This window comes from Parambassis ranga, chromosome 16 (genome assembly GCF_900634625.1).
Source record: "Parambassis ranga chromosome 16, fParRan2.1, whole genome shotgun sequence".
In the NCBI taxonomy this organism is placed as follows: domain Eukaryota; kingdom Metazoa; phylum Chordata; class Actinopteri; family Ambassidae; genus Parambassis; species Parambassis ranga.
The window spans coordinates 6,236,644-6,308,732 of NC_041036.1; the positions used below are offsets into that span (position 1 = coordinate 6,236,644).

A 72,089-nucleotide genomic window follows, 5' to 3' on the forward strand; every position below is an offset into this window, starting at 1 on the left:
TGCTCAGAGGTACTGTATGTGCTCATGGGCTGCTTAGGCAACAAAGCACCCCTCCTCTCCTCCCCTCCTCCTCCCCCGCCACCCCCGCACCAGCATTCCCTGAGGTATCTCCTTGAGGGTTCTCCTTGCACTCCTTTGCCAGCTGACAATTAGCATGTGGTCGCTAATGCACTACAAGCTAATTGAGCACAAGGGGGCTGAAGGTGTCAGTCACTGGAGAAGGCTTGTGATAGTGGTGTATGGTGCTGAACACTACGGCCATTTTAAGATGAGAAGGGATATACTTAAAAGGGAAAAGTGGGTCGTAGCAAAGTAAAAAACAAAAAAAATGGGCACATCTTAAGCAGATGTGTATTGTCATGTGGCACATGTATGTGTTTTCCTCCCTAATACAATGCAAGTGTGGTTAAAGTAACAAAAATACATAGACACACATAACACATAGAGTAATGTAGTGCTGGCTGGAACACGGCACATCATTGTGTTGATACCAGAGGTAGCTATTATAAGAGCTGCCCTGAGGTGTGCGAATGTGTCTGCCACGCATGCACAAGCAGTTATGCATGAAGTGGAGTGCAAATGCACACATGCATTGTTTATCTGCATGCACTGCTAGCACAAAAGCTAGCAGAAGATTTCTAAGCCCCTCTATTTAAAGGTGAAGGTTCACTGAGGTGCGTTTTAAATTGCTGAGTGGGTGCAGCGAGAAGGGCGTTCAACAAACGACAGAGAAGCTTTCCTGCCGCCTGGTTCAGAGGGGATAAGAGAGAGCAAGAAAGAGAGAGACAGAAAAAGAGAGAGTGAGAGAGAGGGAGAGGACACCTTGGTGTGTGTGTTTGGCCTGACATTCCCTCTGACTTGGAAAGCAGGAGTGGAGAGAAAGGGAGGCTGCTTTAAAGACGGCTCTCTTATAACAGGAAGTATCTGAATAGTGACTCACACACTATAGGGAGAGAGAGAGAGAGTGTAGGGAGGCTCTGTTCGCTGTGTATCACTGATGTGTGTGCCTGTTATGTACATTTTTGTATAATTAATGATATTGACAAACTTCACAGGTGACTGCGTGTGTAACAATATGATAAATTTCCATAGCAGGAATATTTTCATAGCCACGATGCGTATTAAACATGTGTCTTAATGTGTGTAAGGAATTCTGCATGTGTGTTAGTGTGCATGTGTGTATTATGCATTCAAGTAAATCCCATTTCAAGAATGCTGCCCCTCATTTTAGTAGACCCGTGTGTGTTTGCTGGAGGTGGTAGATGTGTATTTCTATGTGTACATCATATTTCTTCAGTAGTCGTAAAATGTCTTAATAGTGTTGATGTGTATGTATCTCTATGTGCATGCATAATGGGTTTGTTTGGATATTAGCAGAGCTCATTTCTGAGGAAGCAGCAATGCAGTTCTGTGTTTATGATACACATCGGTCAATGTGTATGGCTTTGTGTAGCTCAATCTATGTGAATTACACTACACACACACACACACAAGCTCAGTGAGCCCCTGTGACGCTCTGCAGAGTTGCATATTAAAAACAAACTGTGCCTTGCCATTACAATTTAAGGGCTTGTCACTGATAGGATGCCTGTGTGTCTTAAGTCACCGGTACATCAGCAGTCAGCAACATGGCTCCCTCTCACTGCTACTCACTGCATGCTGTGCAAACAAGGCTGACCTCTGTGCAACACCCACAATACAGTGAAGTGACAGTTATTGCACATGACTTTGGTGTACAATACGTTGGAGTACGTTTTTTTCTGCAGCATAAGGAGACCTGTTTAGCATTGTGGTGTGCAATGAGATGAGTATCATCATAAAACACTGACCAACAATTATAGGAATAGCTATGCTTGTCCACACCTTTGACTTATTCACATTTTTCATGCTTTTCTTGACTATCCAGTCTGGCAAGGGAGGAACTGTTAACCTTTTTTTGTATGACCTCTTCTTGGGTGTGTCAAAAAATAATTAATGAAATCATTTAGGTGTTTTTTTTAATATATATGTAAGGCAAAGTTAAAGTCACTCTAGAGCTTTAACTAGCAGCAATAAGAGTGTGACTTGTGCAAGTGATGGTAACTCGGCTGTGTAATTATTTTTCTGTGTGCAGATTGATCTGTGATTGTGTGTTTGTTGTTTTTATGTGTATGTCTGGAACAGGATTGAAAACCTGCTTGACTGAAAATAGAGAGTATAGTCAGGCATACCTAGAACATTTTAATGGCAGAACATACTGTAGTGTTACTATTCTCATGATTTGAAGTCTTAACATTTTGATAAACTGTATATACCTTTAATCACTGTAGCTTCTGCACACTTCCTGCGTTGTTAATACTGTTAATTGTGTATATACCCCTTATATTATGTTTCTATAGCCCACATGCATATTAATCTTAAGGCTTGCATTTTTAGTAATCTGCCTCAGTGCTGTTATTAAAATCTAAATAAATACATTCTCCTGCCATAATAATAATTCTTTTTCACAGACTGTGACAATATGTTGTCACAATAGTAACACCTTTGTATGAAAAAGAGGAAGCAGGTCTTCCCAGACTACAGGAGAATCAAGTTACTCAGACTTCAATCTAGTCATAGTTTACAGAATTCATCTGTTCTTTGGCTTTACTCGACTTTTCTTGTATCTCTGCTGTGCCCTGCCATTATTTAAGGTCTTAACCTTTTTTTCTTAAACAGGTCACTATGGTGAACGATATGGCATTCTTGAAACACTTTTTTTTGGAGTCCATAGCGCTATCAACAACTTTTCGCTGATGAGACAATAGCAGATAGTTCCATTTAATACGGAAGAAACCATTCAGCTGTGGAAAAGGGGTGTCTGGAGATTGTCAAAACGCTCAGAAAGATACAAGGCAAAGGCGATTTATATCAAGAGCCATTGTAAATTGAACTTGAATCGTTTGTTTACATACTTTATATGAAATCGAATCATATGTCTGATATTGAAATACTCGCGGGGAGGAATCCCTCCTGTAACCCCCGTGGGACAGAATGGACGCGACCTACTCAATCATGCACTTCAGCATACACTGCAAAGAGCATGCTTTCACCTTTAGGATTGTCTATGCTTCTTGAAGTCACCCTGGATTATTCTTTTGGATAACGCAGGTATGCTGATCTCCTGTTTCGTTCTCTTTTACAGAGGATAGTGTGCCACCCTCCGTGTGTTTTGAATGTACTGTAGGTGGAAGGCGATTGTCTGATCTTGATTTATAAATAGGTTACATGCAGTCAGGGATGTGGTGGTTATTAATATTTTTTTTTAAATATATGTGATATATCACCTCCCATCGGCGATCATCTCGTGGCAACAGATCCACAATATTGTACAGACATATTCACAATTTACACTTTAGATAGACTCTCTATGACTTGCAGCTTGGTATTGCATGTAACGTTTAAGTCATCATAGATTACTTATTGTCAGCCGAGACAAGGTGACTAAACTTTAGGCTTTTAGTCTTAAAAGTGTAGGAATAAAAGGAGCTAGTAACCTCCACCGATATCCTTGGGGTTAAGCAAACTTTCCACCAGCTCACCACTGCCTCATCTCTTCCTTGAGAGATTTTTTTGGATAACGCACAGTATCAACGCCGCATCAGACAGACGGATGGCAGTTATAGAGTTATAAATTGTGTTTAACAATCAGCACTGTGCGGAAAACATCCAAGTGGCGGAACGGCAGTTTCTCTTTTTTTTTGTCTTTTTAAACATTGTTTTATTCACACGGAGACAGCCATACGGGGTGGAGGTGGTGGTTGGGGAGGGGTAGAGGGAGGAGAAGGGGGGCATACATCCATATTAGGAAGTCGTGTCCTACATAATAGACATGATACAACTGCCACTGAGCAAGGCACAGGTGCCAGTGCAGTCTACACCGTGGCTGTTTAATACTTATAAATATGAGGATCTGAAACCGCTGGAAGGTCTCTGGTGTGTCGCATTTCTTCTTCTTTCAATCTCTGCGACTGCAAAAAGCTCAGACAATCTGCATGCGTGCGTGTGAGTGTGTATGTGTGTGTGTGTGTGGGGGGGGTAATCGGACGTTGTGTGTGTGCGTGCGCGCGCGCGCACGGGGTCTTTGCTTGTAACTTTTTTTTCCCCTTGGATGATGATGATGCACCTACAGGATGTGCGCCTGATGTTATGATAAAGGGACACAATAGACTCAGCGGGTGGGTGGGTGGGGGGGGGTGCACGACAATACGAATTAATGACGCTTTAACGCACGTACAGACAGGTGACTGCACTGTGCCTGTGCGCAAAAGTAAGTATATGTAGTGTCTTTTACGCACGAACCAAATTGCGCATGTTGCTTCTGTGGATGGGGGCTCCTGGTGAGCTGGAGGACAATTGTTCAGTGTTTTAGTGTCGCCTCTTTTCTGGACACTTTGTAATCAAATACACACACGTATGCTAAACGTGCACACGCAAGCCGATCCACCTTCTTGTGGTGATGCAGACTGCAACAAAGAGGTGAGCGTCCTTTGCCTGGGGACCGCATGTTTACTGACACGGACTATACAACGCGGGGACAAACTTTTTTCTGCTTCTCCTTTTTTTTCGCCTTCGCTCTCGTTCTCGCCGTTTCACACACATACGCAGGGCTTCTTTCCATTCATGGTGCGTTCAGGTTCTTACATAAGCTCCGCCATTCTCATGCTGGAAAATGAAAGCAGAAATATAAGGTAACTTGCTAAAGGGTGAGGATTGTTTCACTTGGAGATCAGTGTGCATCTAGTGCACTTCCCTCAGGTAATAGTTTGTACGTGTAGATTATGGGAAATTAAAAAGGCTTTTTTGACTTTTTGTTACTTTTTTGTTCCTAATTTTTATAAATCAGTTGGTGTCTTATTGTACATAAACTGTAGTTTCCAAGCCACAAAAAGTCAAAGTAACTGCAAATGTGTAAAATAAATAAATAATAACAGCAGGCTACTACAGATTTGCATACATGGAAAAAGTAGATATCTTAAAATCTCCTTACCTATGGAAAAATGCATTTGACATATTTAAAAATACTGACTTTACTACGGAGTTCCTTGCGTCAGTTTATCTCGAATCACGACATTTCCGACATTACCTCAAGGCAGCACCAGTGAAACGACAAGAGAAGCGAGAGAGAGAGAGAAACAACGAGGGGAGAGAGAGAGAGAGAGAAAGAGAGAGGAACCTGTACTGTTGTTCAACACAAGGAGATAGGAATTCGCCAGCGATATTAATAATTGCAGAGGATTTTAGTAAAGTTGACCTCCGGGTTGTTGTTGTCAGTCGCTGTACTGGAAGACAACAGTGGATCTGTGCTCTGTATCTCTGCTGGATCTGGACTCTTCACATTTGGAGAGCTGCACCGGTCCAAATTTTTTTTTTATTACGAGCTCAGCGGTGTTTTAACTGGTAAGGAACTGAGTGTATATAATTATTATTGTTTGTTGTTTTGAGGGTGTGTTCGTCGAGGCTGCTGCTGCTTGCTATACTGCAATCTTTGGCTATTACAGACTCTTTAGTTTTAACCCAGTCATTTCCTTTACGAGTACAGAGAGAGAGAGAGAGAGGACTGATTAAGAAACGGCAGCAAAAAGTATACATGTGCTGCTGTGGTGATAAGGGTCATTGTGAGGAATGTTTGGTGAGAGAAGGACCATGGCAAAAAAAAAAACTGTGCAGTGCTGCCAAAATGATAGGCAAAATGAAGTTCTTTCCATTGATATTACAGGGGATGTAACAATGTTATAAAGTAACATAATAGATCTATAAACTTACTGTATGTGAAAATTATAGCGACACCAAAGAGAAAAATCCATAAAGGTACTGTCACTATAAAAGCTATTAAGCATAATAGATTTCTGTTATAGGTATATTATATTTAATAGGACTGTCACAATAAGCGTCCTTCAGGGGAAGGCTGGAGTACTTATCAGAAGAGATAGTTATGTAAAAGCATAGTTTGCAGTAGAGAGAGAGAGAGAGGAGATATGCACGTATGCCGCAACATGCTCACCTTCATTTTGTTTATGGTTTGGGGACAGTATGGAAGAAAAATAACAAAACAATGTAGGCGGTGCATTATCTGGTGTTGGAATTTGTGACTTCCAATAGTAGTGGCAAACATAGGGCTGGCTTTGTATTGGTGGAGTTTGCAGCCACACACACACACACACACACACACACATACATGCTCAAAGCACAACAATATTCACTTGTGTGTTTTATGTTGTTTGATTTCTGTACAGAACATGGTTATATGTATCTGTATCCCTTCAGTATTCCAGTAATCATGTGCTACAAATTGACACTGACATGCACTGGATCCTAAACTGCCACTTTTCTCTATGTGATGGCATTTTTTTTCCGCACTCCATTGAGATTGACTTCTTGCGGTGCGCTGTTTTCCTCTTGTTGAAAAATACAGTATTTTCTTCAGTGTAAGGTCACACTTACAGAAAGAGAAAGAAATAGAGAGCAGAGGGAGAGGGGAGAGGGGAGAGGGGAGGGAGGAAGAGAGTCAGAGCGTTGTTTTGCAGGCAGGATTACATTGTCTCCCCCATGTCAGATTTCAGACATTATGTTAAACATTTCTTTTTCAGCCTGCAGCTCTCTCTCTCTCTCTCTCTCACTCCGTGAATACAACACCCTATGGAGCTAGCTACACAACAATAAATGATCCAACTTCCCCAAATTAGCTGTTAGATAATAAATAGCTCTTAAATGCACCACCTGTTCTCCAACTTAGTACCAGAAATAGATTTGAAGGTAAACACATTCAGTAAATAATGTTTAAGAAATACAGTAAATGACTGTTTTTCCTGATTGATATATGTCTGAACTTTACCTGGAAACCCACAAGTATGATTAACAGTACTTGTAAATTTTGGGGTATTTTTCTCCTTTGTCATGTCATGCAAATAAACAGTGAGATCACTTGTTGATCACTGCCACGAGAGGCGAATGAGGAACATGACCTATGTTTAAATGTGACTTTATGTGTCAGTTGACTAATATGAATGTGATTCATTTTAAGCTTCTCCAGGAAGAAATGAGATTTTTTTTTAAGATGCCTGTCACAGATGCCTCACATATATAAACAGACCCTTTGCTCAGAGATGACTTGAGTGAAGCTTTTTGTGTTGGATGGCTGTTGCTACCATTGTGTGGCTTTTCATACACTGAATAACTGTGGCATACATGTTGGCTTTTGTCAATAGGACTGTTTGTCTTTTGTACGCAGCTTGTATGCTTACTTTCCTCCGTGCTTATCATGATCAAACTTTCAACTCTACTCTGACTCTTTATCTTTTACAAAGACTTGACTTTTTTGGTTCACCCCCCCTCCCTCACACCCCCCTCCTCCCCCTTTCCTGTATCTGTAGGAGTAAAATTAGCAATTTCATTTTTTTGTCTTGTCCCTTCAGAATGTGGAAGTGTTTTATTGGTGTGGCGAGAAACAATGAGGACAAGGCAGGGCTTTGTGGTGGCAGAAATGCATTTTTAACCCATGTGAATGAATGGCGCCTCACATTCCACAGCAGCAGGCCCTTTACTGAATGGCAGCACTAACTCGGCTGTTTTCATTACTCATTACTGCCTTGTGCCTTTTCAGCACGGACATAGTCATTTACCTTCACCAACAGGGGAAGGGGGGGGTATGGGGTTCAACACTATAAAGACTTTGTCATTGACGATTATAAGTTAATATTAGTGGGGCGAACTGGATCGTTCACAACTTGTGACTGCCATTTTTGTCTTAAAAAGTAAGAACAGAGGATTGAATGTCAATGGGTAATATAAATTCAGAGATTGGTGTTACGTTTTGGCCCATTGCTTTGGATTCTGGTACACGCTATCAGATATAACATATAGTGTAGTGTGTCCCACTTTACTCCGCTGTAGCTACCTCCTGCTTAAGGCTTAAGGTCCTTTCAGACACAACATGATTTGTGCTACACTTGGGTTTACACACTTTTGAATTCTGGAGGATGGAACAAAATTGTAGAATTTCTGCCAAGACTCAATCCTGTGCTTATCACAGCAACAAACTGTTGAAGGACCACATGTCATTGAATGCGGTAGTGCCATTTGTTGTGCTGTTTTTCTTCAAAATAGGTAATGGTGCCAAACAGCAGGTATTTCTTCATAAGTTGGTGGAGAAATACAGTAAATGTTGAACTTACAGGTGCAAGGTTTAGAGAGTCTTTTGGACATGTAATTATGCAATTGTTAGCCATAGAAGAGCTTATAATGCTGGTGGTCTATTTGAGCTTTCTATAAATTTTGTGTAAGACAAGCACTTCCTCTTCTTCTTTGATCGTTTGGCAGTGGCATAAGTGTCTAGATCTCTTATTCTAGAAACTCATTTATTTTCATGTAGTACTGACAAGCATTTATATGAACTAAGGACTCTGTGGGTGGTATCCAACACCTTGTCGAATTCACAGAGAGGTTTTAGAGCTGGGTAATTGGGGTCTTACATATGCATGCATAGGTTGTAAATTAAATCCATTCAGTCTTTTTTGACTGTAATTACTACCCTGCTTTGACTGCACTTCCCCATCCCTGTCTAAACTGTTCATGTTAATGTAGTACAGCTTTGAACTATAATGGATAAGGAAAAAATAAAGCCATCAAATCACACAGACACATATGTCTTCCTACCAAGTAATTCGTACCCTGTTCCTGGCATATTGAGGTTAGATTATGGCAAGACCCAGCAAACAGCCTATTTTAACAGCACCCCTTTCACTCCTATGATTACAAAAATATATATAAGAAGTGCCTTTGCTGGTGGTCCAGACATCATTTTAATACAAGGTCTTGTGTCTATTCTGTTGCGATGGCATTGATTCTCAGCTGCATGGCGGGGGTTTCCACTCTGAAAGGGCAATCTCTCTGTGTTAGCCTAGAGACACCAAGCTCCTGGATTAAATTATAAATGAGCCCTCCATGGGAAACGTATTGCTTACTGCCTTGGATAATCAGAAACAATTTACATTTGCGGCCATCCCACACTTTTTCAATGGATGTATATAGTCCTACTACTTTTTCTTTGATGCCCATTGTCTTGAAACTTTGTTAACAGGTGGGATATTTAATCTCTTTATTTGGGTCACACCTTAACACCCACATGGATCAATATGTCTCTGCCAAGCCAAGCAGGACTGTCCAGGTACTAAACCATGAAGCCTGATCTGTTGTCTAAATTGGACCCAAAGAAATTGATGTTGTAATCAGAGGATTAAGATAGGAGAGGGGTTAGGGGTTAGGGTTGGTGGGGGGTAGGGGATTTAGGCACAGGGCCATTTTAGCCCTCACCCATTGTGGGGACAGATGAACAGGGTAGTGGTCTTGCATAGTACTTTGACATCTCTCAGGAAATTGCCATTATGATAAGTTTGTTTTTTTTCTTCTCCTCTGATTTTGCTGTGGTGGAAAACCCCTGCATGCCATTGTGCAAGAACTTCCCACACTGCACAGATTTATTTCAAGCAACACACTAGTTTAACAAAAGAAAATAGTTGCAGATAGTGTGCACATTTACCTGGTTGCTTTATTCATGCTCCCTTCCTGTTTCAGCGTGAGCTGGCTTTATCTGGGTTACTGATAAAGCAATGACAGAGAGCAGGTATCTCCATTACCAGAAGCAACATTGTGGGTGTAAGCGCTAATTATCTGCAGCTAAATCAACATTTTTAAAAATTTCAATGCTATGTTACAAAAGTCACATTAGACATATTGTAATTTATTTACAGCTTAATACAAAAAATAGTCAACACATTAATGAAAATCATAAAAAATGAGTAAATAATGAAGTGAACATTCTCAGTTATTCTAAAAACACAGAATCACTGGAATAGCACATTTTCTATTTTGTTAGTAGGAGTATATGTCCACTGCAAATGATTAAATAATAGCACAGAATATTGTTTTATATTCTTTCTGCTCCCTTGTTCATCTTTATCTGACAGATGTTGGTGTTTGTTACTTCAACATGTGTCCACATCACATAATAATACCACTGGAGTTGTACTAATAAATAATAATCTCACCAGCTGCAGGGATGCAACTCTTAAATCAGAGGTGGGCCACACTGAGTGGCTGATAATCTGATAATCAGGGTTAGATATCGACCCCATTTATCAGTGCCACCCTGTATTAGCTGAGGACACTCATAGCAGCCTGGACCTGGAGTGATGCAAGAAGCATTAGAGCGTCTTGTCAGTGCATAGATTTCATCAGCTGGATTGAATAGGATGTGTTGGGAGTTTTTGCAGAAAATCTCACTTTAGTTCTAATGCAAAGCCCGTTTACTACATTACAGGCTGTGTTATCCATCACCGCCACTCATGTTGATTTCCCTGTCTTACACTTTATTGATGATCCAATGAAATAACAGCCATGAGCACTGAGCCTGTATGCTCTGGATTCATTAGCAGTGCTTATCAGGCCTGAGCTGAAGTAGTGATCATAGTTAATAGATTTCTGCCTGTGTCTATGAACCAACGCTTTGGCATTGTTGCTGTGATTGCTGCGGGATTAAAGAAGAGAAATAAGCTTAGCTGGGAGAAATAGCCCAGAGAACCACGTGGCTGTGATCAGGGATTGAGAGAGAGAGAGAGAGAGAGAGAGAAGGGGAGAGCTGCCGCGGGAAGGAACAGCACTCTTTGTCCAGCCCAGATGTCACTGTAGTAGACTACCATTATTGATCCACTGCTTTACAGACACACATCCTGCTCACACACACACACACACACATGCACACATGCTTTGATTAGATAGCATTAAAATGGGAATTTAACAAAGGGTACCAACAAACAAATGTGATTACATCAACGCCTTTTTACTATTGATTTATAAATAATTTTATTTTAGCCAATATAAGGAACATGGTCAGTATTCCAGTGTGTGTGATGCATCCAGTAGATCATTTTAAACATGATATGATACTGTTGTAGATACCGAAAAAAACAGTTTGTCTTGTTTCTGCATTCTTTTCCCTTCATCTGTCTAGTCTAATCTAGATGTTTTAATAGCTGAGTTCATATTTGATAAACCAAGATGACACTAACTTAGCATGTAAGTGTCTATGTGTGTGTGTGTGTGTGTGTTTCACAGGGGCTCATAGGGAGGAGACGTGGCACCCAAACTTAATCCAAACTCACAGCAGCCCAGAGGGCATTAAGGGTGGGTGGGGGTTGGGTGAACTGCTTCCTAAGCAGAGAGGCTCTTTTTTTAGTATTACCGTTCTGGATCTGTTAATAAACACACACTAAAGTGGGACTAAGAATATCCACAAATATATTTAAAAAAAAGCCCTTAAAGCATCATTTTAGATTGATAAAAATCCAGCACAGTGCTGGGAATAACGCAGCTATATTTTAGAACGTGTCCTGCAGACACAGGAACTCCATTAACAGATTTAATTAGTGATTCCTGGGGAGTGAGGAGCAGAGGTATGGCAGCAGCTAACATTAAGAAGATGGAAACTGAAACATACAAAAAAATCAGGAAGTTATGATTACTCCAATAAAAGTTGCAAATACCTGCCATCTTGCATTCTGTTTCATTTTGATGCAAATATGTAACTGCCATAAAGTTCACCCCCGCCTTAAGGAACTACCTTTGTTTGTGTATTTGGTTATGAAAATAACCTTTACTTTTGCCTGTCCTCTATTTCTCCAGTTAACTTCATCCAACTCAATCAGCTCCATGTTCACTACATGGCTAGCCTCATCTATTAATACCTAAAAGCCTGTTTTTCCTCTATGGCATCAGAGCAAATGGGACAGAGTGGATGTAGTTAGTCCAGATTGAAGGCCTGTGATGTTGCATGTCTGACTAACTTAGGGAAACAAGCTGGAAATGTCTCCAGGCTACTGCAGCTAATCATTCAGCCCACAGAGGAACTGATCGTTAGCCACTGATGTCAGCCTAACCTTGCCGAGATGTGTTTCAGTGAATCGTGTGTGTATTTGTTTGGGAAAATGGGGGTAGATATGGATAAACAAAGTTTGCTGATCATTAGAGAGTAAAGATGCATGATTCATTTTCTCAAATATGGGAATGTAACATAAAGAAATACACAACTAGTGTAACAAATGATGTCAAAATATGACTGTATTGCTTTTTACAGCGCTCTTATTGACTTGACCTTTTTTGCTGCAGGAAAAGCAAAGAAATGGCAGGGCAGATCCACTCATATGGAAATATAGAGGGCAGACTGACTTCTCCTTTTCCCCTCAGAAACTGTTAGTAGTTTCAAAATGAGTCAGAAAAAAAATGAATAATAGGAACAAGTGACCATATTTGTGTATTGTAAAAGGCTTCTCCACATGGAGCTAAAAGTCCTAATTTGGGCATATCCAAGATCTCTGTGAATCAAACTAATTAAATAATAGAGTAAAACTAAACCCTATTAGCACTGCTTGAGTTCGAATATTCTTCTATATACTTCCAGTGAAGAAAGTAAACAGCGAACAGATGTTGTGGGAGTAGTAACAAGAGTTACTTGGGCAGTGTCAAGCAGGCTTTAGGGTCACTGAGGACAAAGGTGAGGAGGAGGAGGAGGAGGGTCTCCCAGGGGCTAATGGGCTCACTCAAAATCCACATATAGATCAGAGATAACGATAAATGCAATGTGAATTCAAGAGCAGGCTGCATCCATCATCTGTTCTTTGGGATCATTTCTATCCAAGTAAAGATGAGAAAAATACATTTCTTTTTTCACTTTTTTCTTCTCTCTGTTTCATATGACTGGCTTGTCGGAGTCTATTTCTAGCACAAATACTTAAAGAGTTGCTATGACTGTGAGTGGCACACGTTGCATTATGCTCTCTCTAGCGAGACCCTTGCTGTAGCCCCAGATTCTAGAGATTATTTTAGCTCTTCACTTAAATGTCTTCCTGTTTCGCAGGGTGGTTTCTCTCTTTTTTTCATAAAAAAAGTTGTTTTTGTTTCCACTGAAATCCTATTTTAAAATGTTTATTTTAAAAATCTGTATTTAATGTATTTCCCTAAACCTGAAGGGATAGTCAGTGTATTTACCCTCTTAAGAACAGAACCCCCCCCCCCCCTTTTTTTTTTTATTTGTGATCCCACATTGTGTTTCCTGGGCTCACCTCAGTTCCCAGCTGTCTTTCTGTCAGTCTGTTGCTGCAGGGCCTTGCAGTCAACTACACAGGGAAGAAGAGACCAAAGCTAGGGAGCTGTTTAGCAACCCCTCCCCACCTTTCCACTACAACAAACACACAACCGTATACCGCCCCAGCATCCACCCATCCACCACCAGCAGACACACAGCACTCTTGATGTTTTGTAAAGAATCCCCCAGCACAGTAACACCCTCCCTTCAGCTATCCCCTGGCCTCAGTGCCCTGCTTCAACATTGTATCCAGATGTGAGAGGATAGTTGAGGAGAAAGAAGGTGCCCCCCCCCACACACACACACACACACACACACTCATTCCACCTCAAGCCCCAAATAGCCCATACAAGCTAAAAGCATCCTATTGCTTTTCCAGCTCCCTACTAAAAACAAACTTGCACACTTTCATTTTAATAATCTGTAATGCTTTATATTGCACAATCAGCAACAAGCATCTATCATCAAAGTGACTGTTTCTCCATTTTTCCCTCAAACTGAAACCATACAGATGAAAATCTATTGCTCCTGAGTGCGACTGGCTGTGATCATCTAATCCCTGGCTGCAGAACTCTATTTAAAGAGTATAGCCGCTAATCCCATCAGATTATACCTGACCAACTCCACAAAATCACCCAATTAATAGTCTTAAGTATGCTCCCAAAAGCCTGTCTTCCCTAAAAAACACCCAAAAAAACCACCAAAAAAAACAAACCCGCAATAAATCAGAAAAAAAATCTGACCCATTATTTGCATTTTAATCTCATGCTTAGTCTTTATCCAGTCAAGAGGTAGCCATGGCAGTAAATAACGTATCTGCATATCTATGCGTATAAGCGTGTACCTTTGCACTAAACATCTTAGTCTGATCTGTGAATTAGTTCCTGAACTGCTGATGCAGCCGTCTGTAAGGTTGTAGCTGGCTGCTGTACATATTCTGATATGGCTGCATATTGATTTTCACTCTAGCCCCAGAAGCAGTTGGTGTGCTTAAATTTAAGTACCTGGGCAGCAGGCTCCGCAGGCATCATTGTCCCAGATAGATCTGAGGTGGAGGTTTGTGTGATATACTCATATGTATCAGGATTTTTTTGAGGGCTGGTACTGCCAGCTCTTTTAATTTAAGCAGCAAATTATTTTTTGCCAAATTGCAGTATTTTTAAAACTGCCATTTTTTTTTACTTTTTAAGCTTTTGTGGAATCCTAAATAAGCAGGAAGAAAAAGTACTGTAGCAGCATTTTATTAAATCAAGTGCACCCAGTAAACATATGGAACCAATCCTGAATACCTCATAATATTTAGCATGATGTATTGATTAATTCTGCAACAAACACTGGATTAGTTAAGCTGCATTATATCAACAGTATCAGATACAAAACAGCTGTTTGATCTGTAGTAAATTAACATTACCATGACACATGTGCAGCTCATAATTGTTGCTCTTTTACAGTAGTTACAGTGGATCTCTGCATTTCTCAAACCTAATATGTTGTCAGCAATATACCTTGCCTTACCTTGGATTCATACATGCATGTGTCATTTCGCTCTGTCTTTATGTGTGCAGGTGTCTCATTAGAAGGGTCTTTTCCATTTTTAGAACCCATCCTGGAGTCTTTGCATGGTAAAGTGTGTTGTGTAAAGCTGTGCACTGGTGCGATGTGGAGAGAATGACTGTACATAATCCTCAATCCTCTGTCGCTCATTTCTTGTGTAACAGGCCTGTTGGTTTTTTAGCAGTGGCTGACTGCCTGGTTGGCTGGCTTAATGGCTGTTTTGCCGCCTGGCTGATGCAGGTAACTCCCGCTGGAAGCTGTCTGATCTCTCTGGGGAGAGGTGCGCAAACATAACTGCTTGATGCAATATTGCCTTTCTCCTATATTACCCTCGTCTGAATTAACAGCTCAACATTAAATGGGAGGCAAAGTGGGGCTTAATCGAAACCATGCTTCCATATTTTAATCTATACAGTCTTGTTCTAGAATGCAAAACCATTTGATGACTGTTCACTAGATACAGACCTGGGGACAAGTTTACTCTTGCAACTACAACACACTGCTTTTTAGCTGACATATGGCACTTTCCTTCACCCATGTGCCTCCTGGCAGCTGACTGCACACACTGCTCTGTAAGGCCATGATTGGGTGCAGTTGTTCAATTTAAAACTAAATCAATACGCTGCTTTTAATCAGATAAACAATTTTTTTATTAATCACAATTAAGCATTTTAATATGCTAACCTTAGCTACTTAACACAGAGATTACTCAGATCTACAAAGGAAGCTTTCAGTAGTAAAAACAAAAGACATTTAGACACTGGGAACTGAAACTTTGTAAAAATGAGCAGTGAGTTACATTAGCACAGTGCATACGCCTGCTCATTTTCCAACTTTCTTCAATGAAAATATGTCACAACTGACACAAAATAGTGACTTCTGTTCACCTATCAACATGCAGTGTTGCTGCGGTCATACTTTCAAAATAAAGGCTGCAATCGTCCTGAACAATAAAAGATTTTAAAGGACAAATAAATGAACATGGAAAAAAAATGAGGAAGTCGAACAGAGCCCTAGCATTGTTTTAAATAGTTTAACCCCTATCATACACTGTTTCCCAGCTGCAGAGATTTTCCTTTTTATTTAGAATAAAACTGTGTTCATTGACAGCAATTTGTTTCTATTACCTTCTTACTGGCATAATGTAGCCTGTTACCAGACAGACTGTCAGCCTGATGTTCATGCCTGTATGGGTGCCGCATGCTTCCAGATGTTGATCTGGTAAACCCACTACTGTTTAAACACAGCAACTGGTGCAGCTCAGGTTGTGCCCGGTGAGCTTTATTGCAAACAGATGGGTTGAGGAATGCTGCCTGTTTACCGACAGGATGCTGTGATCTGGTTTTCTTAGGCCCACCTGCATCAGTTGGGAGGATGATGCATATGCAGTACAAATGGATTTACTGTATATTCTAAGTTTTTTTTTTTTATTGGTGTCTTGGCATTTACGTCATCCAAGTAATTTTTTCCTGTTTTGATGTTTTTGTCGTTTCAGTAGGTGTTCTTCATTCTTTGTCACACTTTGCACTGAAACTTGTCACCGTGCAGCTGTCTTAAATAAGATTTCCAGTTAAACCTCTGGGGACAAATGATTTAATGCCATCAAAAACAAGTGTGACAGACTGCTCACTCCTTAAAGATGGGAAAAGTCTGATGTTTTTAAAATAAAACAGAAGAAGGTATCTCGCAGCAAGTCGAATTTTCAAGAGAGCTCAGCGTTTCCCACACAGCCGCCCACCTTTTCACATAAAAAACCTGACAAACACCTTACTGCATGCACATCCACATTTGTGCTAGTCTTGATTGGAGAGGGGGGTGTTAGAGTGTAACTGTGCTAGCAGATTGTCTCTGTAGGACTATTGGATGAGTGTTGAGAGTGGATCCTGTCCAATTTCCTGAGCTGTGGTTACACTGCAAAGAAAATAATATCTGTCACAACAAGCTGTGAAGTCTGCCTTTGTGTTTTTTGCTTCCTTAAAGAATATTAAAAAAAGTCCAACTAAACATAAAGTCATTTTTGTTCATAGCCATCTTCTCATCAGTGTGATCAATAATCCAAATTCCTGGAAAGTCAGTGTGCGTTTTTCTGCGGCTCACAGCCTGCATTTCTGTCTTTTTTCTTGAGCTCTGTCTCCTCATCTCCCTCTCTCTCTCCCTCTCAGTCAGCTCTTATTATCCCAATCCATCTCCTGCCGTGACTTTACATCACTATTTACCACTTATCGTCCCTCTGCTGCCCTCCCTCTCATTATTTGCTCTGCCATTTCTACTCTCCTTGACATGCATCTCTCTGCCTCCTTCTTCTCTTATATGCTGCCTTGTTTTCCTCAGCATTGGTTTAGGGTTTTTTTCCACTGGGCAGGTTAACAAGCCGGCATGATTTCATCAATGGGAATCAGTCAGCCTGATAAGACGTGACCCAGATGGGATCTCCAGTTCTTTTTATACAGCCATCCATCATGACCACCTAGCCATAAGCTCTCTCTCTCTCACAGTAATGCCTGTCAGGCTGCGTATGAGAGAAATGTGTCATGTAGCTCCAGTGAAAAACTCTTTGTCCTAAATAGAAGGCTAACAACGGTTGTTATTCTCATCTAGCAGCCCCAGTTCCTGTGTGGTGCTTCTTTTTTTATTATTTTTGGCTATGAATTCCTGGGCAGATGTTGCAGTACACACACACAAGCTTGACGACACACACAAACAAAAGCACTCCTATAATATTCCTTCAGGGACTCATGATGGTCAATAATGAGACTGTGGTAACCTTTGTGAACCTCAGTCATATTTTTTTTTGTTTCCAGTGGTATCACTTTCATATTCCCACTATAATAATCCCACTGGGGTTTGTTGGACAAAAAGGATTTTAACGGCACACTATTGGATGTTATATTTTTCAAACTATATTTACCTCAATGCCAGGAAATAGACAAAAATTCAAACCTTTCTCATCTCTGCATGGGACAGCTTAGCTTAGCATAAAGGCTAATATAAAAGGGCAAACAGTTTGCCTTGGTCCAGTCCTTTCACTTAGGTGCAACTGTCAAGATGGACGCATCTTCAAGTGCTGGGACCGGACACATACTTGATAACCATTGACCACCATGCATATTTTTTTTTCAAAATAATCATCTATTGCAAGTAGTGGGACAAAGTTATTACTACAAAAACAGCATAGTTTTACTGTAACATTGTGCACAATGCCATTAGTGTCATAAGCTAAATCATGTGTTTTGCCCACCATTATAATTGCCAGATCGTATGCTACCTGTAAGCATGATAGCAATGATTGTGTGTGTGGGAGTTTACTTAGAAGTACCTCTACTTCTACTAAGTCTTTAACAGCGAGTCAGTAGAGACACGGGCGGAGAATACCGTGTGTTCTGCAGCCAAAATGTCTTTTTATTTTCTGAAGCATCACACATGTTTTCGCACATATGCACACACACAAAGGCTGTCCAATATTCAATCTATGATGTACACAATAAACATTTTTTTAAAGGATGAAATTGGATTTTCCCCACAGGTTACTTTGTTTGGAGTTATTTTTCTTTATAATGTGTGTGTATCAGTTTGTGAACACCATGCAAACAACAACTGCCTGTTTGAGCCCACACAGTCTTTCTGTAGTAGAGCCATCAGGAGATTTCTGTGGAAACCCTCCCATCCTGCTTGCCAAAGTGTGTGTGTGTGTGTGTGTATAACTGTGTGTGTGTGCAGGGGGCAAGAAAGACTCAAAAGCAGATCTGTTGCCCTGCTATGTTCTCATATCTGCTCTTACAGGATGTGATTTTGCCTCTAGGTAGAGGCAGGTTTGAAAACAAGGCACAGAGCAGGTAACCAAGTAAATGAGTAGGCAAAGAGGATTTTAAGAGATATGCCGCATTCACAGAGGCTGTGAGAGTGTCAGCGTAACATGTCTTCTGTTCCTCAAAGCACACAGTCATGGCCAGTTAAGGACTGAGGTGACAGCAAAATAGTGTTTGGTTCTCTAGCAGGACTTTGACCTGACAACTTGCATGCTAACACATTTTGAATACTGTGATGAATAGCCAGTAACTTGCATTAGAGATAACACTCTGAAGCTCAGTTTCAAATCTAAAAATACTGTGAAGGTGATTTTAGTATCAGCGTTCTTGGGGAAACTGACAAGTCAGTTTCCTGTAAAGCGATGCCATTTAATATTCTGCAAAAGTGGAAATTCTGCTTATTTGTTCCTTAAAGTCAGTTGGTACACTAAATGTGGGATGCTGACATCGGCCGTGCTGTGTGAAATGTCTTATTAATGTTCATTTTGTGAGCATAATGAAACTTTTAACTTTTAATAATTTCATGCCCTCATGTTGCTACTGACATAGACCAAAGATGAACACGTGAAGAGCTTTATGGTTACTTTGGTGCTTATGTGAGTGATGGATGTGTGTATAAACTTGCAATCCACTGGGCCATCTTGCCTCAGTGGACAACAAAATAAAACGGTCATATCAGAATGTGTGACAGTGTGAAAGACTGGTGGCCAACTTTGAGGTCACTGGTCTAATTACACTTTAGAGTGACTGCAGAGGTTGTTCAGGACTGCAGACAGATCGAGGGGGGGGGGGGTGTGGGTGGGGAAAGAAGGGAAGGGGAGATGTGAGAAGAGTGGACAGTGGGGGAGTGAGGAGAGCAGAGACAGAGGAGTTTCAATTTAGATTTAAATCAAACACTATTACCAACAAGTGTAGTGCCGCTATTACACCAACAACTTGTAGTTGTAGCTTACACCTCGGCTGCTGGTCTGTTTCTGCTCCATTTTGTTCCGGCCCATATTGTATTCAATTTCATTGTGACAGAAAGCACAGATAAAGAACTGGTTCTGCAGGTATTTGCACAGATGTAAACAGAAAACAATGAAACATCTTATGTTTGATCACCTTTTTAAAATAACATGTTTAAGGAGCAGGTCTGTTCTTAAATCAAAAAGATCCTGTTACATAAGCACATTTTGATCATCCTTACATCCACTTCAATAGTTCAGGATTAAGATTTGGATTTAGGGTTTGTGGTTAGATTGAGGTTGAAGTCAGGGTTAAAGTGTGGTTTGGGAACAAGCGATTAAAAGCGTCAATCCTGCGCAAGACTATGCAGTAAACACACTAAATTCTCTACTGCGCCTGTCTACTGTTGGTGTTTGTGGTACTTTAGATCAGTGTAATGATAGTTTAGTCTGTGTTGTATGCTGACAGTAGATCTCAGTGTCTGTATCTGTGTGTGTGTGTGTGTGAGGAATGCTGCTGTGGTTCAGGAGAGAGGTGGGGGCTCTATGGGCAGGAGCACCCAGGGGTTAACGAGCGGTGTGAGAAAAACAGGCAGAGTTTGAGAAGGAGGGGGGGAGGGAGGCATGCACACACACACACACACACACATGCGCAAACACACAGTGAATCCCAAAGGAAGCTGGTTGGGCCCCTGAGAGCAGGCAGCGCTTGTTGGCTTTAAATGCTAAATTATAGCAGCAGGTATGACTCCATGCTGATAAGTTTAAATAAAGCATCAAAATATAGAAAAAAAATCCTAAATCTGTCACCCAGACTAATTTGGCCTAGTTTTTATTTAACAGATGTCACATGGTGTACAGATCTAATGATATTGAAAACCAATTAGTCTAAACTGTATCTAAACATTTACTATAGTCTGTATTGTTGATCTACTCTACGTCTGGCTGAGACCCCCTTCTCCTCCTGACCCGTCCAGTAATCCCACTAGCATGGGCGGGTTACCAAAATGTAACATGACAGTATTGACCCAAACACCTGCCACTTCCTAGACACACACACACACACACATGAACAGAGACCCAGTAGACTCTTTTCCATCCAAAGGCCCTTCTCACGCAAATAGAGTAGGCAGGCAGGATCCCCCTCTTAGCCTATTTATCAGAAAGTGGGGGTGCAGTTTGAGAAGGAACAGACAGCGTGGACCCCCCTCTATTGTTCTGGCTGGGTTTAAGGGTTGGAGGGGGGGACAGGGATGGAACCATGGATAGGATGGGAATTGGAGACCCCAACAATGCCACAAAGCCCCCCACTGCTCTTTCTGCTTATGAGAATGACCTGCTCTGACAGAGCAGGAACTAAAAGGAAACAATAATATTACTCGTCTCACACTAAACTGGACCAAATACTAGTCAAAGATCTACTTCTGGATTAGACCTATGTGGGAGAACATTTGGAGACAAACTAGGAAGGAGTGAAATCAATCAAACAAGTGTACTTAAATAAAGTCATGAGTCAAACTTCAATCTTAACTGTCAAATGTGTAAGTGGACATGATTTTGAATCAAAAAACCGGACTAGAAAAGATCACATACATCTAGCCTTATGTGAATACTTTTATTAGAATTGTGTAGCCAGATGTGGTAATGCAAAGGTTCGAAGGTTGTACATTTGACCTTTACATATAATGTACATGCATTTTACATGTTTTCTACTCACAGCTGCAGACAGAAGTTTTGATATATGGAATGTAAGTGACTCAACAGTACTTAACGGCAGCTGAGGCAGAACCGTGTCTGTCAACCACAAAGTTTGTAAAAAGGTTTTGTTCCATAGCTGACACATTTGTCACCCTAAAAGCATCTTAATTCTCCAGAATGTGTTTTGTGAACAACCTGTATGTGTGTGTGTGTGTGTATCCAGCTGTGCTTTGCTTTTCTCTCTCACTCCATCGTGGAGCGTACAGCAGACCTCTTTGTCTGCCGGTTTAGAGCGGGGTGGGAGGTGAAGAGCAGTTTGTTCATAATGGATTATTGATTGGTCTGAGAATACACTGGCTCTGCGGCTCTGCACTGTGCGTGTTTGTGTGTGTGTGTGTGTGTGTGTGTGTGTATGTGTATAAGACTCCATACCATCCTTTCTGTCCCAGTCTGAGCACTGAATGTCTCCACTTTATGAACAACTATACAGAGGATAACAAGGATTTTTGTAAAGTGCTCTATGTATGTTATGCTTCATAAGGCAATGCATGTGTATAAGTGTGTGTGTCTGTGTGTGTGAGCACCGCTCTGTATGGGCTGTTAAGCTTTCAATGCTGCCTGTATGAAACAGTGTTAAAAGCCCACACTGTGCGTACATAGACTTTCAAAAGATGTGTGTGGACAACATTAAAAGCCCCCTCTGTGTTTGCTTCTTGATTCTTCAGTTCCCCTGCATGTATGCAAGTGTGTGTTCATTTCAGACAGAAGGTCCACTCTTTATTTTTGCCTGCTGCTGTGTGTTTTTTTTTCATTTGTAACCTCAAATACTTGTCTCTCTGTGGGAGAAATAAAAAAAAAAAAAGATCCCATCATGGCTGAAGGATGTCCCACAAGAGACGACCTACAGTCATTACCCCTGATAAGGTGACAGTGTGAGTGAGCCAGTGTGATATGAAAGCCAATGCCTGCACCCTTGGGTGCAGGAGATTTGTGTCATGGCTGCTTCTGATATGATTGCGAAGATGAAGGTGTTTCCTGGCTAGATGACAGTGAGGCTGATTCCCTTGTCTTTGTTAACAAGCCCTCAGCTGTAGTCCAAATTTCTTAACTAAATGTGAATTTGCATCAAATGGCTGTAAGCAGACTCTCAGGCCTCTAGATGGAGTTGTTAAGAAATCTGTTAAGCTGGCATAGTCTGTTTACCTTACCTTACCCATTTTAATTCTGATTGTTGTGGTATCACAGTAGTTGCATTTTTCTGCCTTAAGCTTAGTTTCAATGCCTGGCTACCTAACAGCACTACTGTGTGAAAACAAATACAAAACAGATCCTTGACATCTGTAAACAGCTTTTCTGCTGGCCTGTGCGCACGGCTTGGCTGTTTGTCTCCAGATTCACTCCAGATGTGGACCTCAGGAATCTTAGAAACAGAAATAACCGTGCTGCTCTGTAAAGGTTGCATATGGGTGGGAAAATAAGAGCGGATTTCCTCCTCTCCTCTTGCTGGTCCTCAGCTGTGATGGGTTCAGAGTCCAAAGAGCAGAAGAGCGGAGGACCGGGGGAAAAGGAGCTGTTTGTTTTTATTTGACACGACAGTCATTATCAGCTGAGTGTAGGCCTCCTTTCACTCATAGTGACTCACAGTAGGGCAGCTTGAGTGTCCATTATTGGCATCACTTGATATCAGATGGGTTTCAAACTGGGGTTATGCAGATCATATATAGTACTCATGAGAGGTCAAGGCAGATGTGAAATGTTTCAATAAAAATTCAGCTTTTAAACACTAAAAATAAAACACTAGCCCAAGCTCCAAGCTTCCTCTACTCCTATTCATTCTCTCTCTGTAAGGTTAATTATCTGAAGGATGTCAATTTCAGTCAAGGGTTACAAAGTGGACTGGTCCCGCTAGCTTGAAGAAAGACACTGTATCCATTTATTGTGTTGTGTTACATGTTAATGGCGCTTTGAAGCCACCTCTCTTTTTTGATGATTGGTAATTTTCTCTCCTGGACAGTTTTTCCCTACTTAAGCCAATTTGTCATTTTTTTTTCTCTTTAGCCTAAATGGCGAGGAGCCTGCATTGTTTCCCTTCTGCTGGTTAATCTCATTACATTTCAATTTGCACATGTGACTGTCTGGTGGATGGCAGGCTTACTGTTGAACAGTCTCGACCCCTCCCCAGCCCTAACTGACCCCCACTCAGCAAGGCCATTTAATAGGAAATAAGATCATTATCCTCTGTTTGTGGCACCAGAACTGGAAGAAACTACTAAGTATTAATGAGTAACATTAGGATGTAAAGACGGACAGCAGATGGAGCAGATGGAGGGAAAAAAATACTACAGATGAATGTGGATGTGGTTGGATGGCTTTTGTTTTGTCTGTCATCACCTGATTGTTGTGTTAAGTGTTGAATAATGAAGTTCACATTAGTTGTGGCAGATTGTTCTTTTATTGATTCTCTCTGCTCCCTCATGATGTCACTTGTTAAAACAATCAAAACTGAAAGTTAGATGAAACATAATACATGTAATGGGAATTCTAATACTATCAGACCAAGTCAACAACATTCCTAGTGGCTCTGTGAGACATGCTTAGGTCCAGTGCTGCTTCTAGGTTAACATTGACCTGCTTACAATGACAAATGTGTGTAGCAGGTGGGATGTCATCTAAAGCCCCTTTCACAGAAAAGAGAAAATCATGACACACACACAGGATGCAAGCAAACGTGGTTAGCCTGTCCCTATTTAGATCAGCATTGATTGTATTACAGTAGGAGCTTTAGGCCTGATAAATATGATAATATATTGTACTTAGTTTCAACATAATGTCAGCTGCAGCTGCACTTCTTGCTGGAACAGCACTTGTTCACCAGCAGCCATTGAGGTTGATTTCAATAGCATAAATCATTCCAGATAGATATGTGGCTCTGGCGCAGGGTAGTCATTTTCAATGCAAGAGTTTAAGACATATGATTGTTCTTGTGCTAACTTCCCTCCTCCAACCACCTTATCCTCTCATGATTATGATCAATTATCCACTTATAATTAGAGCCTGGCAGTAACTCAGCTTATGGGCCCTGACACTTTATGTAATAGCCTATAATAATGTTGTCAGTCACATTTCATGTAGTCCACACTTTCAGGCAGGTTTTCCTCGGAAATCTCTTTTTATGCTTTACAGTTCTGTGATCAGAATTTGGAGAGTTACGTCTAATTTCATACTTAAAGGTGTGTCATTTTAATAAATAGAGCTGTCTTTTTTATTGATGTTTTATTGCACTGACAAGTGGGAAAGAATAGAAAGAGAAAAGAGTGGAGCCCTTTCAGCAGTGAATAATGAAACATACGATGGAAACTTCTAATACATAAACATATCTATAGGACAGTACAACTGAATGTAAACAGACAGACAAGATTTACAGGTCAAAATAACAATAAGCTTGTACATATTATGGCAGTATCCTTCATATGAAAAGTAGTGAAAACAGTTAAAGTCTGCCTGTTCTTATCACATTCTCTCTTTCTCTTTCTGTTTGTCTCTCCGCCTGACCCCATTCAACTCTAGTTTGAGAAATAGAGCAAAGCAAACTGTCTGAAGAGCCACTTCCTGTTGTGTACTTAAGATCCCTGTCATGTGATAGTGTCAGTTGAGGTGGGTGCGTGAGGCCAGTATGGGGAGTGAATATGGTGGCACTGCTGATCTTGCTGATGTGAACACCACTGCCCCACCAACCCCACCTCCCCTCGACTACCGTCCTGATTGTGTAAAGTGTCGAGTCAGCCGCTGTGGCGTCAGAGCCCCCCCCCCCAGCCCTGCACGACTCATGCACAATCACAGAACGCACATAGACACAGATTGGCATGCACACGCTACTGACATGTACTAGCCTAGACATGTGATAATAGGATGCTTATAGACATTTGTTACCTAATACGGTTTTTTGTACCATAAATTCATATGAAGTGAGCAAGGTGCCAGATGTGTTTTAAGAGGTCTACTTTATGACACATTCAATCAGTCTATAGTAGTGTAGCGAAAATGGTCTTAAAATGATGTATCTTTTCTAACCTATTGCTTTTGTCTTTTCACCCCCTGCCCCCTCTTTCTCTTTTGTTGTGCAGGCCATTCCATACAGAGCTGGTGATACACATAAACTGAGGATGAAGAAAAAAAACTCCATTCCACAATGATGACCCTAAACTGAAAGATACTTTCACAAAGACAGTGATAGGCTTTTTGAAGATGGATACATGGTGTGGCATCCTGTAACTGGACTATGCTAAATCAGCTGCTCTGTTAGCAGCTTGATAGCTGGATGATTAAAGGCAGATAGCATTTTAACTGACCAGCAAAAGTACACCAGACAACCCTAGATGTACAGCTGCAGATAGCAGTAGATTCAGGCGTTATTAAACCAGTGAAAGGCTAGGTAGACAGTTTCATTTAGGCCATGAATCCTAGAGACAGTGTGGAAGTAATGGAGACCCAGGCAGAAAGTCGGAAGGAGAAGCTGATTGGAGACAAGGCCAATCCTGGAAATGAGATTGAAGGCGAGGATGACAAAATCCCAGGGGCTTATGACTGCAACATCTGTGGACGCAGCTTCCCTTTCCTCAGCTCTTTGTCCCAGCATATGAGACGCCACACAGGTGCACGCCCATACAAATGTCCCTACTGTGACCACAGGGCATCGCAGAAGGGCAACCTTAAAGTCCACATCCGCAGCCACAAACTGGGAACACTGTCCAGCCACCACTCCAATGACGATGAAGAGGGCGGGGCTGAGGAGGAGGAGATGAGGGTTTCAGAGGGTCTTGATGGGGGCACGAGTCCAACTAAGAGCACCTCAGCCTGTAATCGGATGATCAACGGCGACAGTGGTGAGGAGAGTCGTCGGAGGGTTCCTGCAAGAAACATGAAAAGGGAAAAGTCTGTCACCGATCAGAGGCCTTACTGTTGCCGCCTGTGTGGCTATGAGGCACAGCGGGAAGACCAGCTCCTTAGCCACATTGAGAAGGTCCACATAACAGCAGATGCTGATGAGGACAGCATTGCTAAGGATGAGGTAATAACCGAAGCTGATATCACCCAACCACATGGTGATGGGACCTTTCCTTGTGAGACCTGCGGCCAGGTCTTCACCCAGGCTTGGTTTTTGAAGTCGCACATGAAGAAACATGCAGGCATCCTGGACCACTGCTGTCGCATTTGTGGGAGACGGTTTCGTGAAGCTTGGTTTCTCAAATCTCATATGAAAACACACAATACCAAATCCAGGTCCCGGTCGAAAACAGAGCCAGCTGAACATCCGGCTACCATCAACAATGTAGCCCAGGATCCTGATATTGTTACAAGCTCTGTTACATCCATCTATCACATGTGCTCCAAATGCGGGAACCTCTTTCATAGCAAAGAGAGCCTCAGAGCCCATGATAAAGTTCACAGTCTCAGCTATGGCAGGAAAACCCAGAACCACTGCAGACCTAGTGATGATGAGGACTCACCTTCTGCTAAGAGACGTTTCCTTGACTACTTAAATCTAAAGCCTGTTAAGGGACAGGCACCTGATGAAGAGGAGCAAAGCGAGAAAGCAATTCTGGGTCAAAGAATCCCAGAGCTAGATCCAGTTTGCAGCTACCAGGCCTGGCAATTAGCAACTAAAGGAAAGATTGTGGAGCCAGTGGAGCCTAGTTGCAAGGCCTCCTATGGGGGAGGAAGTATGGGGGAGGAGGCCCTCGCAGGAGCTGCCGTCGTTTTTGAGAAGGAGAGCAGCCGTTATGTCCTGCAAGGTCAAGAGAAACGCAGCTCAGGCAGGCGCAGCAGCTCCGGGTTCGGAAGCCACACCTCTTCAGGGGACCGGACCCCAGAGAGCCTTAGCGACTCAGAGTACCGGCCTTCATCTCGTCAGGACAGACGGCGGTCGTCCCAGTCACAAGCCTCCTCCAAGTTCAATGAGTGCTTTGAGTGCGGGAAGGTGTTCCGCAGTCGTCAACAGATGATCGTCCACCAGCGGGTCCACAGAAAAGATGGAGGCAGGGCCTCTGTCGGAGACAAGGAAAGAATGGGGTCCACCAGTGAACCAGAGTCAGGCTCCCCCAGCCGGCCCAGCACCCCTGGATATGGAGACTCTCCACCAGCCTCCACCCTCGGAGACCAGGCATCAGAGATGGGTACGTCAAATTCTGGAGAGCTTATGGGTTAGTCAACAACCCCTGTCATTCTCTTCAAATTTGTTCTTGTAGCATTTTTTTCTTGTTATTGACAAGACCACCTGTCCTTTATAGTTAATTCATAGTTAATAGGTTTCAGTCACCACCATTACTGTCTATAGTCAGTATTCTATTTTTCTTTAAAAGTACTGACTCAACTTTCTAGCATAAAACAGCAGGAAAATGTCACTGCAGAAACACCCTGCAGGAGTTTTATTGGCAGCAATGACTGTAGCTCATTTCAAGCCTCCCACTCGAGGCCTCTGTTACTCTGTAGTAAACATCTGTTGATGAAATGCAGTTCCACTGCTCATCCATCTCTATAGAGTAGGAACTGGAGCCACCATGTGGCAAAATGTCCAACTTACAGCATCACTCTATAAAAGAGTGCTGCTCACAAATACCATCAAATATGGCCAATAAACTTTAATTGCTAGTTGATAGACTGTTTACAGCAGTGCTATTAGTATGTATCAAAGAGAAATGAGAGCAATGAACATTTGAATGGAACTTTGTTTCTTTCTGTGGTATGGCTGTAGAGCAGAGGGCATTTTTGAAATGCCTATCATTTTTCCACCTCCACAACCAATAAACACTGCAGAGCAAATAAAAAAAAAAGAAAAAAAAAGGATAGATCTGTGTAGCTGCAACACTTAAAGTTTACTTTCACAGAGTTTCCTTTTTTACAATTTTGCATTTGTGAACAACAAAAACTGTAGTGATTGTTTCCATTCCTCCTTTTTAAGCATAGACATTCAAAAATAGCAGCAACATTTCTTCATGCCTGATCAAGCTGTGTGCTATTTCAGGTCTTCCTGTCTCAGGAAACTCCCCTCACCCCCTTATCTGTATGTTTTTGTGCTCTCTGTTTAATGTCTGAACCATGAAATATGTTTGTACATTTCCTTTAACGCAATACAGTTTATCGTATAACAAGCAGTTATTAGAGTGGAAGTATTGATGTGTTTAGTCCTGCACACTCTCCAAACCACGGATATCCTAATGTCCTGTTCAGAAATTATAATTAGGAGCTAGTACTACATATTTACTTGGTAGAATTTAGCAAAAATAATACTCATGTCAAGATTTAAAAGCTTCTGTTCACCCATCCATTATCTTGTTACTGGTCTTCCATGTTCCCATTGACTCTTTCGCTTTTGACTTTTTTTTCTGTAAGGTTACCTCCTGTGACACTTCCACTGTCACACAACCTCTCTTCTTACCATTGAACCAGCCAGGCTACCTGGTGTCTGAGGGATCAGTTATTTATAGAGTCAACTCCCAACAGACTGGGATGCAGTGAAATAGGGAGAGAGACACAGAGGACGCTCCCTGATGTCCGTTTACCTCACTTACCTGCTATTGTTCTTTACTTTCCCCTCTTACAAGTCTGGTGTAACTGCAGTGATGCTTTCAAAGCAAAAATATTTGTCTTACCATTGAGCAGTGCCTTTGATTGGCCAGTAACATGGTTAATAAAAGTATAAGCCCGATAAACAGAACACATCAGTCTTGCCGCCCTGCCTGACAAACTTCCCAGCCCCTGGGCTTCACCTTGGCACTCTCTGGGCTGTAAATGCTGGCTAGTGTTGCCAACAGGAAGCCCAGTGAAAACAGATGGCAGGTTTCTGGTGTTATTAGGAATATGGGAGGGGTATAGGCGAGTATACCATGCACTGCATTCAGCATCTCTTAAAATGCACGATTCTTTCATTTTGTGTCAAAAGTCCACTGTTATCTTACTGCTAATAACATTTACATCTAAATTACATGTATATAATTTTAACTTTCTGCTGACATTTTGACAGCAGGGGATGTGAAGTTTACCAGGGATGACAGGAAAATTCACTTGTAAAGAGTGGACACAAACGCCACCTTGTGGAAAAAATAAAACACTGCATCTGAGGCATGAAAAATATAGTGTCAGTATAAATGTATTTGAAATACAATTATTTGTGCAAGACTATAATAGTAAACAAACTAGTTTATAAAAGATTTTTATCTGGTCAATTTAGATGTGTGGTTTTGATGGTGTAATTGTTTGCACCATGTGGGCCATATTGTAGCCAACACTTATTGTAGTGACCTCTCTGCTTAAACCTTTACACGACTGAAGCTGGTAATTATAAAATTACTTTTTTTTGTATCTTGTAGCAGAAGTTGTTATTTTATTTTAGATTATGTCCAATTGTAAAGAGAGAATAAGGGATTACTGAGCAATACTGCAGCCTAGTGGTTGTTTACTAACACTACATCAGTATGAAACATGATTTTGGCTCAGTGAATTTGAAAATAAAACTGTACTTTCAATGATGTTCTCTGCAATCATTGACATTTATTATGTTTTCCCCACAGATGAGAAGCCTTATATCTGCAGCTTGTGTGACTTTGTTGCCACAGAGTCCCATGCCTATTTGACTCATGTTCGTGTTCATCACCCGGCTGCCTCCAATGATAGACCGAGTCCCGTGTCCAGCCCTAGTTCCAGCTTAGACAGAGCCGCAACCAGTGGTTATCCCAAACTGAAGAAGGTTCTTCTTCAGGGAATGAAGAATTCTTCTCCTGCTTACCTTTCAGCTCAATCCTCTCCACTTGATCCCAGTCTGATCCCTGTGGATCTATGTGTGAGAGCTGAAGGCACCAGGGACTTGGCCTCCCCAACCTTGGACAGGAAAAGCCTCCCTAGCCACAAGTGCTCCTTCTGTTCTCACTCCACCCGCTACCCCGAGGTGCTCTGGATGCACCAGACTGTGGCTCACCGCATCAGCAGCAGTAGTTCCAATCTGGCTCCAAAATGGGCTCTTAAAAACAGCTTAAAGGGCTCTAGAGACAGCTTGTTATCCTTCAGAAGACGCACTGGACCTCCACCAGTCCTGGATGGTAAGGAGTGCCAACCTCTGCCTCCACTGATGCGGATCCAACGCACGCGGCCTCCGACCTCCTCCAGTGAGGTTCTAAAGAAAAGCCGGCCTGCCAGGCCAGCCAGTCAAGCAGCCACACCATCATCATCATCCTCTACACCATGCTCCTCTTCCTCAAGGGGCTCCTCATCAACCTCAGGCAACCAAGCTGGGAAAGTCCCTGTCCGGTCAAGCAGCAGCAGCACCAGTAGCAGCAGCATTAGACACACAGAGGACCAGAGTATTCGGTCTCGCTTCAGACCAAAAGTGGATATGTACCCTAGGGGAAGCTCGCTTTCCTCATCCAGCTCCTTGGAGAAGAACACTGGTACTCCCTCACGTTCCTCAGCCTTGAGCCCCAGTGCCACTACGGCTTCCAGGATGGCTGACCGCTTCATGATGCCTCAAGAGGGTCTGGGCTTCATGCTGTCCAGCAAACACGGCCTCTCTGAGTACAGCCGAGCTCGAGGCTCCCCTCATCAGCTGCTTCTCAACTCTAACAGCCAGGGTCGGGTTAACGCGACAAGGCCCAGCGCCATCACCCATAGTTCAGCAGCAGGGAACACTTCCAACCCCTTCTCCTCGTCCTCCTCCTCTTCTTCTTCACTACCCTCAGAAGCCTGTGGAGATGTGAAGCAGGAGCCAATTGGAGAGACACCGGAGATGCCAACTGACATACTCGGCTTCCTAAAAAATTACAGTCCACATGAACTGGCTGCCCTCTACCACCGCTGGGGAGCCGCCAATGCCCTGTTAGATCCCACTGGTAGGAAGCAATTTTTTATTTACATTTGTGAAAATTAGGGCAATTCAAAATTGTGTTTTTTTGTTGTGTCCAAAAAAGTCCCTCATCATCAGCTCACACACAAAATGCCTGGAGGATCTTGGCTTTAGAGAAAATACCAAATGTCAGGCCTTGTAGACGAATGTTTTCCAGTGACTGAGTAACTTGTTTTGGAGCCTTTGTAAGTGGGGCTGATTGTACTTGACAGGCAAAAGAGGAAAAAGACACCAGCAGTCACGTAGATCCATATTTAATGCATGAACCATATTGAATAAGGTATATATATATATAGAGATACTGTTCTCTCTCTAACTCACCATCTGGCACAAAGTGATTGACAGACACATATATTGCATGTTTCCAATGAGGGTTTTAATAATGAAGATAATCAAGTGTGCTTGCATATTCGTTGGCAATGATAAAATGCTGTATCCGGGGCAGCACGTGTGTCCATATGTGCTTGTGTTTTTAGATGCAAAAGGTGTGTGAGTGTGTGCATGCATGTATTTTTTTTTTACCATGAAAGACGTGAGAGAACCTTTGCTACTCTCAGGTCTGCGAGGCATGCCTAGTCTCCAGCTCCACTCTCCCAGAAAGCTGTCACAAACTGTTTAGGTCACGGCTCTGCCTGACGAGAGGCTCGCACAGATGCGAAAGGAGAGGAGGGAGGCAAAACAGAGAGCGAGGGAACAGAAGAGGCAAAGAGAGAGATGAGACAGAATAATTACCCCACCAGCTGCTTTGGAAATGGTCATTACCGAACATCCGTATTATTTGCCCATTTTCAGTTGTGTCTCTGAGGTCAAGTGGGGCTGTATGGAGCCAGGGGTCAAAGACAACAGCCCCAGAGCAGATGCATGACATCGCTGTCACCCGTCCAGGCGCATATCGTCACGATCTGCCTTAGCCCTTTGAGTCACATGCTATAAAGTGACCTTTTTTGAGCAACTGAGTCTTTCTCCCTTTTCCTCTCTGTTAATACGTGTATGTGTGTGTCTGCTTGTGTTTTCCGTCCAGCTCTGTCTTGTCTTTCATTAGTGCATCAGTGAGAAGGGCTGGCGGCCCAGAGTAGAAGTAGAGTATCCAGAGGCCAGCAGTCGGGCTGCCAGAGACACTCTCTGTCACCTCCGCCTCCCCGTCCCCATCCCTGCTGTGTCTAACCCCCCCACCCCCACCACCCTTCACCCCTCATCCACATGCATACACACAGACACACAAACATACAAGTTTGTGTGTAGTGGTCTCTGACCAGGTATATGCCAGTGCTTTGGGTGTTCATGTCCATGCTGGGGGATTGCGTAGAAAGCCCCCACCCCCAAACCCTCGGGCCTGTTATCTGTCAACAAGAGAGGTCAGAGGAGTGCATATGTGTGTGTGTGTCTGTGTGTATGAGTGTGTGCGCCTGTAATGTTCAGAATGTCATTAAATAGATTCAACAAGAATCTAAATGCCTTGTCCTCACATTGCTCCTACTGACAACCAAAAAGATTGCAAACATGAGTGGCATGCAGTCATTGTGTAGTGATCTAGTTTATGAATGCTGAATGTCCTACATAGAAAATACCACTTTCTTCATCATTCAACAACAGGTTTCTTTTTGCTGAATGCCTGCTCTTTTAACCTCTAAGTATTTATTCTGCTTTACCAAAACACTGTTGGACTTTTTGTCCCTTAACAATTAATTTCCTGGTGGCATTTTTTTCTTACACTGCCTTATTATAGTTTCAGAGATCTCATTAGCTGTGCTGAGGTAAAAGTTTTTTTCTTTTTTGCCAGGGTTTTTACTTACTAAAAAAATAATTTTAGATCTATGTTGCATAAAAACCATTCTTAAGTTTTTTTAGTTTGTTTTGCAATTAGGCTTTTTGCAGGATATGTGTAATAGCATTGGAATTAGAAGTAGTGTAAATGTAAAGCGGTTTTAATTTAATCAGGATTTTTGTGTAAAATATAATCAGTTCTTCTCAAGCAGAGCGACTTCAGTTAAATTTAAGAGACTGTATTTTCACACTTGTACTCAAATTTAGTTTGTCCAAAAGCGAGCATGTTTCAAGAATTGCCTAAACATGTGCAGTCATGCAGGAAACTTCAGTGTCTTCAACCTCTTTAAGGACACCAGAATTCATTAAGTCACAACTACTTTTTTTGTTCTATCAAAGGTCATTTATATGTGAAGTTCATCTGTGCATGTACTGTATGTCGGCGCTGTTGCATTACTGTGTGTAAATGTTAGCCAGTTTGTCCCTCATGCTCCTCCCTCATTGGACCAAACACACACATACTATAAGGCTCTTGAAACACATGCGCATGCCGACACACACGCACACACACACACACCTGACATGTGACACACGGGCAGCGGAGCAGGCACATCACAGCCGGGGCGTTTTAATTGCCTGTAATTTATGCGGTGTGTGTATGTGCTGTGTGTGTCTGGCTGTCAGCCTCTGAGATGATGCTGTGTGACAGCTGCAGTACAGCCCCTGGAGCTAGCCGCTCATAATGACACATTAGACATACTAATGATGCCTGCGCGAGTCCACTACTGATGCTACCTACCTCCACCGCTCCAACCGGACTCTGTGCTCTATGTACACCCACTCGCTTTCTGCCCATTACTGACCTTTACGTCTGTCTTCATTCAATCTCTACAAACACTGCCTTGTGAAAATGTCTTCTTACTTTACTTACTTGCAATAATACCATGCTGATGTCCAGCCCTCACATGGAATTCAAAACTTATGGACACATAAAAAACTATGCAAAACTACATGTTAGGCCTGCTCTAAACCCACCTGTTGATATGCCTATAAGTCTGACCCCTATTGATATGTTTGTTTTTTTTATACTGCATTAACTGTGTGCTTCTCCTCCCTGTGTGTGTTATCAGGGATGCTGAGGGCTCTCATGCGGCAAGGACAGTATTTCTGCCATGAGTGTGGAAAGAGTTTCAGTCAGCCCAGCCACCTGCGCACTCACATGAGATCCCATACAGGTACAGTAAATAAAGTCACACTGGCGTACACATACTGCACACACCGGACTGACAAAATAATCAAAACATGTCATAATTAGGCGTTAATCCGATCAGATTAGAATATATGTGTTTTAAAATGCTGATATCTTATATATTTGGTACAATATTGTTTTTTTCTGTTTGATAATGTGAAAAAACGTTTTGGTATTATTCCAAAATAAGACATATTGCACGATATACAAATGATAAATGATAATATCCTGGCTGTTAAATTAGAAAGGAATCCATTCCACCAGTAACGTCGCAATGACGACCACTAAGCTGCTTCTACATCTTTGGAAAGGAGTGTGAGCATCAGGCAAATAGGTTAAAATGAGTTTAAATCCACATTCATGGATGTTGGGTCAAACATCAGGAGTTTTTTTTTAGGAAATTTCTAAAAGAGGTTTTGCAGGAAAAATGGTTAGTAACCAATCTGCAGAAGCATCCATCATAAAAAAGTTATCAGAAAATGGAAAAATTATCACAAACATGTTTAGAAAAGAGGAGCAGCACTGACACTATGAGTGAGACAGAAGTCCAACATTTTGATTCTGAATCTTTACTGTTGTTCATTTTTTATTAGATGTTCTCTGTTTTTGACCACCTCCTCACCAGTCACTCCTAGACACACACACAGACACACACACACACACTGTCACCACCCAGTAACCCTGACATGAGATATAGAGAATATATGCAAGGGGATTCACATTCTCTACAATATTTCATCGTCTGACTCTCCATATGTCTGCTACATCCCTGCATTCGACCAAATAAATCAAAACAGATCTTTTTGTTCAGTTGAGTGTGACAGCCAGTCTGTGAGTCCTTCCCCGCCCTGGGCTGGGCAGCTGCCTCTATTTTTTAAACTGAAACATGATTTGCTCCGGATACTGACCTGTGACAAATTGTATACATTATTAATCACATGTCAATTAGAGAGATAGAATTGTGCATTCTAATGAAGCAGAACAGCATTTGTCCATGCCAACCTTACGAATCCATTTGCATGCATCCCGGTGCCATTCACTAAACAGCTTGATTCAGACATGTTGGTCTTTCCACTGCTTTCTCCTGTTTCCCTCTACTTATCATTTCCTCCATGTCCCTGCTCCTTACTCCCTTTCATTTCTTTTCTGTTTCCTGTTTCGCTCCAATGTCCTCTTCCTTTTTCTTGTTTCATCTCATTTTTCCATTTAACCTGCTCTTTTCTTTTGCTTTCCTGCTCTTTTTCTTTCACTTCTTTCTCCACTTTTCTGTTTCCGTCCTCATCTTTCCATCCCTTTCTTTCTTCATCACACCTTCCATTCCTTTGCCTTTTGTTCCCTGTTTTCCTCTCTCCTCCCTCTGCATCCTCCTCCTCCTCCTCTCCTGTCCTGTCATGTCCATCAGCCGGGCTGGCAGTGATCACAGTAGACAGTGAGATAAGTAGCTTCTTTATAGAGAGTGTGAATGATATGTAGCACAGCCAGTGATTCTAAGTGACAGAGGCCAAATGGTAAGTGATGCAGCGCTCAGCTTTCCCTCAAGCCTTATTGTAAACACACACACACACACTGCATTAACACACTCTCGTGCCCATGCATTGGCTCTGTAAACACTTGCAGAAGCTGTAATTAATGTTGTCACCGACAGTTGTCTTCAGCATGGACGTGTGCACGCAGAAAAGGCCAGCCACCCCGAGGCCTCCATTAACATGCGTCATATTGAATCACTGACTTGCCTCCACCAGGTTCCATCGCCATCATCAGCACCATCATCGCCATCATCATCACTGCCAGCTTCCCTCTTATTAACAAGGGTCGCTGGTGGCAAACGCTATTGTGTGCGGGTGGTGGTGGAAGAGAGGCAAAAAAAAAAAATGTGCTTGTGTGGATCTGGTAGAGCGTTTAACCAAATGCCCCCCTCCTCCCCTCCCCTCCTCCTCCTCCTTCCTCCCCCTCCTCCTCCTCCTTCCTCCTTCTCCCCCCACAGTTGGGTTTGATTTTAACGGACTCCACAGAGGTACTGACGCTCACACCACCGCTTCTGAAGCTCCCAAACAAGTATGTGGCACAATGGCTAATCACTGGGCTCCCTCATTGCTTCTGCATGTTTCTTTATTTGACTGTCTCACCTCCGCATGTGTGTGTCTGTGTCAGTTTTTTTTTTGGTTCATGTGTATTAACAGTCACACGTGGCATACTCTGCACCTGGCATTAACACCTGGCATTCTCACGTGCTGCTGGATCACACCTGACAATAGTGTGTGTGTGTATCCAGCACACAGTGGTCTCGGCTTTTTTTCAAATAACATCAGTGTTGGTGACCCCTGTGTGTTCATTACTGGTATTGTTTCTTTTTATGTAGCTGAGAAAATCATTACCGATTACACATATTTTTGCTTTGTCTATACATAGCCCCACCCCAGTGATGCTATAGAGGATTTATTTGTTTGTAAATGTGGTGTAATGTTTAAGGTCACTCAAAAAAACTCATAAAGAATAAAATAAAGTTATGACATCTATATCCAAAAAGTCATAGATCACCTCCAAAGTTAGATCATAACAGACGTCCTTTGGTCTTCACTACATATATTACACAAGTTTTTGCAAGAATTTAAAGCTCTGGGTCAAATTACTTTGTAAGGGCAGCCATGAGATGATTGATCATTGGACAATCCATCATGGCGAGTTTGTGACACTGATTTGGACCAGTCAGCATCATCCGAGGAACTTCTCACTGCATGTTTTAGGTCTGATGATAGTCTCAGCAACTAAAGAAAGCCATCTGATTGGCTGACGTTAGCCTATGATGGCGTAGATATCTCAATCACCAAAGTGCCTGCTGTATATATTAGATTTTTTTTTTTACTGTAAACTGACACATTGGAAAATCAACCTGTAGGAAAAACGTTCCTATATAAGGACCTGTATCAATCAATTCACAGTACAGATCCATCACAACTGAGGACAAACAAATGCAGACGATTATCCAAGTCTTGTCAAAATGTTTTCCTGTTTCCAGCTTCCTTAAAATTTATACTAATTCATTAGTGAACCAATGTGCAGTTAATTGCAATTCTCTCTCTTCTTTGCTGCAATAAAAGACTCTTTATGAGACTGATTTATTTATGTAGTTATTTATGTTTGTGTATACATTAAGCCAATGGGAATGATTGCAGTTTCTATTTGTCAGTGGCATAAAAAGAAAAAGCTTTACATCGTCCTTTGAATTACAAGATTACTTCAGATGTAAACATGGTAAACAAATCTTAACACAGCACTTCTTTGGTGGATGAGTTTTTCAGAGTCAGTCACTAAGACAGGGATGGAGGACAGACACAGGACTAAATCGGCGCTGCTTTGACACTGGGAGAGAGACAATTTTTGCACACCCTGCGCCTCCATCATAATTAATCACAGGCATCACACACAAACACACCCACTCAGATTTACCACACGCAATGAATGATGGGAGCAGGCGAGGCAGAGGGGTCCAATTAGATGTAGTGTTGACGCTGCTTTACGGTGACGATAACCTTTAGTATAATGTAGTGCACCGGTCCCGTCAGCGATGTTTCCTCGCAGGACGATGTCGTGGAGGTTCTCGCTTTCCTCTCACGTCTCACCATCTTTCCAGCTGTTTTTTTTTTTTTAATTCTTGTGTGATTAATTATACCTTTTTTTTTGTTTTTATCACTCTCTTTCTTTTTCACCCCCCCTCCCTTTCCTCTCTATTTCTTTTCTCTCTGTTGCGTTTCTGATGATGTATGATAACAGCTATATTTCCCTGTTCCTTCTTCTGGGAGAAGGGTGCGGGAGGGGCACGAGGAGTCATTTGTTTTCCCGCTTTGATATTCTTCCATTTATCAAAATGATAATTAGGTGCAATTAAATGGCACGCTCATTTGTTTTGTTCAGGTGTGTGTTGCTTATTATTTATTTATTTATTTATTTTTTGCATAGGTATCTGTGCCATTGTAGGTCAGTCTAATTAGAAGAAAGAGTACAGGGTTTGTGTGTGTTTGGAAGGTGGGGGGTGCGGGTGGGGGTTGCACAGGGTGGCCCAGGTGATTGAGAGAAATATAAGGGAGACAAAAGTAGGACTGTTCAGACAGCGGATGTGTGGTGCTCTTTTCCAGATGGCAGGAAAGAAAGGAGAGAGGCAGAGTTACTCCCATCTGGGTCAGGATAGAGAACTTTTTAAGTGAAATTAGGTGTAAAAAATTAAATGTGAATGCTTCACTTGACCTGCATAATGTTTCCCTACCTCTAGCTGAATGCCATCGTGTGTCTTAGTTCACGTTTGTCCGCTTAGTTCTTCCTTTCTTTTTCTCCATCTCCTATCTTCATGCTGTTAAATTCCTTTGTACATTCACGATGGCCCGTCCTCTCTCTCTCTCTCTCTGGCCTCAAACTCACCTTTCAACTTTATGTGTGTGTTCTTCAGGGGAGAGGCCATTCTGCTGCCAGCTCTGCCCATACCGAGCCTCTCAGAAAGGGAACCTAAAGACGCACGTCCAGAGCGTCCACCATATGCCTTTTGACAACAGCCAGTACCTAGACATGAGGAGCTTGTTATTGAGCCAGGAGGAGCGAGAAGGGCTGGCTGCCCAACACCCACCAAAACAACAACAACAACAACAACAACAACAGTAGACCCTCTGAATAACTGAAAGATCAGGACCTGAACTCAAGGATCAGGCCAGTCAAGAAATCACACAACCTCAACTACAACATTCTTTAAAATCTGCGCTCTGGAAGTATGGCCCACCACACTTTAAGAATTTTCTACAACAAATGTCCATGCTTATATTGTCATAATGAGGCTTTTTAAAGCTAGTAATTAAAATGAATGGAGCTGCGATGGAAAAGAGTGTCTTATACCAAAATGGAAGTAAGCTGAAGTCCACATGAAGATGAAGAAAACTAAAGTGTCTCCTTAGAAGGAAAGGTGTTCAGTCTTTTGCTTGTTGTGATCTTCTCTAATATTATTTCTTGCGATGATTTCTGATCACATTTTGCTGCCATTTTGGAGGTACCAACCAGAAAAAGGAACTTTTTTTTTTAAATGAAAAGAAAACTAAACTTGAAAGCAACTGCAAGCATTATTCAAGGAGAGTATGGCCGCTGTAGTTGCCCCTTTAAGATTTTTTTTTTTACTTTATTGGAGTTTGTGCATTCCTCAGGACACCAATCATCAAAACCCACAGCAAGAGAAGATGCTCTGCAATTCATCAACTGACAACTGGCACTTTGGTCTCCTCTGGGTTCCAAGTCAGAAGACTAGCATCTTTCTGTCTGTGTGTGTGTGTGTGTGTGCGTCTGCAGTGTGTTAAACTCGATTCCCTTCACTCAATGGTGGGAGTGCAGTGACCACACTGAGGCTGTGTAGCCAATGATTACAAAGAGAGAGAAAGATGGAGAGTGGATTAGGGAAAGAGAGAGAGAGGCTAAAGCTAATGGGGGCGTCTGCTTTAGTGCTCATTAAAAAAAGCGTGCGTTTTTAATAGCCAGTATAAATGAGCGTACAATTTTTATGGCCATTCAATTATTGTCCATTTAAGAGGAAGGGACTGAGTGGAGTTTTTGCTCCATAATTCCTTCATGTTAGAGTGTTTTCGACTCTTAGACAGTCTAGACTTTAAATCAGACCATCTCTACAGCAGTGGGAGTGGCAGGACCGTGTCAGCTCCTGATTGCACCCATTATCATTTGAACTTGTGGAACACGTGGAGATGACTATGGTACTATGGTAAAACGTATGAATATTTCCCATTGATTAAGGACAACTGTGGGTGCACTTGACAGCATTCTGTTTCCTTTGCTGTCTTATGACCCATTTTTAAACAGTAAGAAGGTCTGAGGGTCTGACCAAAAAGTTATGTGTTGGAAAATACCACAGCAAGTGCGCTATTGGCTTTATATCTTTTAATCTATCATCTACATGCTGTGAGTTAAGTCTTAAATTACTGATCAAAGACATTTTTGATCGGTAAATTCTAAATATTTTTTATATTTTTGCATCAATATTAAGTAGTCTGAACTTGGCCCCAGTATTTTTGGTATAAAGTCAATCAATCAGTTTCTTGTGAACTGTTTTAAATGAACACGTTAAAATTAAGCAAGTTGGAGAATCAGATCCCAGCTTGCTGTTCCTCATTGTATCTTAGTACAATGAGCTAAGCTAAGTATGCTATACATTATAGAATTAAGCAGAAAATGGGACACATAAATGAACATATACCCAACATGTATGGGCATGCAAAACACAACAAGCCAGTACCATAACACTTAAAGCAGACTAATGAACCAAACTCCCATGCTCTGGGTCCGATTCCTCCAATGTTAATGTGAAGATTTATATTCTGAGGAGGTCATGGAAACAGAGCCAGAGGCCAGGAGGTCAGGCTTCCAGAGAGTTCAGGGATAACTACACCGGGAGGAGACATTTTTGAAGCCTATTGAAGAGCTGTCACAGCCTTAACACAGGTGTGTGTGAGTGAGTCACATGTGTTTCTTTTCAAGCCTCTAAAATTCATTGTACTCCAGCCCTTTGTCTAGATGCTTTGTATACAAGCCTACCTCCTTTGCTTTATTGGCTGATATGAAGGGTTACTGTTTTATTTTTTACCCCATAATTCTCCAAAAGACAGAATAAGCCCAGTGTGAGGGGGAAAAGAAGATGTTAATGATAACAGAGCATACTGTACTTCCCATCTATTTTGAGACCTGAGTAGTTTTTACATGAACACACGATGAAATGGTTGCGACACCAGTGGGTTGTTTAGTAATGCATACAATACTGTATGCTTTAATATGCCTAATAATACACAAACGTGTATATTGAAGGTGTGGGTAGTGAAAATACTTGAAATGGATACTTTAGCCTTTGAGGTAGTGTGTAGTACTAATACCAATGTTGTACAGAATTCCCTTTAAGATTAACTCCTCAGTTATGAATTTGTACTCCGAAGTGTGACTTAGAAAAATTATGAAGCAGGAGTGTATGAGTGTATGTAAAATATAAACTGTATATCTGTAATCCACTCTTACCAAACCCTTTATATACAGCAGTAGAAACCAAATGGCATTACTGGTGCACTTAGACTAGGTTAGTGCTTTAACCATTTAAATTTGTTTTTGTTCCACTCCTAGCTAAGATTTCTTTGAGAATGTCTTTATAATAGTGCCGGCTAACACACACTTCAATGTAATTTCTGCTTTAGACACTTTGTTTTTGTCAGAATGATTCCATAGATTTGAATGATTTGTTCTGTGACAGCTTTTTTTTTAGCTATGTTTGATAATGCTAGTTGCAGAAGTGCTTATGTTTTCATGAAGAGTGCGTTTTTAGTCTTTCTCTTTGCTAAACTGTAGGGTTTGTTTAGTAGCTAGTCACGGCTGCCCTCCCAGAGGGCCTGGCAGGTTGTTGATGTTTTTTTCTCTTTGTTCGGGTTTTTATCAGGCCTCTTAAGTTGTATTATTATTTGTGTCCGTATTGCTTTTGTTTTTATTTGTTATGATCTTCATGATTAATTTACCTTAGAGGACTTTATTATTCCAGATGTATTTGGTTGATATCTGTATTTATTATCACTTCAGAAAAAAAAGAAAAACAAAACAAAGGATGAGAGGAGAGAGTCGGACAGGAGCGTTTGTTTTAATTTGATTTTTTTTTCTGGGTCTGTTTTTGTTTTTATACTGTGTAGTTTTCAAGCCAGCAAGCCGATGTGAAAGCTCTACCTCGTCTGAGCCATTCTCAGTTCTGTTACACTTTTGTACATCATTTCAAAAAGATGTAATGTCATGTCCACAATAAAGACACACAAAATGGCACCTGTTGGCATCGTTTCATCTGGTTCTGCTTTGTTTTTGAATTTACCTCAGCCTCTGTGACTGAACGCATCCATGTTTAGAAAAAGCTTCACTTGGTTTTATTTTTCTCAATATTATTTTTTTTTGTGTGTCGCTCTCATGGTTTGGTCAAACTATGGTAACTCAATGGCATTAAATGTCACTGTCAGCTAATAGTTTGCCACACTGTCACGTAGAGATCCTGCCTGCTGCAGATTCAAAAATCTTAATCATTGTCCTTCCACAGGTTGTCGATTAATAGATTGATCATCCATGAATACAGCTGTAATTTACTATGGTTTAATCTTAGCTGTAGTATTGTCACCATGGAGGAAAAATGGAGTTCCCATGCTCTCCAGCAAACTTTGATCAAATTAGAATCATTGATTGAAAAACCAACCTCCTTTGCTGCATTGTTATTTGAGGTAAGACATAACATAACCTAACCAAGACCTCCACCAAAGGCAACACATTTTCTGAGGCAGTGAGGGTTTGGTCAACACTTTACGGTGCAAGGGAAAAGATTATGTCTATTGAATGATGCACAACAGGAGGGACTGAGAAGTGAACACTGTCGATTTAGGTTGCTACAGCACTGGTGATTACAGACCATTCACAAACATAAACATTTAGGGAAAAATATACTGGGAGGCCCCTGCTATCATTGCAACATTTGTATGTTGCTACTGTTACAGTGAGCCTTTGAGGGCCCCCAACTGGCCTGGGACCCCAAGCAGTTGTAGCCTTGGATTCACTTGGCAAGTGACGCCTCTGCATATACCTGCATACATCCTGCACTACAAGTCTCTTCTATATGAAGGTGCTTCTTGAATAGTCTGCTGTCTTTAATACTGCCTTCTGGCTCTCTGCATAACCTCCTGTTACCTGCTGAAGAAAGTAAAAGTGGTCATAATGAATGAAGATGAAGTGAAAACAGATCAGACCTGAGCTACACTGCAAGCTGTTCTCTTTCATGGCATGTGACGCGTTTGATGGATCGGGGACTTTGATGTTCATCGCCACCTTGATGTCCATGTGTGGCCTTGTGGTTGAAGTCGAGCTGCCAAGCAACAGTGATGAGAAACCCACACCCTTCAACTACGAGGGACCACCTAGGGATTGGTTGCTGCTTTGCCAGTCTCTTTCATGTTCGGTGTCTATGCGCACCATCTGTCTGTCGGTTTGAGTGACGGCTGAATGACGGGTTCCCTCTGAGAACATGGCACATAACGTTAATGCCAGGCAGGCCCGCGGGCTGAGAGAAGACTGCAGCTGCCCGTCACTCTTCCCAACCTCATCAGTCACTGCGAAAGGCAGACGTGACGGCCCTGAGCTCCCTGAAAAACCTGTTCGCTGACATCTCTTCTTTCTGTCACACAGCAGAGAGATGCTGACTGACTGACTGAATGACTGAGGTGGAAAATATGCCGAACGTCAGGCTGACTCAGATGTGATGGATAGGTGTGCGCCAGAACCCAGTATGATGTGCTTTTTATTTCTCATTTCACATCTTCATGTGTAATAAAAGAGAGCTGTGGTGCTCTTTGAAAGTTTTTACATGCTTTTAGGCTAAAAGACAAAGTCAGTCATTGTTGACCCCCATGATGAAAAGGTCAAGTTTATAGCACAATATACTCTTAAAAACAAAATGGCCTGCACGATATTGAATGTTTGTTATTGTTCAGCTCCTTTGTGGCTAATTGCAGATGGTGATACATCTTTTCAACCTACTTGCAAAGAACATGAGGTGTTTTCTATAGTGAATTTAAGGGTAATGGAACTATAGTGTCGAAACTATAGTGTTGATATTGGTATTATTTTTGATGTGTACACTGTGGAGACAGCAAGTATCTCCAGATACCTCCATCTTATTGGGTGGTGGCTGGTGTTTTACAACCAAGATGGACAGGCAGTAGGATCCACATGATTGATCTTTAAGACTGCTCATCAGGAAGATTTTCCATTAACTCTTTAAGTTTTTGGACAATCTTTAAATCCAGTGCCACTCTATGGTGACTGCTACAATGACACCAAGAGGCCAAGCAGACCACCTTACATTTCAATCTGTTTCTAAACATTGGATTTCATACTTGTCTTAGTGGTCTTTTAGGAGTGAGCTGCACTCATCCCTCTGTGCATGTAAAGCTTTTGTAGCTCCGCAGCACGCTGTCCAAGTCAGAGGGTCTGATCTTATATCTGCCACCAGGGAGCACTATCCCTCTCTAATGGCTGCTAAACGCTCTTCCTCAGGAGGACAAGGGGCCACATCACAGACCAAATGGCACTTGTATAGTGTGTAGGATGGCTGAGGGTAAATATACTTAAAACACACTACGGCGTATATCAGCACGGCAGCCTTGACTACATTTACCACCAGAGAGTCCGACTCCTCCGCATTTCCCAGGCAAAAGGCCAAACACATTTACAACACTTCAAGTGTCTGCGACACAAGAACGCCCTCTCCACTGTGAAATATGTAAATATTGCACTAATCAAAGGGTTGTGGAATCGCAAAATGCCACGGAAAGGTTATGACCTGGAGCCTGTGCTAATAGGGGAGTGAGGAAGGGGAGGGAGGATAGAGGAGGTGGTGGAGGAGGGACGGCTGGGAGGGTGGTGGTGGGAGGGTAGAGGAGTGACAGCTACCACAGGCGTTTCTCCTGCCTGAGGAGGACCTTCACATGCTGACCTCCGCCTCCTGCACTCCAACACTCTGACAGTAATGAATAGGAAGGGGCTGTTTATGCATATCAAATGTTATTTACTCTCCCACAGTCAACTGTAGCCACAGAGGAAAGAAAGAGAGAGAGAGAAAAAAAAGGGAAAAAAGCAGGATATTCCCAAAGACTGTGGGCTGCCATTAGAACAATGTGGACAAGAATGCAGAGGCCTCTGCGGTGCACTGAGGTTAATCTATCTATCGCAATGAATTACATGACATGGTTTTTGTAGGGCTTTAGCACAGGCTTGCTTTCAAAACGCTGCATTGTTCACCGCCTTGATTTTCTTCCAGGATTTGAGTGGTTGACAGATACAGAGTACCTGCATGAAAACAAGCGCTTGCAAGTTTCTAAGTGAACTTGACAATGAACTCTTGATATCTAGCCCTACACCATTATTTATTTCAACTATCTCTTGCTCCACCACACTAAAGTCTATATCCAGTGACAGAATCAGGAGTGGGGGGGTGGATGTTAACATACATTCTAGTCATGTAACATATTTTTAAGCAGGATTAATTCTTTTCCACATTGACATGATTGGTCTTAAATAGCGCAAACCTTAAAGCCAGAGGGAGGAAAAGCCTGAACAGAATTATTCAAGGGAATGACGTTCCACGACAAGCTCAAGAAAATAACCTTGAGCATGAACAATGAAGAATCAGCCGCCAGAAAACGTTTGTGTTTTTTTTTCTTCTTCTTTTTATTTCCCAAGCCCGTGTGTCATCGGTTTACGGCTCGGCCTCATTTTCCATCACCCCTTTTGAGAATTAAGTTGGATCTTAAGTATGTAAATGAGAACCTATTCCGTGGCCCCCACCCTCTCTTATAACGAATCCCAGGACAGACCATGACATTTAACATCGCCTTCACTAATTTGTGCTTAATAGCCAAAAAGTGATTAGAATTAACATTAATGACATTTCATATGTCTCCCCTTCTACATTCATTACCCCCTTCTCTACTTGCTCTGATACTTAACCGGCTAATGCTGGTGGCTGCTTCTTGCAGCTTAAATTTCACGTTACATTTTTTGGCAGAACTCTTTCAGCCGTCCCTTTTTTGCCTTTCTCTTTTGCAAGAAGACAACAAGGAAGGAGAATTACAGTAGGGGAGGGAGAGAGGGGGGGGGGTGTTATAAAGCTTTTAAATCTATTCTATCGGTCACACCCTCTTTACCAATTGACATGAGCATTGCAGCAGATTAAGAAGAAGTGTGTGTGTGTGCTCTGTCATCGCCAGTGCTGTCCGATACTTTTCATCTCTTCTTCTTCTACTTCTTCTTATTCAGTGGCTCAAATCAGTTTTCTATAGTTCTCCCCCAACTAAGGCAGAATCACAGAGGATAACACGGCCTAAAGAAATGCCATTTTTTTCCCTTAAGATCTGTACATGGAGGAGATTATTGTGTTTTTAAAAAATCATTGTGTTTCTATCAAACAGCGGTCTCCAGCAGCCCTCCACCCTCCGTTCTGGTAATTAGTGATGGTCTCCAACCTTGTTCAAGGGCGGTAAGCTTTTCCCATGTGTTTCTTTGGGGAGGTCACTTAGACCTAAAGCGAGCATGCAACCAAGGTGGCTCAACAACAGCTACAGCATTTTATATAAAAGTCATTTAATTTGGTTTTAAGGGAGAAATGGACCAATGATAAACATTCGAAACACATTAAACATCACCACTTTTATTACTTTTATTTTATATATATTCATTATATGAAAAATCTCTTTCCAGTCATGTATTTTACTGTATAGTGTTGAATGGAAGATACTCATTATTATGTATTTGACTTAGAAATCAGTTCATTAGAAACACCCAGGTTGTGAAATCTGAGAGTAAAATGTTTTCCATTTTTGAATTTTAACAAATTTACTTAGTTTATTTAATGTTTAATAATTACAGTAGCTAACATTGACAACACAGAATCTGATTTTAAGCAGTTTCAAAGTAACAACATTTGTTTGATGGTTCAGATCCAAAATCTGTTCTCTGCCTGCTCTTTGCTTGTATTTCCATGTTATGAGCATTAATACTTTTTACAGTGTACTGCCTGATAGTCATCAAGAGAACAAAAAAAAGAAAAAAAAAACATGGGGCTGCACTTGCATTGGCCTTTTACAATGATATGTGTGGGGATCCTCCAGAATCTGAAGTGCAGAGAACAGCAAGAGCTCCTGGTGGTGCCTTTAAAATTCTGCAATGTTCCAAAGCAAGTTAAATATTAAATCCAAGAATGCTAAATGAAGCATTTTAAGTTTCAGAACAACCCCTAAACAGACAAAAAAGTCCATTAATTAAGGTTTTTCTGCAGATTTAACTGATTTTACAGTCAGTTGTTTTGTCTTATTAAGATCCTTGTCTTGGGGGCAGAGTTTAAACACCTTCTTTGTTTACCTCTAGAACTCTGCTCTAATGCAAGGACGGAGGACAGGATTGGCAGTAAAACAGGAAAACACAGAGAAGTGTTGTTGAACGAAGGCAGAAGAGAGGATGCTGGGGGAATGAGAGGGTGAGAGGAGCTGGGGGTGATCATGGGGCCTGGCCGCTGACAGACAGGCCAATCTCCCATCTGGACGGACTCAAGAGAGATGTGTCAGTCTTAGCCGGCACCCCAGGCCAGCCGCACCACCACACCGCTAAATGTGTATTGGCAAAGTGTCGGTGCCAATGCCATTAGCCAGCAGACTTAAATTCCCCTGTAATTTTCTATGGCGCTCCTCGTTATTGGCATCTCTGATGGGTCGAGTATTTGAATCCTGGTTCACTTTAAATGGATGACTTGTGGCGCTGAGCAGCAGGGCAGTGTGTTATCACTCCTACAAGACATGTCCACACACACGCACATTTACACACACACACACTGATGTTACACTGTCCTATCGTGGACCTGCATAGACACATTTAACACCCGCCGCTCTGTGGTTTACTTTGCTAACCCTTAAAACCCTTAACCCTTAAAACCCTTAACCCATAAGGAACCTTTAAGGAATAAATTAATTCAAACCTTCATTGCATTGTGTAAGTAGCATCATGTCACTGCAGGTGAGTTTTACACACAAAATTCTCATATTTCATTTTGACTGTAGAATATGTGTGTTAATACAAGACCCACCTCTTTACTCTGTTTGGTAACACCACAAACACACATTTAGGAATTCATACAGCAAAACAGCCTCTCAACATTTAACATCATTTCAAGTTTGAACGGGGGCTCCAACTTGAATGTGGACAAGCACCCTAATAGTATATAATGGTATATCATACACTCACACTCTAACCTTTGATGTTATAAGTACACGTCCTGATTCCTGACATGCTTTTAATGATGCTGTACTCAAGCTAATGTTCAGAATTCCTACAGACTGTGTCCATATACACATACTGTATATCCCACAAATATAGAAACACAGACCCACACACACACCCACACACACACATGGCTAAAAAGATCTCTGAGACTCACTTTAACTCTCCTCATTACACCGGACGGGGCTAATGAAGGAGAAAAGACAAGAAGCAGAGACTTTGGAGACATTTTTTGACTTTCAGTGCGGATCTTAGTTCAGGCCTTTGCCAATCAAACCTCACTCATTAGCTTTATAAGGGCAACAAGGACACACATGCATGTGTTCTGATTGTGATTAGCATTTAATTTAATTTTTAATTTTTCTTGCTTAATTCTCCCTGGATTGTAATACAATGAGAGAGACATTTTACTTCCTCTTACCATCTGTGACCTAAAAAACACATTAAAACTGCTAGAATTTTCATGAGCTAACGATTGTGAAGTAGTTTTGGACTCTTGTGGGATTTGTATCTTTGAATGTCTCTTTCACAATTTTACGCATCTCTCATTGCGTGCTCTCTCTCTCTCTCTCTCTTCCTTCTAGCGACTTTGCCGGTAGTGTATCCAGGGAATACAGTCTTCGTCAGGCCAAGACAAACACACAGGCAAAAAAACACACACAAAAGTTAAATAACTATATACAGGAGCAATTTAGCTCTACTGTAATTTGTATATAGTGTTTGACAACCTTGCTGGAGAAGTTTTCACCCCAGAAATGCTAAGTAGTCCCAGCAGGAGTCAGTCAGGAAGAGAAGAGGGGCTCTTTGCTGTTTAATGTATTCTTCTGCAGCCCAGAGGCCTCCAAAACACTGCATGTCTTTACCATCCACTGTACACACACACACACACTTACAGAGACGCATGCACACACACTCACATATCTGTCGGCAGTCAGGCTCTGAAGGAACACTGCTAATGGGGCTGTTTTTAATGAGCCAGGAAGAGGAGAGTGACCCTTCGAAGGTGAACATCTCTATTTCTCTCTCTGTATTTTTTTTTTGGCTTTGTGGAAATGTATGCACGCATGCCATTCACATGCACACACACACACACACACACACATATATATATATATATATATATATATATATATATATATATATATATATATATACACGCACACACACAAGTCCTTGTGAATTAATACAAAGTTGTAATATTTATCTTTAATTGTTTTTAACTGCTGTAATTACTTTCAGCTCTCGGCTTATTCATTCATCCGATCCTCTCATCAGGAGCTAGCATGTGAGACATCAGAAGGCAGAAATGTGTGTTTTTACGGCTGGAGAGCCTGCATAAATTGTAAAGGTTTGTGGAAAAAAAAAACCCTGCAGCAGTTGTCCTCCACAAAGCTGCAGGAGATCCGTTGATTTCCTCAAGTTCCACTTCATGTTGCAAGGGACATATCCATCCCCAGACAACCATTTCACTTTATTTCACTGATTTTATGATCTTTTTTTTTTTTTTTTTTTTTTACAAAGAAGGGGAGGAAAAGAGAGGAGATGAAAAGGTAAAGGGAAGCAGTTCTGTGAACGGCCAAAAGATGGCACACTATGTATGGAAGGGGAGAAGGTTGTGATGAGCGTTGTGGTGGCTGTGGTGTCTGTATTTAACCTAGAACCTGAAGAGCGTCTGTGTTTCCTCTGCTGGGAATCTTCTGCTTCTAGGATTCATAGACAAGCAGGAGGAGGAGGAGGTGGTGGTAGAGGAGAAGGAGGAGGGAGAAGAAGGAGCTAGGTAGGTAGGTGAACGGATGTCATGCTTCTGCTCATGTTGCTCAACAAGCCGTACTGTGGCTGCTTTTACACTAAAATGAGCCCCAGGATATATAGCTGTGACATTTTATCACAAAGCCTTCGCTTCATTTTGTAGAACATGTGGAGTTACAGTGCAATCTGAGAATGCACGCTAAAAAAAAAAGAATGGGTATTGGGCGTTGATTTGTGTTTTTTTTTTTTTTTATCGTCTCCCAGAGAAAATAAATGCCTTAACTAACCAGGTAGGACACATTGTATTGCATGTGTTAGTATTTTTGGACTTTAAAAAAATTAGAGAGGAGTGAAAAAGATCATTTCATACATCATCTTTAAACAAATTTGTCATGAAGCATCCTCATTAATCCAGGCAAAATTGTCTTTTTATGGGTGTTGCTGATTTCATTTAATCATTCTTTCCTTCTGCCTGTGCGGCAGTTTTTATATCTGTACTAAACAATTTTCTTTTCGCCAGACATGAATGATTGGAATGTCCCTCTTTTGTTTAGGGTTGGGTTAATTGGGAATCATTACATTATCATTATCGCAAAAAATACAACATGTAAAAAATGTGGAATTGGCTCTCTCAGAATAGATCATGATTCATGATGTGCCAATATTACAGTTTATATTCACACGTGTAATGAGCACAAGCTGATAGGAATGTTTTAAAAATATCAAATGCATTTGAATTTGATCTTATGTTTTTAAATGGTAATATATTAGAACCGCAAGTTTATTGTACTTTATACAAACAACTGGGTCTTTATAGTGTAATTATTGCCTCACAAACACTTAACATGCCCTGCTTTACACATGGACATACTTCTGTAACTCCACACACACACACTTCAAAGACACACACAAACACACTCATGCTACAAGACCACTGAAAATCAATGTGACAGGTTTCAGTCGTCCCTCAGTGTACACATCCCCTCTCAGACTCTCTCCTGACATCTGCTCGATTACCTCCTACAGCCACACACACACACACACACACAGAGAGAGAGAGAGAGAGAGAGAGAGAGAGAGAGAGAGAGACACCCTCCCCATGGCCGCTCTAAGCCCCTCTGAGCCATATGAAATGTAGTCGGTGCAGGAGAAACCAGATACTGCTGGCTGTGTCACATTGCGTTTGCCGCCACCCGTCAGAAGCGGGTCTGTTTGACTGCCAGACGTTATGACAGTGTCAGTCATCCTCCAGCCCAGCAGCAGGCTGCGGGACAGAGAGAGACGAAGAGGAGAAGAGGAGGAGGAGGAGGAGGAGTGTAGGCCTCTATCACCACAGGCTGATTGGGAAGTGGTAAAGAAGAGTCCAAGAAAATTTCAAATTTTAAACTGATTCTGAATTTGTAGCTTTTAGATGAAGAAAGAAAGCCTAGATTTCTTCAAAAAGTCAAAAGGTGATCCAGATTTCAGCTGAAGATCTGAAGCGACCCTCCAGTGGCTGTCTAACGTCTTGCATTATCTGTGTGTGAGTGTGTGTTTGTGTGTGTGTGCCACTACTGCTCAGGGATTTGACAGCTGGCAAGTTGATGATTGAGCTGCTTATCCTGTCAGACCTGTCGGCTAGACTTGCATTTTTATTTCATTTTGTGCTGCTTTATATATTTTTTAACCTAAGCTGCAGGAGAGTGCAGAATGTCAGGCCAGAAGGAGCGCAGATAAAAGCCAGCTACGAACACTCATACATGACAGTCAAGGACACACACACACACACACACACACACACACACACACACACAGGTGTACGCTCAAACAAACCTGCACCTCATGCCTCCTGTATACACAGAAGATGTGACGGCAGCCCGGTTTGTCAGGTCATCTGACAGCGCCGTGAGCTCCCATGTGGCCGCAGAGTTTCCAGACAGCAGGACAGGAGGCCTGGACAGCAGCACCTCACGCCCTCATCTCGTCCTGCCCCCCCCCCCACACCTTCCCACCCCTTTCCCACCTCAGCTTGCCAACCCCAGCCCCTCCTCAGCCTCACCTCCTGCCTCACCCACTGCTGCTTCTCACCGTGCAGGACAGCAACCCTCAGAAGAGCCCGACAGGATGAAAGGTGATGGACAGGCCGTCTCTGGTGTGAACTCTCGCCCCCTCTCTCTGGCCGACGTCATGGACAGACAGCTCGCTGTGACATGAGGCAGCAGAGAAGCAAACAGAGTGGTAATCCTCAAAATACTTTGTTTTGTCTCTCTACATTACTATGATGTCTTTGCTTTGCAGCTTCACATGTCAATCCAAGACTGTGTTTCCTTATATAAGGACATATATGGCGGTGTTCCTTTCTATGTCTTTCTCAGAGATTATGCTCCACACTATCTGCTAAATACCTCACATTTGATGTGCTGCACACTAATATAAATGCAGTGATTGACAATTTTTAAACAGACATGGTGATAGAAGTACTCAGAAAACAAGTAAAAGTACCAGTAGTGGGCTTCTCCACCACATCAAAAGTCAGACTTAAGTAAAAGTTTAAAGCATTCACTATGATAATATACATTTATCAGGTTATGCGCAAGTGATGCATCAAGTTTGCTTTGAGGAGTGGGGTGAATTAAAGCCAGTTTAAAGGAAAGAGAAGAGAAGGAGGAAAAATCTAAAAGGATAAAAAGAAGCAGAGGATGATAATTTTGAGGAGGAAAAAATAAGAAAATAGGGTAATAAAGAAGATAGAAGCTCAAGCTGACGAATAAATGCAGAATTATCAAAATGTAAATGCAAAAATAAACACGTTTCTAGCACTAAAAATGCACGTGCATCCTTCGACAGATGCTTGCATTCTGCACAAACCTCGCTCAGCACTGCTGTCAGTCTTCTTCATATCCATTCTATGTATCACTACCTCAGAAATGAAGGCCTTCTCCTATGAATGATTAATAAACAAAGCTATTAACAATGCAGCAGACATTTCACAAAAGGGTTCATTTTCGGAAATACAATCTTCCTTTTGTTAATAATGTCCATTAATCATGTGAGGATGTCACTTAACGCAAGGTTAATGAAACACTGCTAATGCCTGGCTAATCTATCCCCAGTCAGAAAGCTGCTGTAACTGTAATTCCTAACCTCTAAACTATTTTCCCCGCATATGTGATTGATGGACACGGGACACGGGATGTCCATTATTTTTAAGTGGAACACAGAGGCAGAATGTGGGGTCAGCTTAGGGCTGGACTCAGAAAGCTTTACCTGTCCAAATGGCTAATGAACCACTGACAAGATATATGGGAACACTTTGGGAGAGAATTTAAGTATGACATAACAACTTGATAATGGATTTATTGTGGCACTCTGAGCCATTCATTCACAATCAAGCATGATGTTCATGGCCTCCTTTCTCCATAATCCTCTGTCAAAGTATCCGTGGCGACTTCAACCAGTGCTGATCCTAACATGTTGGTGCGTGACTGTTTGTGTGTGTGTGTGTTGCTGTTGTTCTTCTGACTTCCATTTTCCAGCTGTCAGGCCGACCTATTAAACAGAGTATTATTTTTTTATGTCTGTGTGCATTGTGTCTGTGTAAGCATGGCGTGGTGTAAGCACAACATTAGGAGAGATGTTTATTGTAATGTGAGTGTCTGGTGCCAGCTGAGCTGAGCTGCAAGCTGTTTGGAGAAGCGGATGACTGTTTGATTGTTTGATGACAATGTGAGCCTTGCATCTCTCTTCCTTTCGTCTGTGTCTCTGAAGAATGCTGACATTAAACGTTTGATGTTGGCATGCACAAGTGATGTACAAATAAAAAAAAAAAACTCACCAGTGAGACATGAGTTTTTTTTCTTCTTACATTCTGACAATACATTTGTTGTTTTCTGTTGTTTTGATTCAAGTTTTACCTTTCCCCCCCCGTTTTTAAAAGTTGGAATTGTTTTATCTCTCTCTCTTTTTTTTGTCCTTCTTGAACCAGAAAGTCGCCAGAATTGAGGAGAAACAACAGAAAATTCACTGGTATGAATGTAGGAATAACTGTTTTCCACTTCTTGGTTTTTAATAATAGGGGTGTGTATGCTGCATGACGCTATAATGCCAGAGAGTGGTGGAGGTGGTGCTGGTGGTGGAGGAGAGGCAGGTCAATATGAGTCCTAATAAAGCGTGAGTTCATTTCCCTGCTGCACTCCCCCCCTGGCCACTCCTGGCCGCTCCATATACAAGTCAAATCGGCTTTTTGCCTCCCAAAGCCCTGTGATTTATGACCCGGCTCCATTGACCAGACCAGCTAGTTTTCATTTTTGTTAAATCGCGTGGCCCCTTAAATGAAACTATTGATTTAAAGTCAGCTTACTGAGGATTTAATTTGTATTTGGAAAATTAAAGCAGGTAACGCTTTATAATTTCACACTACACTGGAGTAGAACCGGTTATCCCCTCCACCCATACCCCCCCAACCCCCCAACCCCCCACCCAATCCCTCGACCTGCTTGTATCCTAAGAATAGACTCTAACCCCCAACACACCTATCCCCCCCCCCCCCCCCCCCACCCACCCCCTTTCATTTCTCCCTCCATCTGGTTTCACTGGCCACTTTGTGTGGCCATTAATGAATTTTGGACAGGGAGAAGAGGGATTTATAGCCCTGGGACTCCAGCCCGGATCGTCCCATTCGCAGTGCCCCCTTTGTTCAGGGCTGCTGCCACAGCACATCAGCACTTAACTGCTGTCTTTTCTCTGATTTCCTGCGACCTTGACTCGCACCGGTGTTGTCTCAACTTGACTTTGCACTGGTCAACACCTCGCTGATAGCTGTCAGGACACTACAGCTGCTGCTGCTGCTGCCGCTGCTGCCGCTGCTGTCATTTCATCAGACTAGAAAATCAGGTTAAGTCATTTTTTTTTTCAAAGAAGGGCTCTTTGTGTCAATTTATTTGTTTGTGCACAGGTTTGTCACTGCTGCTCCACTTTTCATAAAACTTGTGGTGAAATGATGTATCAAGTCACAAGACAAGAAAAACAGTAAAACATCATCTTGCCTCAACCCGCATTCTGGTATTTTCAAAATGGCACAGGGGAAGCTATTTGTAACTCTCTCCATCACATGTGATTTCTCCCGACACCTTTGCCTCCCGTTTTGACAAAACCAGGAGAAATGACGCGCCTCACCTTTTCAAAAAATTACACTTCCTGCAAAAGAGGAAGCTACAATTACAGCTCCAAACACAGTGACATATTTGTTACTGATTGTCCCTCATTTGTGGAGGAGAAGATATGCTCTCTGTCGCCTTGTCTTAGCTTTGTCTCCAGGTCTGTTTCTGCCGTCTCTCCTCTGCTGACACCATGGCAGCCAGGCATCCCCTCCCCACTACCCCGCTCACCTCTCCACACTCCCCTCACCCCTCACCCTGCCATAAGCTCCTTCACCAAGCCCCTCATTAACCCCTCCCTTCTCCCCTGGCATTGAAAAGGCGCTGTCTTTAAACCTGTCCCCGCATCTTCAACAGAGTTTTCAATAGTGGGCATGTGGGCGGATGGGTGGATCCCATTCTGTGTGCCCCCGCACTGACTGTTTTATATTATATTTAGTAATAATAATCACAGTTATCGTGCCTCCTCCTCCTCCTTCCTTTTTGTTAAAGCCTCCCGCTACCGGGGCGGTGGGACGGCATGGCTGTCTCCCTGGCCTCCTCACCTCCGAAAGGGCTGTGTGTGTCGCTCACCCTCCATAAAGGAGAGGGAGGAGCGGCGGGTGGGGGTGGGAAGCTCTAGGGTGTCATTAACTTCTTTTCTTCTCCCCAGGAGGAAACAGCGGTTTGACTACCATGATCCTGAACCCCCCAACAATCCCCACCTCATCCCATCCAGCATCCCATCCCTTTGCCCTTCTTACTTGCTTCCTTCCATCTTCACGACCCCCGAGCACCCCCCACCCCTGGGGCTCTCCATAACTGTTTATTAACACGTCTTTGACTTCACTAGACTCTTTAAACTGAGCTCACCCCTCCACCCACCACCTTCACTCAGGCGTCACTTGAAGCCTGTGCTTTCCCTTTCATTATCAGGGACCTGTTAGAGCTCTGGATTTTAACCTTTTAGCTCTGTTCATGCAGAGGAATTTCCCTCTGCTGGCTTTTGTTACCCACATTTCTGTCTGTACTTTCTGTTTTTTATGACTTATCAGTCAAAACATATATACTCAATAAATGTCTGTATGAATAAATCAATAAGTAATTGATCAAAAAGAGTGAGTGTCTTCTAGGACATAATACTTAGGCATCTTATTTTCAGAGAATAGAATGCAACTTTTTAACATCTTTGTAAACAGTATAAAGTATGTATGCAAGACTTTTTATAAACATCCTCCATCAGGAATTTTGCACAGCTGTCTGTCAGGCCTGGCTCTGATTCTCTCTCTCTCTCTCTCTCTCTCTCTGGGGGAGGAAGTTGTGAGTCTGTGTTTGGGACGATCCAGGACAGTAGTAGCTGACTGACTGTGTGAGTGTCCCAAAGGGAGCTTGCACAAGGGTCTTGTGGGCTGGGCTGCCAAGCTCATATCTCTCTCCTCCCATAAACATCACAGTGCGCTGATGTCTTTAAAAGGCCCTGAATGACATCTGGGAGTGCAGGAACACTGTGATTAATCGCCAAGTTGATTCTCATGGAAATCACCCAGGGTCGATGCAGAAAGAGAGAAGGAGGAGCTGAAAACCGTGTGAAACCAAGTCCGGCCAAATACACAAAGATGATGATTGCTCACAGGGGGATTTTTATGTTATCAAAAAAAGGGGGATTGTGCTTAGTACAATGGTTTCCTGCTTGTGCCAATGTTTAACTCCATATTTCAGATCTATAGCTTATAAATGGGCAGCTGAGGTTGTTGAGAATAGGTAGGCCTTACACACAGCTCAGGGGAAATGACATTTAAATCATTCCCTAACTATGTCCCAGCCATTTAACTGATCCACACAATAACAAGAGGAGAGAGAAAAGTGCATGGATTCTTCTATTCTTTAAATGCTTGTATGAATCAAAAAAAAAAATCGGACATAAAAACCAACAACAATTAATGGCACCAGTGTTGCACTTAGGGACAAGTGTTAGGCTGTAAACATGGGATTACACTTGATTTAATGGGGATGTCAGGTACTGAATCAGTGACTCTGATTTCCCACTGGAGGAAAAAAAATGCTTGTAAATGCTGTTCATGTACCAGCATAGGTAATTCATCCAAAGGATCATTCAAATAAACAGATCTTAAAGATAAATGCAGGTTTGGGAAAGACAGAGACAGATGTGCATTCTTACGAAAAAGGTGAGGAACGCTGGAATTTACAACACTACTTCTTCATAACAAAGCCTTGGAAAGTTGAGGCTGACACCTCCAAAAATGAATGAAAGTTCAATGGCGTTATGAATGTTTGTCAGGAGGTGCAGTTTATACTGTTTGGCATAACTGCCTTCCCAGAGCCATAAGTCTATGCCAGCATTAAAAACAAATAGCTGGACAGAAAAAAAAAAGCAGGCGAGGAGGAAATTTGCCCGAGTGAGGAATTGATTTTGTCTGGCCCAAGAGAGTACTTCATTCTTGGTCACGGCAGCAGGAGGGTTCTGAGACGTGTTTTACTAACAGGAGAGCAAAGGCACCCATGCAAAACTATTTTTTAACAGCGCCTGGAAAAATCACCCACTCACTGTGCGCCATTTTTTTTTCTTCTTCTTTACAGATGACACAATACTTTCCAGTCACTCGTCACTGGGAGCACCTCATGGCCACTTTTCAGATTTAAAGCTGCAGTGGTGCAACATGCCATCTTCTGCTATATACGGGCATGGGGAGGAGGAAACATACAACCCTCTGGGTTAGATTTACAGTAGTAGTGAGTAGTGCAGGCCTCTCAGAAAAATACATACAATTTCCCATTAGAGACATATATGTCATTCTGATCATGAACGTTAAACCTCCAAACGCTTCACGTACAGTGCCGCACAACTGCGAATCCCTGTATTTTGTTGTTCGATATTATTTGCCACACACTATTGATTTTGATTCCAGATTATTATGGCAAACGATAATACAATTCTCCCCATTATAATTGAATATCTCTTTTCTTAAACACAGGCTACAGATACAGTGAATGCTCCGGCTGTCACCGTTTCTGTCCACCTCAGCAGAAGCGGCTGGTTTTATAGGGCTGGTAAGGAGCGGAAAATGTGAATAAGCGAATTTGGAAAGCCTGACTCTCCTCTGCAGTGCTAATTTAGTGTGAGAGCTAAGTGGCTCATTTTTATGTGAACACCATTGTGTTCCTAACTGTGCAGCAAACAATCGCTGTTCCAAGGCAAAGAATGACACAATGTGAACAATGGAACAATGAGGGCCTTTTTTCTCTCTGTTGCAGCCTGGAGGGGGTGAAAAAAAAGAACCTCACAAAAACAACAAACAAAAAAAAACAACAAACAAAAAAAAACTGGGCTGGTATAATTGTTTTCTAAGGCTGTGATTTGGATATGTTAAGTATTTTTTTTTTGAGGGAGGAGGCAGGATGATGCTATACACAAAAGAATGTGAAGTGTGCATCCGCATTCGCAGGCACGCGAGAGTCATGTACACGTGAAAACACACACACACACACACACACACACTCAGGTGCACGTATACACAGCGAGTACCAGCCGGCGCCGCCTGTTGTCATGTGTGTTAGTGTGTATGTTGACAGGGATCAGCGATGGGTGTTAAAACATTTCAGGCCCCTGCTCTCCCCACAGCCATAGCATTGACAGTGTGAGACCTGCCACTGAGCAGCCTAACCTGACACTATCTATCACTGGGAGCATGCAGGAGTCAATGCTACACTGCACACACCGACACACAATCTCCCTCACTGTCTACTGCACTCTGTCTCACTTCCGCTGCTTGGCTATTTCATTCCCCTCTCTGTGTATTTATGTATGTCTCTTTGTCCCTCTACTCCGGCTCCTCTCAAAGACACTGTAATCCGCACACACACACACACATACACGCACAAAGCATTCTTAGGGATTCGTAGAAGTTGTGCATGCATGTCATAAATCAAAATGATCACACCAGTCTTGTGCACAAAGCCGAATTTAATGGGACGAGCGATGACACAATACATTTTATACTCTCTCATCTTCTGCTTGATAACACATTATCAGTTGTTGTATCAAACTTTCTGTGTGTGTGTGGGTCTTGCTTTCCAAAAAAAAAAAAAAAACATACCCCCGGGGTGGCTTGTATAGGCCTACATCTGTTTGTGATATACAGTGTAATCCAACACCTCACCCACATGCTACACTGTCACAGATTCACAGTACGGAGAATGAACTGACACAGTGTACTTTTTCCAGAAGGTCTTGCTCCTAACGGCTGCAGCCACACCTCCCTCCCACCAATCCGACCAACTAGAACACCACCGCCACCGCCCCCGCTTCAGATCCTCAACCCCGCTAACATGGACAGCCCATAATAGCAGACATGAATCTGTGTCTCCCTTTGCTCCAAACAGATGCTGGCTGTCCATAAATCACATGCCTCCATTTTGTTGAGGAGAACAAAAAGCGTTGTTTCCGTGGGTCTGGTAATAATCCCTGTGCCCCATGTTGTGTTTTGTCTCTGGGCCGGCTCTCGTCTCCCCTCTCCTCTGTCACACTCCGGCTTCTCCACATGCATTACAATAGGGGCAGCCAGGTGATGAATATTTGTGTCTGGCCTGCCGTTAAGATTTCATTAATCACCCTAAGACTTGAGAAGCAAAAAGCAGCGTACCTGGCCGGCCAGCAGGCAGTGGGCCTCCGTATACAACCTCCTGGGGACGACACACAGCCATGTTGTGTTATGTTATGGCAAGGCTTATTTGTTGTATTTGTCTCTCCTTTCCCTTTCTGTCTTGCTGTTTACATGGTTCCAAGTAACACGGCTTCTCAAAAAAAAAAAAGAATGAATTTGCTGAAAGGAGCAAAAAAGAAAAGTTTTTACTGTCCAGCAGCACAAAAACAGCAATGATACTGTGTGTCAGCAGAGGCTTATTTTTGATAGTTGTTGATCTATATCAACTCACTCAACGATTATTTTGCCTCTTTCACAGCTGTTTAAGTAATGGAAGTTGGATGTTAAGCTTTAGCATATACTACATTGTCTTATTCTAACTCGCTCTTCTGCACTTGACTATTTCTAAGGGTCAAAGGTCACCACCCTTGAATAAGGTGAGTATCAACTTTCTATGGATTGTTTCTCCATACTGTAAACATGTCAGCTGCCTTACAGCCTTCCTAAATGGCAACTTGACATCTGACAACTGTTCAGTGCAAATTAGCAATGGTTAGCAACATAGCTAACTTACCTGTAAACCTGTAAACGATGTTTATCATCTTGCTCATTAGCAGTTAGTCCACTGCACTGCAGGCTCACTGTGTGAGCGTTGCTGTAGAATGATGTATGAAGCTCAATGTGGTGCCTAACTTCAACTTAAAAAGTGGAAAATGCAAGTGAAGAACTGGCAACCTAGAGGAACATGGAGGCCTGTGAGGATTGACTCAATGTTAGCGCCTGAAATGGCTATTTGGTAAACTATGGCTTATGTTTGATTCCCAGAAGTCACTGGTATCATGTCACAAAATGTAAGAATATCATATTATTTGTGTTAAAAATCAGGTCACACTTAGCTAACAGCAGGGTTTCAAGGGTTTTAAGTTGTCAGCTTAACAAGAACCGAGACTATTACCACACTTTGACACAATGGCTGCCTTTCTATCTTGTTTTTCTTTCTTTCTTTCTTTCTTTCTTTCTTTCTTTCTTTCTTTCTTTCTTTCTTTCTTTCTTTCTTTCTTTCTTTCTTTCTTTTACGGGCGCTGGTGAGGAAGTAACAGATGGAGAGACAGAGTACAGGGATGATGAGGACGTAAAATGTGCAACGTTTACTCATTCGCTTCTTTATTGTCTTTCGCTGCAGGAGCTGAGTGAGGGAGTGAGCGGAAAACAAACCGGTGGGTACAAGGACACGGGCCTCCCGAGCCTCATTCACCAACCAATCGGCCTTGATAGGATCCACCAGCTGCCAAGGATGCACCGACTCTCTTTCTCTCCCTCCACCCTTGCCTCCCCACCTGTTCTCTCACTGTCAGTCAATTTTTACTCTCTTTTAGCTGTCTGTTTGCCCCTCCACCCCACCCTTTGCTGCCCTCCCCTCCACCTCCCTTCTTTCTTCCTGTCTGTAATGCGAAGTGGTGATGGATAGACATGTGCCGGCGTACAGAGGAACCTATTTGGACTGGTGTGTCAGCCCATCTTTATCAAATGTTGCAGAGGTATATTCTCTTGCTATGCTTCATTACTCTGGAATGGCGGGCCCTGAAATGTTTGACTGCTCTGTCTTCTCTCTTCAGACCCCCTTCACCACCTCAGCCCCCTTCCTCCTCCTCCTCCTCTCCCCCTTTTCTCTCTCTCTCTCTCGCTCTCTCTCTCTCCCCCCTCTCATTTAGCAGCTGTGAGCTGTAGTATTGGAGCTGTGGAGTGAGTGTGAGCATTGCTGTCCTCTCTCCAACGGCTGGCCGAGGGAACACAGCGATGCCTCAGGGGGTAGATATCGATTCCTCTGCATGGCTGAGGCGCTAACGAAGCCCCTCCCCTGCCTGCCCGATCTCATGACAACCAGCTGCCGAACGCCGCTGCCATTGGCCCGAGCTTTAGTGGTGCCTCTGCCAATCAAAGCAGCACTGACAGTCCCCTGTTTGAGCATGACCTCAGGATGACATCACTGAAAAGGCATTAAAGTAATAAAGAGCTCGGTAGTACAATACAGTAAAAGGCCAACGCAACATAAAGACTCATCCATCAGCATCTAGAAAATCTAAATGGAGGTGTTTCACTTTTAGTTGAATGTGGGGTCATCTAACCTCAGAGAGCGACTCATGGAAAAACTTTACTCTCAGAGTCTATCTGTTCTGTCATAATATTCTCAGTATATCTGCACTGCACACCTTGTTGGTAAGATCGAGACTGAATGTGTGTGGATGAAGGTATATCACCTCGCAGGAAGTGGGGATCAATAGTAAATCCTCCTGAGCTGGGAGTATTTCTCCTGAGAGGTAGGGACTCTAAGCCAAATCAATGAGGAGAGCATCTGGAACTTGATGGAAGTTTAGAGTGATGGGAATCCAGCCAGGGCCGAATTAGAGCAACTATCATAATAGAGAGGATGACACTTGTCCGAAGCCAAAACACAGCTCCAACTTTAGGGTTGAGTTCCAGAAACAGAAATGTCTCCCTCATAGGTCATCGGTAGATCAGCTGCAGCTAGCTCGTTTTGTTATATTCAAAGAGTGACACTAGGTTGGAGCCAAAATGGAGGGCAGCCAGTTCAACTTTTAGATTTGTTGCTGTCATATTGAAGTTCTCCCCTATAGGCCAGTGGAGCCTGAGTTCTTCCACAACCAGCCCCATTTGGACCTGACTGCCCTTTCCCCAAATAGCCTGTTTGGCCCTCTAATCCATGACAGGAGATGAGGGCACTATGGGATCAAAGGGAATGCTCAGAACCCTAAAGAAGCCATAACTCTGGGCTTTAATTGTGTTTCGAGTAAATGTCAGAGAACCCCAGACGTCTGGGAATCATCTGCCTCCCTTTTAATACCAAATATTGTCATTCTATCAAACAAAATCACATTTGAACCAAAATATTTGGAGAAGTAGCATGTGGGAGATTCACTCCACGCAGGGCACTAAATTAGAGAATAAATGTAAACGGGGAGCTGTTTTATGACACGCACTGTAAACATGCTGTAAATTGGATTCATTGGTTCATTTCTTTAAAAAGAGAAACACAGAGAAATGTGTGCTGGAAGTTGAATGGGAGAAGTTGTGCTGATCATCTGCAGTAAGATTGCTTTATAACTGGAGTGAAACAGAGCGGCTCATGCATCTGTGATAATTAGGACTATATTCTGTTTTGCATAATCACCCAGAAAGATAAAAAAAAAAAGTTGAGATGAGGCATTATCAAAACAATGATAACTGCAGGGGGAGACGTTATCAATATATCTGTTTCACATCCTGAATTCTCTCTCTCATATTTTGACAACCTATATAGCACATTTAACCTTCGGTGTCTGTTTCTCAAAATGAAATTGCACTGTGAAAAAAAAAAAAAGAAGAAGAAAGACTCATATTACCGTGAAAAAAGATGGCTTTTCTCTGGAACAATAAGCAGTCCTTGAACTCCACGTCATTAAAGTGAACGCCATCATTTCCTTTCATTAAGATGACTGTGTGCAGACACATATTGCAGTTGGAAGGCGAAGCTGCGGCAGGAGACTCATTTAAAAAACCGCCCTAATCTGGAAAATGATTCTAATGTTTCTCAAATGTTATATCCTCCCAACCTAGCATGCAAAGCGCTTAAGAGAGCTGTAAGATTTTCAGGCATTTTAAACGAGTCTCTCCTTAAAAAATGTACCCTGAGAGCTGCTTTTTTTCTGCTTTCACATATATTGCCAATATTTTTGACGATAAATACTGAAAAACTGAATAAAATTCATATCTTTCCTCCCCGCTGGAGATTATGGTTATCTCATGCAAAAAAAAGGCCTCTCATAAATTGTCAGCCTCTGTTGCTACTTTTTTCTTTTTTTGTCGGTGTCAAAGTGTAGAAATAGCCATGCCCTCTCCTGTTTTCCTCATTTGACTCAACGGGTGTGAAACAGTCCCTCATATCCTTGTCTTGTCTATAAGAGATGAAATGACTTTAAGACTGTGTTGCCACAGGCAGGTCGGCTGAAAGGCTATTTCAGGAGAAAATGGACATGGACATAAATATCCTTGCGGGGTGCTTTGTAATAAAAAAAAACACAATGTTATGAAATGCAGTGAAACATAAAAGAAGAAAGAAGGAGGGTTGTGTGTGTGTGTGTGTGTGTGTGCGTGTGGTGGAAGGGGAAATATCCATCAAATTAACACATCAGTGGCTTTGATTGTAATCTCTCTGCCCTGGCTCTTGCTCTGCCACGCTAGACAAGCAGCCAAACGTGATTTATCAATGCAAAGCTAATGGCATCAATATGAATCTAACTAAAAATCAATATTTCATTACCAAATTGTTAGCGAGAATGAAGAAAAATGGCCGCGGCCGGAGCGTTCTCTAGGGTAGGAGCATCTGGAGTTCAATGTGACAAGATGAGCGATGCGTGACTCGGGGCTCGAGGAAGGACACGGCGAGGACAGGACTCAGTCTAGGCAACACTTTGAACTCTCTCTCTCTCTCTCTCTTTTTCTCCCTCTTCCTTGTTTCAGCCGCTCCAACAATGTTCCCTCCACTTTATTATGTTTTCCCTGTTCACTCCCCCCAACCACCACACCCCACCCTCCCACCTCCCTCGCTTTCTCTCCCTTTCCTCCTTTCATATCTTTATCACACCGTTTCCTCTATCAATCTCCTCTTGTGTGTCAGCGAGGGTGTCAGCAGAGGACCACACAGTGTTTCACATTCCTCCTCAATTAATGACCAACTTGAACATGGAGCCACTCAATCTCCCCCCCCCCGCCACCTACCCCAACCCACCCCTCTCTGGTCTCACACACATTCACATACACACACCCCATTTCAATTATTTTTGCCTCCTTTGAAGACAAGTCAGCATTTTTTTATCTATTCCCCCTTCCCCTTCAGTCTCCCTCTCTCTACCTCTCTCCCTCCCAGTGGATATATCTCCCAAGGCTCATCACACGTTCTCCTAACCAGCACTGCATGGCTTCTCCTGTAATGAGCGTGAGAGAGAAAGAGCAGAAAAAAGAGAGACGGAGTCTTAGAGAAAAAGAGTAGAGAGAGAGAGGAGGAGGAGGAGGTTGGGTTGATGGGGAAGACACCTACCTCTGGACTAGATCACACCTCCCTCAGATGTGACCTTCACTTTATTTATATTCTAGTTTTTAGTAACAAGTATTTATTAGGGAGGGCCTGTGATTGTGGAGCTCTGTCAGGTAAGTAATGATGCACCTTTGTGCTTGTGCAGCAGCCCCGGCTGCAATTAAAAACAAACACTCTTGCTTCCTTGTACCTTCCTGCATCATCCCATCATCATCATCACACACACACACACACCTTTCCTATTCCATAGTGTTTGGACACACTCCAGTCCCACCTTCTTCTTCTTCTTCTTCTTCTTCTCCTTCCTATAGTCTCCCCCTATTGGCACTCTCTCATTTATGTCTCCCCTGGGAGGAGGTGGTAATGTCCGAAAGGCCCATTTCTCTCCAGCAGGAGCGGACAGGTCCACTCCTCCGAATGAAAAGGGGAAGGGGGTGATTGTAAAACATGTGTCATTACAGTGTCAAAACACCATGCAAGCACAATGACTCCATCCTCCATCCTTCGCCTTCGATGTTTCGGAGGGAATTCATCCCATAATTTATGGCTCATGAGATAAGCATCCCTGAACTGTGTTGGTGTACTAAAGGGCTGGCAATGACGAATATCATACATGGGAAGCGGCTAATATGAATGCTAATATTGCCCCTGACATACAGTAAATCGACCCTGGGTGTGGAATATATGCAGCTTTGGATAAAGTGTTCATGTTTCTATTGGTGGGAGATTAACCTGCTATGGATTTTATTGACATTTTAGCGCAGTGGAGCAGGAGTGTGGAAACAGAAGTGTGCGTGGGTGGGTGTGAGATTCTTAAGATTTACTTTATACAGGAGCTTATGCAAAAATAATGTGGATGTAAAGAAAAAAAGTGTAATGTCCATCTTTGCAGTATAGAAATACATGTTTCTATACAGCAGCCAAGCGACACAATTTCCAAATATATGTTCCAAATCTTAAAACTACTCTCAAGCAAATCGGCCCCTGACCATCAATACATATTATTTGACAGCTGTATTGTTTTTATTTCTGCATTGATATTGAAAAAATAGATATAATGGAATAAAGATTTGTCCATTAAAATGAAAAGATTGGTAGAAGTTCTAAGACACTTAAAACAATCAATGTTTAAAATAAACTGTATCTATGGTTGAGCAATGCTTCAACTATAGTTACCAATCAAGCTCCAGACTTCACCATGTAGGCAGCATTATTGGCCACCCAATCTCCCAGTTAGTCCAAACACAGGCAAAGAGGTGGAACATGAGAGGAGCAGCCATGTCTTCAAGTTGCGTTCATAATTTTTAGGTCAAGATTTAAAAATTCCCTTGCCATAAAATAACAAAAAGGAAACTTATCAAGAAAGAACAAAATGAGCCTGTAAAAGTGTTTATTTCTCCATTTTAACATGGGAGTCTATGGGGATTGACTCACTTTTGGAGCAGACCCCTATAGGCCATGAGAGGACCTGCATTTTTTGACTTTTCTTCATTTCTCAGCCATGGATGCTGCTGCTTGGTGTTTGCATAATGTAGCCCCCTGTGGTCATGTGGTTAAATGTATATAAATAATAAAAACCTTTAGTCAAGGCAGGACTCATCACTATTATAGGCAAGAAAATGGCAGAGATTCTTGTTGCAGTAGTACGTCTTTCTACGAAGTGTGAGTGCTTAAATCTAAACCAGACAGAGGCGAAAAATGAAAGTTAAAATAATAATAATTTTATACTGAGATAGGACATATACATCCCAGGTTACTGAGAGAACGTCCTTGTTATTCCTCACTTTTGTCCTTCTGACTGTCATGTGTTGAACAAGAAGAGCATCACCAAATAAATGAATTATTGAATTTTTTTTTCCTTCAGTCATATAATTAAACTAATCACCAGTAGACTTGTCACTCAGGCTGCGAACAGCCTTGCGCTCCTCTGCGGCTGTGTGTGTGTGTATAAATAGGAGTGTATCAGAGTGGAGTATGAGCATGACGTGGGCTCATGTCTTAGAAATGAGGCTAACAAGACTTTCGTTTTGTCTTAATGAATAACTTAGAAAAGGTAATGCATAATACATAGATGATCCCATGTCGGATGGAGTGATAGATAATACATATCTTTCATTATTTATTTAATGACATTAACTTGGTCAGGAGGTTTTGGAGCCAAGAGTCCAGCATATAAAGAGCCTGATTAGACTAGCAATCAGGCCGAATCACCTTAACTCCATCTGACCAACACAACAGGCAATCAGACCATTAGGGAAATAGAGGACTGTAAGAAAAGCAAACTACTGTGAGTGACCCCCGAGTAGCCGGCGCCTAAAAAAAAAAAAAAAAAAAAAAAAAGCCCAATCACATGCCGCTGAGCTTTGACATTTGTATTGAATTGCATTTATCAAAGCAAGACAACCGAGTCACTTGTGGTCCAAGAGTCATTTATACTGAATGAGCATTCCATGCAAACTGTAATTACATGATCCTCAGACATTATCGGATCACTTCCCCGTCAGATATGATATTAGACATAGAAATACACTGATATAAATCACACACAATTACAAAATGAAGACTGCGTTATCAGATTTCCTTTGTTATACACAACACTGACATGTTATCACACTGTACAGACGGTATTTAAATGTGACTATCATAAGACATATATATATATATGTGTGTGTGTTGTATATTAGACATTTGATGAAAAGAAAAAGTTTTTCAAATAGAGCATTAAAATTAAAAAAAAAATAAAAGATACAGTGTAGTGTGTGCAGTGTATATCTGGCCGGACAGCGAGATGTCTATAACAGAGTCATTTGGTTACCAGCAGTAACCCAACACACCCCCGCCTCCACCTCCTTTTTCTCCCCTGTAAGCGATTACAGGTTTTAATCAGCCCGTACACCCCAAGACCAATTAATTGTGGAATAAATTAGCCAGTTTGGCCCAGACCTCGTCGTCACTCACCAAGAGAAACGGGGGCAGGGAGAGAAGGGGACCTATGGTGTGGGACAGAGGACAGGGCAGGGCTTTACAGGGGATGGGAGGCAGGGCCATAAGGTTGGAGCTCATAAGGCTTCAGGAGGTTACTGGCACATGCTGTGTTGCTCTTGGCTCAGTAATGTAAGGGGCTGTGATTGACACGTTACAAGCAGAAACAAATCATGTGCCATAGTGATCAATATTCTCTTTGTTCCCATCATTTTTCAGACTTTTTATAATGAAAAACATATAAAATTAGATGAAAGTGAAAATACAATCCACTTATATATCTATATATAATATATATATATATATATTTTACAGATGTTATCAATTCCTCCAGATCAAAAATTTCCTGACATCAGCATTGAAGTATCCCATTAGAATTCTACCATTTACCTGGGGTATCTAACCAATCAGCTGCTCTGTGGTCCTGGAGGTGGGGGTGGTAGAAAAGGGCCTCTGGGGTTTATCTGTGGAACATTCGAGGGATCTTCATGGAGGCAGGCAGGGTTTGATGGGCGAGGCACACTTTAGTGTACGGTGAAGGCAGTATGACTAATGTGTGGAATGGGACATTTACATAGGAGAAGGCAGGCTGTGCTCGCAGCCTCCCAGAGGTATGTATGGCTGGCCCAGCGCTGTGTCTGCTGCCTGTCCTCAGGGTTCCCTCTGCCACTTCATTTCCATGCTCCATTTTAGATCAAGGCTTCTCTAATATTTCCACATTATCCAAGGAGGCAATCTAAGATTGGAATTTGATCCACTTTGAAGAGATGTGTCGTCACACATCCTCCTCTCTGCTTTTTTTTTTGGTGTTTTGTGTGTGTGTGTGTGTGTGTGTGCGTGTACCTGTTGTGACACATACGTCAGTAATTGCTATATGTTAAATTATAATGAAATGTATTTACATTTTAAATCATGGCATGGTGACATAACTCTGCATCAACGTGTCTGTTTTTCCTCTCTCCTCATTTTCACCTGTGACAAATTTCACACACAAAACAAAATGATTTACTTAGCGCCAGGAGACGATCACGTTGCATTGAAAATTGAAAATTAGGCAGAACAACAGTAGGTATTTATACACATCTTGTGACTACTATAACTCATTCTGCGGGAAGTAATTATTACCGACAAACCTTCTCAGCTTGAACATTATTAGTGCGCATTAACTAGCGCTCCCCTTTGTAATTGTACATGGCAAAAGCAGCAGGTTGGAGGGTAAATTAGTGGAGGGGGGGGGGGAGCCAGAGGGAGAGAGAGACGGAAAGGTTTGGAAAGTTAATCTGGAGCAGAAGATGGAGAACCAGACAAGAGGAAGGAGCACTGGGGGAACAATGGATGTGAATATGATAAACAACAACATGGATGAAACTGCATGTTTTGCAGGCTGTCTCCCTTTGGACCCATGCTCCTGTCTATACCACACTGCTGTTGTTTTAATTAGGTGTATGAGGAGTGATTGCGTGCCTATGTACTGTATAAGAGTACAAGTGTACTTATGAAAGATTTTTTTTTTTTAGCTGAGATGGATGAGGAAAGAGATGTAATGAGAGTTCCCCTGTGTGTTTCCTAACACCCCGCCAATATAAGGCCTGTTACCTGCTATCCAGACAGACATCCTATTTTGATTCACCTCTCTGCATTCTTTATGTCCTCTAAGTGTTAAAGATAAAGAATTATCTCACACGAGGGACAGAAACTGCTTTTTGAAGGAATAAAACAGGTACCGGTAGTCTTTTTTTTTTTCTTCAGTTTTTAGGATTTACCAATACATGTCATGTAAATGAGGTTGGTGCAATTTCAGTTGTCCCTGGGGCTCGGATTGTGTTAGAAAGCCTGCATGTGAAAAGGAAGACAGGGATAATGTTTTTGCAGGCAAATTCAAAGCAGTTTAGGAGCAAGTCTATTGTGACAGTGGACCAAAGAGAATAACAGTTTTGTTCCGCATCTGTCGTTATTCTTTTAACTGTATACTATTTTTGTTTTACTTATTATATTTAAGTGATATCAGAGATATACATGAACTTTGTGGACAAGGACTGAGTCAGGTGTTCATTTGCCAACAGATTATGTGTGCACACAGCACTATGAAAGCAATGTGCAAAAAAAAATAAAGCATTTAGGCAAAGATTAAAGCACGTAATTGCACATATAAGATAAGATAGTAAAAGGATAAAGGCATGAAACCAGCTTAACATACAGTCCATAATATGTAATCTGGTGTGTCATCTGATATAATAAATAGCCTAATATTCTGCAAATACACGCTAACTGATCCATTTTCTGCCAAACATTTTTTAAACTTCACTCTCTGCCGGTATTCTATCTGAGAGCTGTCCCAGAATAGACACATACAGCAGCTACGTGCACCCGCTTCAGTCGTTACTTAACTTTGATCAAGGTCAGATCATGTTCCAAACACTCCAGAGAAACCAGACCAAAGCCACATCATCTCAAGGGTGTATGTGCACATGAAACCCAAATGAACCCACAAAGGGACCATCAAAACAGAATAGTTTCAATAGCGGTTAGCTGCAGATATGCTATAAACAATGGACCCCTCAAGGCATATTTATTGTGACCAAAAACAACATGGTCAAATATAATGATTTAATGTAATTTTGAAAAAGAAAAATGATTAAACAAACTCTTCAATCTTCAATAATGTTCCTATCTTCTTTTTTTAACAGGCACTCCTGAAGCTTGACAGTAAGTCTATATAGAGTTTTACATGTATAAAAAAAAGAGGGTGAATGGGGGGGCTGAATGCCGCCATGTTGTGCAATCAGTAATCTTTACCGTCCAGATGGTGGAGGTGAGGACTGACATACACAAGAACCCCTCAGGCCCAAATAGGAGGTATACTGTGAGCTCAGTGGAGTCATTCAAGTTCCGCAGGGACCACCATCTGCAACTGCATTAAGTAGGATGCAAACATCTCCAATGTAATTAACGAGGCCCAACACAGAATGTTCTTCCTACGTCTACTTTGGCTAACATGTCAACATGTCACTGCTGAGTGCGGTTTAACTACATCAACCATAATGCCTCTGCCTTTCCTCCAACACTGCAGGATGTCATTTGAGGAGTTGAGAGGTTAGTGTGCTGCTGCTGCCCACCCTCCATCAAAGACCTGTAGGACGGCCGAGCAGAGAAAAGAGCAAACAAAAGATGGCTGTTTGTCCTCTCTGGGAAGACAAGCACCTATTTGACATCTTACCCTGTGGAAAGACAGTTTTGGTGCATCAGTGCAGCACCACCTGCCACAACAACACTTTCTGCCCACCGGCAATCACCATCCTCAATCTGCCCTTCTCAGTCGGTAGACTCCTCTGCACACACACATACACACACATACACAGACACCATGGCCTACTCCTACAGAAATTGAAAGACCAATGCCAGCATGTTTGACATTAGTGTAGAAATACGGATACAGCACCAGTTTGTTAGCTTAGCTTAGCATATAGTCTGGAAAGGGTTAGACACTGTATCTGCATGCCAGCACCGAAAACTTCCTGGCTTCTCTGCCGGTTGCCTGGCAACCTCACAGCGACAACAACACTGACTTCCATTGTTTCCAGTGTTTGTGCTAAGCTAAGCTTTTCACCAGGTGGCTGTTTCATACTTACAAAGTGGCATAAATCTTCTCACTCAATGGAAAAAAAAGTTGCATTTTCCAAAACTCACACTATTAAAAAAGGGGAGGAAAATGTGCACCCCATTAGCAAAAGTTAAGGATTCAGCAAAACATAAATGCAAGAACATGCTGAAATAAATTCTACGCATGTTCTTACATTTATGAAATAAATGTACACTCTATTAAGTATTACAAAAGAATCACAAGAAAGCTTGGCTTTTGACTTTTAAAGGGATTTACATTTATTTGCCATCACAGTACTAAACAGTAAACCCGATGCCTTACAGGTTTTGTCTCAGGGTCAAGTTTCTGGCTCAAAGTTATTGATGGCAGTTTTGGTGGGAAATGAAATTTACAAAGCTCTGGTCATTACCAAGGAAAAAAATCGGGGGCTGTTTCTTTACTTTTTTTGTTACTAACAAAAGGGGTCATGAGAAAAAGTGGCCACATCCTCTCATTTCCTTGCATTCCCAGGGTGGATATCTTTCTTTTCATCTTGGTCATCTTCCTCATTCATGTCTCTTATTTCAGTCACAGGCTTTCTTCCCAGCGATGCAACGTTGCACAGCATGTAGCACACAGCAACAACAGGTTAATTTAGCACAGGGGAGAAGCAGAGGCATTCTTTCTCAAGGCAAATAAATACCACAGTTAAAGTAATGGATTCTGGCTTAGAAAACCACACAGATGGAGTCGTTTGATTATTGTAATCTTCCTATTTTTGTACTGGAAATACACACACATTACCATTAAAACAGTCAAAACATAAAGCTTCTTAATATAATTAGCATGTTGTGTTACAGAGACAGTTCATATTAAGATGAGTGACATGTTCTCCGGGAGATTTAAATGCTGTGATGATGATAATATGTTTTTCACAAATGGGATGAGGAGCTGCAGGAAATAACCTCTTCCA

At 42.1% G+C, this 72,089-nt stretch overlaps 1 protein-coding gene across 3 annotated transcripts; it reads left to right on the forward strand.

The window, feature by feature from the left end:
* Positions 1-3,077: 3,077 nt before the first annotated feature.
* LOC114448308 (zinc finger protein 516-like) lies at positions 3,078-41,914 on the forward strand. 3 transcript variants are annotated; one of them, XM_028425200.1, is made up of 6 exons: positions 5,154-5,418; positions 25,286-27,334; positions 29,729-31,039; positions 33,948-34,052; positions 36,051-36,121; positions 38,508-38,700. In XM_028425200.1, the coding sequence occupies exons 2-6, from the start codon at positions 25,615-25,617 to the stop codon at positions 38,565-38,567; spliced, it is 3,267 nt and encodes a 1,088-aa protein (XP_028281001.1). In that variant the 5' UTR covers positions 5,154-5,418; positions 25,286-25,614; the 3' UTR covers positions 38,568-38,700. The 3 variants fall into 3 exon arrangements, with proteins under 3 accessions (XP_028281000.1, XP_028281001.1, XP_028280999.1); XM_028425199.1 differs by lacking the exons at positions 5,154-5,418; positions 36,051-36,121 and adding an exon at positions 3,078-3,129 and having other exon boundaries at positions 38,508-41,914; XM_028425198.1 differs by lacking the exon at positions 36,051-36,121 and having other exon boundaries at positions 38,508-41,914.
* The last annotated feature ends 30,175 nt before the right edge of the window (positions 41,915-72,089 follow it).

Coding starts and splice junctions, on each gene's coding strand:
- LOC114448308 (XM_028425199.1), top strand. CDS start 25,615: ATGAATCCTAGAGACAGTGTGGAAGTAATGGAGACCCAGGCAGAAAGT. Junction 27,335..29,728: donor AGACCAGGCATCAGAGATGG/GTACGTCAAATT, acceptor TTTTCCCCACAG/ATGAGAAGCCTTATATCTGC. Junction 34,053..38,507: donor TCACATGAGATCCCATACAG/GTACAGTAAATA, acceptor TGTGTTCTTCAG/GGGAGAGGCCATTCTGCTGC.